Source organism: Micropterus salmoides, unplaced genomic scaffold, assembly GCF_014851395.1.
Source record: "Micropterus salmoides isolate LMB-PRFRI ecotype aquatic unplaced genomic scaffold, ASM1485139v1 Ms_hic_scaffold_14, whole genome shotgun sequence".
Lineage (NCBI taxonomy): Eukaryota > Metazoa > Chordata > Actinopteri > Centrarchiformes > Centrarchidae > Micropterus > Micropterus salmoides.
The window spans coordinates 22,346,122-22,406,036 of record NW_024040485.1 but is presented as its reverse complement, the minus strand read 5'-3'; the positions used below and the strand labels follow the sequence as shown (position 1 = coordinate 22,406,036).

The 59,915-nt window shown below is 41.5% G+C and overlaps 1 protein-coding gene across 1 annotated transcript; it reads left to right on the top strand.

The window, feature by feature from the left end:
• The first annotated feature begins 17,077 nt into the window (after positions 1-17,077).
• On the top strand, positions 17,078-47,602 carry ephb3a (eph receptor B3a). The gene is made up of 15 exons (XM_038718441.1): positions 17,078-17,605; positions 23,772-23,836; positions 26,045-26,717; positions 28,827-28,982; positions 31,486-31,821; positions 32,542-32,666; positions 34,662-34,818; positions 35,020-35,128; positions 35,430-35,482; positions 36,880-37,002; positions 37,728-37,975; positions 41,085-41,300; positions 41,561-41,710; positions 43,338-43,531; positions 45,868-47,602. Exons 1-15 carry the CDS (start codon positions 17,542-17,544, stop codon positions 45,977-45,979), a joined length of 2,781 nt encoding a protein of 926 aa, XP_038574369.1. The 5' UTR covers positions 17,078-17,541; the 3' UTR covers positions 45,980-47,602.
• The last annotated feature ends 12,313 nt before the right edge of the window (positions 47,603-59,915 follow it).

Sequence of the window (59,915 nt, the reverse complement as noted above, 5' to 3'; positions counted from 1 at the left end):
AAACTCTTTTAACAATTTGACATATTTCAGAGGTAAAAGGACACACCTTTGAAAAAATGTCCAAGCAGGTTCAAAAGGTAAATGTGGCAAAACAATGCACAGTTACTTCAGTGGAGATCTTTCAATAGCCAATATGAGTAAGAGGAATGATTACAGCAAGCTATTAACTGCTTCAGACAGACTTTTAAAAATGTGAACCTTGTCCTTGAAGGATTTCATGTTTCTTCTAAAACTAAGATCAGGTATGCAGTGATATGAATCTCTGATGCATTCTCAAAATACCAATGTCCTCTTAGCCTCTGTGCAATGTTTGTAATCATGGCCCTAGTGTTTATTGGAGAGTTTGTGTATCACATAAGGAGTATGCATGTTAACACTGTTCTGGGGGATTGGTTTAGGAGTAGAAGAGGCCTGGAGATATAACAGGGAAAATGATAGGAGGGGGTGGATTTTATGGATGGAGGGCCTTTGTTGAGAAGTGTGGCACACCATACTGGGTACGTGTGTGTGTGTGTGTGTGTGTGTGTGTGTGTGTGTGTAAAAGTGCTATACAAATTATTATTGTTGTAATTATTATTATTATTATTGTTGTTGTTGTTGTTGTTCTGCTTTTCCATTTTGTAACAGCAGGAATATGGTAACATGGTGGTTAACGTTGTTTTCCTTAAGAAAAGTACATATCTGAAGACCAATTAGGACAGAAGGAATGAAATATCTTCTTAATCAGAATCAGAATCAGGATTATTGCTGAGTACATTTTCACATAGGAGGAATTTGCCTTGATATATATTATTGCTTAACAGAACACATGAACATAAAACATAGAAATACAAATATAGAAAAAGTAAAGAGATGTACAACTATACAAAATAATACTATAATATTAATAATAATTAACAAGGAATGTGCAGAAATTCACAATATGAGCAATAAAGACTTACGACCTGTTCTGCCTCAGTCTGTTGTCACAGGCATTCATGTACATCACACAGACTTACAAGTACAGCCTGGAGAAGGTTTTCCTGTTCATATTAAATTATAGGTCATATAGGCCTACCTGCCTTGCTAACAATCCCATCTCTATGTGGTTGAAGAACAGTGTGTCATACTGTAATAATATTACTTTTCCCAGTAACTAGTAGTGCAACTAATTACTTTTCTAAAACAGTAATATTATTACTAGTTACCAAGGCAAGTAACGCTGCGTTACTCGTTACTGAACGCACCATCCTTGATGTAAATCACCACTGTAAGACAGGTCAGCTGCATCGGACCTTCTGTTATTCATGTCAGCTGATAGCCAAAACTAAAGGAGGAATGGAGAGCGAGGGGGAGAGGCGTTCTTTCCACAGCTGTAAGTAGCTCCTGCCATTATTGTGTCACAGTCTAAGATGCAAAGAACATTGTCGTCTCTTGTAAACTCTGAGCAACCAGCAAAAAGCTTTCAACCGCAAACATTTCTACATCTGATTTATTGAAGCATCTGCTGAAGCAGCACAGCAACGTGAAACTTACAGAAAGAAACTCCGTCAGTTACTGTCTGCTTTGTTTGGGGGTGGTAATGAAAGCAGTGTTTCCCATAAATAGCCTATAATTTGGTTAATTATCAACACTGACCACCACACGTTTATTTTCAAATTTTTTTACTAGGCATATTTCAAATCATATTTGATTGAGGAGCTTTATTGAGGAGCATTCGTGCAGCACCTTCTCCCTCGCTCCCTCTTTCTCTCTCTCCTGAACACCGCTGCACAAACCTGTCCAAAGTTACAATAAACCACCCCCTCCCCGCTGTCATTCTGTGGGAAACCCTGGAAAGTAACTAGTAACGTAACGAGTAACGTAACTTGTTACTTTAATCACCCAGTAACAAGTAAAGTAGCCTAATGATATTACTTTTTTAAGGAGTAATATATTACAATTTCTGAGTAACTTGCCCAACACTGTTGAAGAATAACAAAAAAGTGAAAGAAACAAAAACCTGCCTACAACAGCAGCTAAATGTTAAAAAAGTCCCCCAAATAACAATGTAGTATGACCGCTCTTATGCCCAGGCTTCTGCTCTTGTTGAAATATATTTCCCTGAGCATTAAAGCAAACCATCATATGTGAGGTGGCAGGTTCGCAGAGGAGCCCACAGTGGCTGACGGCGGCTCACAGTGTGACATTTCCTTCATGCCAGCGCTTTATGTTCAGGAGGATTTATTTTAATTGTGTACAGCTCTTCTTGGGCTCCGCCTGCACCCATGGAGGCTGCATGAGGCAATCATGGCTCCAAAGAAAAACCCAGTCTGGACTCAGTACATGTTTGTATCTGTTATATTTGAATGGATGCTCCCCCATAAGTGACTTGCAGATTTAATTAGCTAAATGTGGACTCAAAACGATGAACTCTGTTCAAGGTGTACAAAGTGAGCTGCGTAAGTCATGTGCAATGAACAGCTCCCACTGGGTCTCCTGCATATTCATGGATTGCAATTACATTTCCTTAAAAACTACACAGCTCCATCTCTCTTCTCCAAGCAGCACAATTTCAAGCTGTAAACCAACCCCCAGCTAATCCATTATTTTGTGGTATTTTCATGGTTTATAAATTTTAGTATGGGAGTAAGTAATTGTTTGGTCAATGAGATAATTCCTTGTCAAACTGAACCCCTTTTTAAGAAGGAAAGATAAATACGCCAACTTGCATTAAAACAGCTACTTTGGAAACACTTATCAACTCACAGTGTTCATTCTTTTTAAAAAAAGGAGTAAAACATTTTTTGTTTAGGTATTGACAGCTGCTAATGAAGGGTGTCTATTTATACCCAGGGACGCTAGCATTTGTACAGCGGTGACTGCAGTTACTTCTAAACAAATCTGACATTTCAGAGCACTCTCTCGATGTTTCTAATTGCATCTTTAACACACATTTGCAAGTGTGCGTGTCTACTTTTTAATGATTCAATCCATTAAACGGGCCAGTGGAGATGTTCTCTGTCTTCTCCGTCCCCCCTGTGAGTTTGACCAGTCCGAGCAGCACGCCTCCATCACAGGGTCCATTATGGACAGAGTCACAGTTGGAGAGCTGGCCTGTGTCCTGCATCACACTGTGAATAGTGGCTTCTCAAAGCTACAGCTGCTGGATGGACGGTAGAGAATACACAGATAACGTAGTTTAACAGATTTCAGACTTTATTGACTTTTCATAGCTGCTTTTACGGACTATACTCAAGGTGTTCCATTTCAGCTGGTTAGTTAGTAGTTACAGTGTGATAATGAACTGGTAGCATCCCTTGCCTCCTAAATCTCAATTTCTTTCACACTCCCCCAGTTTTAAATGCAGGCAATGCTTTCCATAAACATTCCTGAAAGGTTTTAAATCTTTTTTATTTCTCTACAGCATTGAATATTTATTACTAAAAGTACAACAATCAAAGTTCAAGTTTTGAAAACAAGATATTATTCATTATTATTCATTGTTACAAAAGTTAATCTGCTTCACATCAGCAGTGTGTGGGTGTAGTTTAATCAGATTTGATTGACAGTGGTCTGCAAGAAGCAAACAGCTGTCATAAAATTTGATTTAAATGTTGCTGTGAATGGAAATACATGACATCACCTTTTGCCAAGAAGAGCACACACAAACCAAGAAAAATACAGAAGGTACATTGAACTTCATGTGTTAAATCGGTGGAATGCCCCTTTTAATAATATCTAAACTAAACCAGCGTTTTGTTCTACAAAACAAAATAGCTCTAGTATTAAAGAGGACCTTCATCATAAAGCCCCAGGATCTTGCATGAGCCAGTTTTTTAAATATAATTTAATTCCAAGCTATTTTATTTAATACACCCTTGTGCACACCATTCCCATGACACTGCTGTCACGTGTAAACCTGATAATAGTGAAGAAAAAAGATCCTCAGTCACATATTTTTGAATGTGTTGTGAGTTATTTTTACAGCTTATGTGATCTTTATAGGGGAGACCAGGGATGGTTGAAACAAGTGATAAACCACCTGATTCACTCTGCACATGCTCAGTTTAGTCCTAATTCTCCATGGGAAAAAGTACCACCCTGTGGCAGGCACAGACAATTTTAGAAGGGAAAAAATAATTTTGATGTACAAAAGTATTTTTTTATTTTAGTTATTTTAGTTATAGCATTGGCTGCTTTGGGGCTAAAGTCATCAAACTTAAATCATGTTTATTGTGTGTCTATGTAGATATCTTTCATGCAAGTTGTTAGTGTTAATGTTTTAGCTGTACACTGTAAAGTAAGCTAGTTCATGGCTTCAAGAGTTTGGGGTTAGTTGTAACAACAGTGAAAATGTTCAGTTGTATTTATATGTTTTATTTGAATTTCAGTATGTGTCTGACACACACACAGTAATGTTTAATTGTTTTATTATTATGTTCAAATGTTAAGACCTGAAGTCTTCTCTGTGGGCCCATGAGGCCTGCACTCTAGGAGTGTGATGGTCTTGTGATGTGCAAGACAAACAAGCACAAACAAACACACACACACACACACACATAGACATCCACACAAACACACACAGACAAATCAAATATGTTAAAAATAATAATTTAAGTGTTGAATAAAAAGCTTTCAATATAATGTTTTTCTCATATTCCTTGCTGCATAATGTTACACTTCACTCCAGGATATATTACAACTAACCTAGACTGGGATGAATTGTAACCTTTTACTCCTTGTGTTTGAGACTAAACCATGCATTTTCCATCTATGTTGCAGAGATAACAGTTTCACTGTTTAATAGCAAACATATGTAACTACTTTGTATCACACTTACTGGCTTAAAAGAACCCTGAGACACAGACAGAAATTTAATAAAATGTTACAACCACCCACTGTGTCTCTTGAAGCACCACTTACTTCTGGTTACATGGCAAAAGTCAATGACCCTTGTACTTACGTAAACCTCTCAAAACTTAATTTGAACACACATCACAAAGACTACTTATAATAATCAAGCTGAAAACTGCTGCTGTTTCTGAAAAACAATATGACTGTTAGATTTCAACTCGACAGCGAGTACATATAATAACGTATAAATTCTGTATTTGTGTCATGCTGATAGCCTTCTAGTGCAACTGTGCAGGAGTTATATCAATTCATGACAGTCATATGGTTAGTCCATTTAGCAAATTTAAATTAATTTCTATTCAGAATAGGAAACACCTCATGACAGTGAACAGGAAGATGTAAGGATGACCCATGTAACCTGCAGGGTAAATGCAGCACTACATACTTGGGGTGCAGTTGAGCTATCTGACCTCCTCTACAGCTCAAAACTGTGTAATCCATAATTATGTTTATCCCCTCTTTTGCAGAGGTTGTTAGACTTTCTGTCATTGCTTCTGACTCCATGGAAAGGGCGGCAGTGACACTCTCTCTTACTATTGTGCCTCCAAACTTGGGTATAGGCTTTTTATAGATTCAACCACAGTTTACAAAAGACCACATAGCACGGTTAGCCAGTGATATTCGCTCACTTCAAGCACTGTGAGGACAGGTACTTAAGGACATTCTTTGGAAACAGTCTGTCAGCAGTCTGATATTACAGATGCTCCCAGCTGTGGTAAAACAACTGCATGGACGTTAAGGCAGCATCAGAAGCGACAATGCAGCATAACAAATTATCTTCATGTGGGAAATAACCAAGAAATGAAGACTCTTCATTGAGTATGTATACAGGAAGGAACCAAATCAAGTTGACCTCCGGGTGGATGAGACAGTGTTCACAATGTCAGCATGAAGGCATTTAAATAGTCTGGAAAATCAATGGAAGAAGATGTGACATGTGCTATACACTGCTGCGTCGCATGACTCAGAGTGCCCTGTCACAACAAATGTATTTGTTAACCTAAGACTTTCCAGGAAAAGTCAACAGAGATTTAATTCTCAGAAATTATTACATAAACCTCTTTATAGTTTAGGCCACTGTATTGTTTTATTTTAGTTGCTCTGCCACATAGCAAAGGGGTTCAGTGCACTAACTTTGTCCTCTATGTACTACATGACAGCTTTGTTTACAAGTCCACTCTCATGGGACCCTGGAGGCACTGGAGGCTTGATTTTGAGCCTGTGGATGACTTTATACAAGAAAAGACACAAAATCCCAGATTTTAACCCTGTCACCCATCTGGTGTTTTCATTGTAAGCTGAACATGGATAGCGGCCACAACCCAGTCAGATGTGGTATATAAATGTGCCCTTTTGTTCACAGCTCCACAGTCAGACTGAAACGGTGTCCTAATTCTACTATATACTAAGTTATGCAGTGAAATGCTTTTGCTGTGAGTTTACAAGAAATGGATGTACTTTTTATTTTGTACTGACAAGAAGTGATTAAATAACTGTACCAGCAGACATCATTTAAACAATAACTCTTGTCATGGATATTCTTTTTTATCTTTTCCCGTATTTCAAGGCCATCTTCTGGCGCCCTCCCGTTTTGTTGTTTTCTTGTAATTTTCTTGATTTAGTATGTTTGTCCGACATCATACAAGTTGCCAACTTGTCTGTGAAATACAATCTACACACACAATTCACAGACTACAAAACTATTTCCACCCACCTGTAACCACAACCTGGCAACCCACAACTCTAGATCCCTCCTAAAAAAACTAAACTTGATGTCATAAATAGCTATAATCTGGTTTGGAACTATGAATAATGACTGATAAATTACATATTAGTGTTTGTTAATACAAACTGAGTCCTTGGAATTCCACTGCCAGTTAAACTTCATAAAGAAAGGGCAAACTTGTTTTCCAAAGATTTACTGTTATCTTTTAATTGTTTTATTAGATTTTCCTGGAGCTGTTTCATCACCATTCTATGTGCATTGCATTGTGTGCGCATTGTCAACAGCACACTCAAAAACCAAGTGGAGTTAGTAAACAAACTCTCTTTTTTGAGTACACCCATTTGCCGTTTAATTGTCAGTTTTCTAGTATGAATGAATGGCCTTCATTCTCAAAACCTGCTCAGAATAAGTATGTTGTGTGGAGTTTAGTTGTTGCACTTCACCTTTCTGACACTAGAAGGCGCTCACCTTCCATGAGTGAATGATCCTCGACTGACGGTATAAGGAATAGACCTACTGAAGGATACAGCAGGTAGCGTATCCTTCGTGATGTAATATTCCCTGTGTCCTCGTGCCAGAAAAAAATACTGAATCCTCAACCCAGATTTCAGTCTGTATAACAACCAGGCCCCTCTCTCTCCTCGCTTTCTGTGTCATCACCCGTCGCAGGGATGATGGGGAGTAGAGGGCTCGGAGGGGGACGACAGTCACAAGTGCTCATCATCATCACTACCTTTAAATTTGGCCGTGGAGTCATTTCTGTTACATGCAAGTTGTTGCAGCCTGCAATTCCTCCCAGAGGTCTGGTCCGGCTAATCCGCTCAAACATGAAATAAACCTTTCTCAAGGCGTTTGACTCACACACCCTGACCTCATTATGAAAAGGTTTTAGAAAAAGCCTTCGACCAGATTGACTCCTCTGCTTTTTTCTCTCAAGCTGAGGCCCATGAGGTCATGGGGCTCCAGGGAAAAGTAATGACTGTTTGATGCACAGCTCCTACTGTTGGTGGAGGCAGTAAGACGTCTTTCTATACTGAGGGGCAAACACAAAACTAATACAAGTTTATGGAAGACAGAACAGATTATTCTATGTTGTCTGTGTTCATGAAGACAAACAATCAACATGTTAGGGTTATTGTTCAGTCTCATACAGAAAGAGGGTTTCATCAAGTTGTGGCTGTAGCTAACATGATAGCATTTTTACTCATCCAGCAGATACAGAGCAACATTTTAATCCCATTGGAGTCATGTTGTTGTCCACTTGAAGAATTTAAGTCTAGGATTCACTCTTCTTTTGCTTCTGTTGTGTGCTCAGCCAGGTGCCTCAGGGAAATATCAGGCTCTTTAGCTGCTAAATGCTCGAGTACGTCCTCTAGCTAGCCTCTAACTTTATCTGTCTGCTGTTTGGTGCTGATAGGGTACAATAGGAGCTTGTTTGCTGAAAACCGCGGCCTGCAGTTGGAAACGCTAAGTCTCAACCATACAGTTATTAATGTGCCAGAAAACCAAAACTTAGGCTAAAAGAAAGCTCAGTAGATCTGCAGAGTGGGAATTCTCTGTAAGTTAAGAACTACCTTTTCACAGCTCCAACTCAACTTGCTACAACAGTAAAAGGTTGCTTAATTAATAATAATCTAATAATACAGGATACAATAATACAACACTGACAGTAGCCAAGTTGAAAACAATGTGAAAGGGGTCAGTGGTAGTGATGAACCTACAGAGAATCATCACCTTAATCGGCAGCTCCCCTCAGCTTTACAGAACGTCATAGCGAGTTTCAGTTCATTAATTATCTGTCAGGCTGCAACTTTACTGATTTGGTTCGCTCACTGCTCTCATAGTGTCACTTTTGGCCGCAAGAGACAGCTGTTTACCGTGAAAAGCTCTAAAAACCCACTGTACACTACCTGCTCAGCATCAAACAGACAGACACAGTTAGCAACCAGGTGGTGAACATGGTGGAGCATTTAGCAGCTAGAGAGGCAGATATTTCCCTCAGGAGTTGGTAGAGACAAAAAAAAAATGAGCTAAAAAGAGAGTGAATTATGGACTTACATTTGCTAGGTGGCCAGAAACACGACTCCAAATTAATTATAATAGTGCTCTGTAACTGCTGGTGTAACCAACTGTTTGCTAACAAGTTCACCATGTTAACTTAAAAGGAGATGATAATGTTGCTTTTAAACCTGGTTTTACTTGTTTGTGCCAAATAAATTATAAGTAGCCTAATTAATTAACATATTAATGCGTGTTTAAGTACATTTTGCATCTAATGCATTTTGAATAAAAGACTTTATACTATTACTATTTTCACATTGTTGCTACTTTCACTTATATGGCATTATATGAATGCTTCTTCCATCACTGAGAATAACCACTGTGTGCCCTATACTGACCAACACAAAAATATGGGCATAACTATGAAAACTTAAAATACATTTTTACATATTTTTGTGGGTAACTTGTGCATCAAGTCTCCAAAGTTCTAACTGAAGAGGTCACGTGACATCTTATACTGCTGGAATTTAGCCTCGGGAGAACACATGAGCGGCCTCCGCAACAATCTGCTCAAGCCTGCGTGATCATTTTTGTGCTTGAGTAGAGCCTGAACTGGAGGATGCTGCTGCCTGACTCAAATAATTTTGCAGGTTGTGCAGGGTGAAGAAATACTCTGTTACTCTGTTAGCTGGAATGAGTGCCAAGCCATGCTGGGTCACATTGCAGCGTCAGACAGTTTTTGACTCCAAATTAGAAGCAGAACCAACTGTCCACCTGTGGGGAGTGGAGGGAGAAGCTGTTAGATAGTCCAGCAGCAACCGCTTATCTGGACACATGTGGAGGAAGATCACATATGATAGAGAGTTTAAAAGCCTTTGGGTTTTCTAGTTACTGAACATTAGCATACAATAATAGATGTCGAAAAAGCTCTGGATGTCACGTTTCTCAGCATCTGTATGCATGAGACTTAGAAATGCAGCATGACCAGAAAAGTAATTACATGAAGGAAGTGCTTGCATGAACACATTTGCATTCAGTGAGTAAACACCTCTAATGACCACAAGCTTAGTCACTCTGCTGTGGCTTCAAAGAGTGAAATAATCTCTTTTCTCTTTCTGCAGTGGCACCCCCAGAAAGTTTTCATAGGGGAGGCCAGATGGGCCAGCAATTTGATGGCGGTGCCCCTGTATGAGGGGGGCAGTCATTTGCTAACAACCAGCGTGGAGCTCATAGTTAAAACCACAAATGTGTTTATAAGACAGAAACAGGGGCAGAAACAGCAGTCTTTCACTGTCTGTCCTCTGTTATCTAATTTGTCTCAGTCCTGTTTGATCGTGTCCCTGCTCCATCTCAGCTGATGAAAAACAATTGTCTGTATTCATTTTCTGCCTCCACTATTCCCTCTTCCTCTCCGCTGCCTTCCTGTGGGAGCCTGGTTGGCTGCGCTCTAGGCTGGTGAGGGATGTGAACATAGAAAATTAGCAAACACGCCAGAGCCAGTAATTGTTAAATTGCAGCAAATGGACCCCATGTGAGCCAGGCGAATAAACTCAGAAATCAACACAGCTTACCAAGACCCAGTTTATCTAAATTCCAATAGTATGCTCAGTAATGGAAAAACACTGTAGAAATGCCATTTCAAATAGACCCCAATGTAATCCCTAGCCCACTGGGGTCCATTTAATCAATGCTACAGACATGAGCATAGAGGAGGAACAGTCTGCAAATGGAAGTGGAGTTCTGAGTCAGCTCACAGGAGATTAAAAAGTAGAGGTGGATGAATAATGGAGAAGGAGAATGGTGGGAAAATTGCAGAATGTGGCGAATCATCAATAACGCCTCCTGTGAATAATTCTGAAGGAAAGAAGACTTCTGCTGAAACTGTCTGTGCCCACTAAAATGGAATTGTTCTTAATTAGTTTTTGCTGTGTATTGCCTCACTCTCTGGATGAGCACTCTTTATTTCACAACTTCCTCTCATTTGCGCCTTAGATTTGCTGCAATCCTGAAATCCCCCATTATGCAAGCTCCTATAAAATAACTGACAGCTTTCCACTCATTAGCTGTGAAGTTTGGGAGTCAGAAGTAGTGCTGCTGGTGTTTGGTGGAGCTCTGCACCCCAACCTGGAGCTGTGGCTGACACTGACAGCTTCATGAGAAGAGCCGATTCAGGAGCCGTTCCAGACAAACACGACAAGCTCCCCAAACCAACACCGGTTCATATTTAATCAAACAGCGCTGCACAGAACAACACGCTGACAGCAGTTTGTGAAAAGCCCAGCGGTGCTCATGCCCTTAAGCACTGGCTAACAGCCAGCTCCCTGTCTGAACATAATCATGTATCATTACTTCTCCAATCAATGAAGCAAAACGCCACTCCTGCCCTATTTCATGTCATGTTTGAGCGGTGCTTGTGGCGACTCTGAGCTCTGAATTTTGGCCTTGTTAGCAAACAAGGAGCTCAGACAGACAATGACAGATATTCAAATATATGCAGAATTATGTGAAAACTCTTTGGGCAAAGTCTTTTCCTGATTGTTTTTCCCTCATTATCTGTCGGTGTTGTCCCCCATTAACTTTGTCTCCTAGAGTTTGTTGACAGATCCTTTTCAGGTTTGCTCACATCAGCAGCTCTAAAAACAAAATAGGTCATCTACAAGTTTTTGTTGCTGTGAACAGAGTGAATTCTGTCATTTTTTGGCCATCGTGTTTTTAGCAGCTTTGCCTTGCTTGTGTAAATATTTTCTATGTGACATACAGGCTGGAATAGCTTGACATTTTGGGGAATAGGCTACACTTATTTGTTAACTGCTGAGAGTTAGATGAATAAAATTATACCACTCTCAGTATAGTAAATACAAAGCTACAGCAAGCAGCCAGTTAGCTTAGCTTAGCACAATGACTAGAAACAGGTGAAAACAGCAAGCCTGGCTCTGTCCAAACAAAACAGGAACCTACTAGAACCTCTAAAGCTAAGTAATTAATTGGTTATATATTTCATCTGTACAAAGAGCAAAGTGTAAAACACAATTTGGTTATGCGTTGGACTATTGCTGGCTGTTTCCTGCTAACCTAAGCTAACCCTCTACTGCCTGTAGCTTCATATTCATGTACAAATGAGGCAAAAAAGCTAATAAGACTATTTTCCAACATGTCAAACTATTCCCTCAAGTTGTTGTTGATGCTGCAAGCATAACTAAATGCTTATGTTTACCTGAGGTTCAGAGGTAATTGATCACAAGGTCCATTCAGTAGCTCTTCTGGAGCTTCCAATCATATCACATGAGCTTCATCATTAAATTGTATATTTAAATTTCCATTAAGAAGAAGATTATAAGAAAAAAAGGAAATCGGATGAAGATCATGTGATATCAGAGGAAGCTCCAGGGCACACTAACTGGTGGTGACATTATTTGATATGTTTTATGTTCAAGTTCAGTAAAAAAAATATTATAACGCAGATTTCAAGTGGAATAGATTCATATTATGCAAACTGCATCTCAGTGTGGTATGGCCACTGCTCTCCATCAGACTTTAAAGCACTCCAGCAGGTGGTGAAAACTGCCCAAAGGATCACTGGCACCCAGTTTCCCACCATCGAGAACATTTATCACAAGCGCTGCCTGGGCAGGACAAGAAACATCATCAATGATGCCTCCCACCTTAACCATGGACTTTTCACCCTCCTCCCATCTGGCAGGTGCTACGGGAGCCCGCACTCTCTCGCACCATCAGGCTCAGGAAGATCTTCTCCCCTGCGGTCGTGACCCTGCTGAACTCCACACCTTCAATCTAATTGCACCTTTGCACTCATACTGCACTGCTCACAGTACTTTAACGTATGTTATTTGCACAATTCCTATTTTTGCACAGACTGAGCCCCCACACTGTTTAATAATAACCAACTGTGTATATATTGTTACACTCTGCATACTTCCCAAATGCATAGATGCTGTTCAAACTGTACATACAACCTTATATTTGCACTCTCCATTTGCTAACTCTGTCCACTTCTCCTCTATACATTTTATATATATTTACATAATACTGTATAATATCTGTATATTATAACTCCACTGTAAATATTGCAAGATATAGCATAAGTGTCTATAGCATAATAATAATATGTAAATAATATAATAATAATAATATATAATAATAAATATAGCATAATCACTATATTGCTGAACTTTCACGTTAGATGCTAACTGTATTTCATTAGCTCTGTACCCATACTCACATAGTCCATGTGTTCCCTGCTGTAGAAAATATTGTAAATTATGCAACTAGGAAGAATATGATTCATAAGTATGAATTATGGTTTTTAGTTTTTATGCTTTACATTTTCTATTCAAATGATGTGCTGCAAAAGAATGAAACATACATAGAGCATACGCCTAGAACATCAGCAAAGAACTTTCTGCATTCATGTAAATTTAATACAAAAATGGCTGCATGTGTCTCACATAAATCCACAAGTACAGACACACACAAAATTCTATGTGCACATATATGTTTATTATACACACACACACACACACACACACACACACACACACACACACACACACACAGTGCTGTGGACTGGACAGACTCCATAATTCACAAGCAGTTTACAGGAGACTGTCTGGTTTTGTGGAGATGTTCTGTCATCCCCTCTTGTCAGCTTAACACGGCTGTCCCACAGAGCTAGTTTTCATTCCCTCCACCTCATCCCTGGCTCTTCATGTCTCCTCTCCATGCTCTGTAAAATATGTATTTTCCCCCCTGAGCCTGAGAACAGATTTCTCATCTGCAGCAGGATGGGAGGACTCTCCAGAGCAGCAATTCTTTATTCAACCTGTCGTGGCAACAACTGAAGCACACACACAATCCGGGTCCAGTCAGCAACTTAAATCTTGGGATTTGACTTCCAGAGCTTATCACATTGGAGGGGTGAAAGGTTGCACTGGAGCAACACCTCCAGAAGGCGTGACTGCATGGGGCCCGTTTGCAGAGATACAATCAGGCCCTTTTTTTCTTCACTCCAGAAAAGCAAACATCAGTCAAAATTTGGCTTGTCGGGATATTTTAAGGAAGAATGAACATGTGTACTTTATGATACTGGGGGAAATCAAGGACTGCTGCAGAGCTGAATTTATTAGCAGATTTGTAAATTTTCTCCAAAACACTCTCTCTCTTGGGAGCCTTACACACACACACACACACACACACACACACAAATAAGCAAGCTATGAGGAATTTTTAACAAATAAGAACCGCGCAGCAGCAGCAGCAGCAGCAGCACCAGCACAGCAGCAGAAGCTTATCTTTGCACTGCCACATATCATTATTTACATGACCTGTTCATAATGACAGTACCAGTGCTGCCATGAAGCACACTGCTTGTTCTTTTTTGTATTAGTTTGAATCAAGCTGGTTAAAGAGAGCTGTCCATCACTGGTTTCAGTAGTAGAGGCTGACCCAAGCCTGCTGGGAACTGAACTGTAGTTAATTAGTGCACAAAGCCTGAGGGACAAAAGAAACTTCGGGGTGGAAGTGATGGGGGAGCTGCTAGGAAGTGGGTGGTGTGGGGGTGAAGATTTGGGAGAGGGGGATAAAGCTGGGGATCTTGAGTTTTTTAGTACAGAGGGACTTTTGGGGGGAAAACTTTGTATGTGTGTGTTCCTGTGTTGGGAGCAGGGGCACACAGAGGGATGAATTAGCAGTGTGAAGGGGAGCCTTGTCCCTGAGCTGACACACACAGACTCTCTCTCTCTCCGTTGGAACCCGCCAAGGGACAAAAGACCGGGTGGGTCTGGTGGAAAGGGACCTAAAAGAAGGGACTGCTAAACGGATACTGCAAAAGATCAAAGTATGACATAAACTAATGAGGGCAGGCTGTCTGTCAAGACTTTGCACTGAAGATATTACTTTGATGAGTAGTAAACTGTATCTTCTTTCATAAACCGCCACAAAAGAAACCTATAAGCTATATGTTCCAGCAGCATGGAGCATCATTGTGTCTGTACTACATGTATCAATTATGCTAATATATTTGTATGATATCGAGTAACATGATCCAGTTTATTAGACAGTGTAAAATCTGTGAATTTTCATTTTTTTAAATCACCAAGTGCAGCTCAAATCACAGGTGGTTATTATGCAGTATCAGGCCCAAAGGCCACTCAATAACCCGCGGGAGGCGCTGTGTATCCATTTGCTATCAAAGCTCATATCGACGTTCTCCGCCAATGCGACCACAGTCCATTTAATGCCAGAATTGATCGGTATTTAGCGGCAGCCAGCGGAGCGTCCAGGCCGGTGTTACCTGCTGCCAGGACGGACAAACACTGCGGGTTTGCGGCCGCCTCAGCCTGCTGGCCAAACAACCAGCCTCCTCCTCCTCCTCCTCCTCCTCCTCACCCTCTCATCCTCCGCGCCTCCCGCCGGCTGTGTCAAGCGATCCCGACATTTTCAGAAGAAACCAGGAAGTGTCGCACTTTTGACTTCAGAATAAAAGCGTAAAATGCAGCTTTAAATTGGCACTAGATTGAGCTCGTCGCTCCAGTCGGTGATGTCAGAACAGGTTAATTTGACAGGTGATGAAAAACAGCTGTCATGACAGGATGAGGTCATCTTCTGTCCACAGACAGCATAACAGCTATATTCTATAGTCTACCCATGTGACTCACCTTTGAATTGCTTATTAATAGGCATTGATGTAGCCTTTGAGGCTTAAAAAAGACACAATATGAACAATGTGATAATTCAGTATACCCAGTTTATAAGTTTATGAATGACTACATATATGACTAAACTAATGTAGATGGTATTGTACAATGACATGATGTATAAATGTGGGTTTTTTTTTACAAATTTTTACATGAATGACAAAATAGATTATAGTCAAAAGAACCCACACAGTTAGGCCTATTTAAACAGGGTGCATTTTTATCATTTGAATTTTCAGTTAAATCAGTATTTTATTTTAGAATAAGAATAATATAGATTTACTTTGTTGACTGTAATACTGTAATGAATATGTAACAAAAATCAATCAGAAATGCAGACATTTCCTTCAATATCCTAGATATTGGATCCTTTTCTATATCATTGCATACAGTAATTTACCTGTGAAAAATAAAAAGTTGAAACCAAAAACTAATTCCTAAAATGTCAGTGCTGTAATACAGTTTTTCTCAGTTATTTCCACAGTAACACAGATACTTGGACACAGTGCCCAAAATCTATAATTCATGTAACAACTCCCTGAACCAAGTCTACTACTGTATTACAAGCACATTTCCTGCTTTACACTCATTCTGCAGTTCTAAACCACACTTTTTTCAAAACACCGCATAGAGTTCTCCACGCACATAGGCGAAAACCATAAAATGTGTAAGATTTTCTATATATTTCAGCCTGATTACTGAGAAATGCAATGCAACAGTTTTGGACACAGTGTGTCAGCATTTGAAAAATGTGCTGCAAATGTATCGTGTTTTGTTGTTGGTGGTGTAGCAATGAGAGTGGTCATTGAATGCATTTTGTGTGAAAGCAATGAAAAATCCTTCACAGTTCGGGCCCCATACACTTCTGTTCACTGACTGTGTGAAGAGTTTTAACACTGTGACTTCAATTTTGACCAATGCATGTTAGCTTTAAACTTTAAACTGTCACGCGGGTACTTGAGACACAATGACCACAATCTGTAATTCATGTAAGAACCCCCCTGAACCAATTCTGCTATAATGCAAGCACATTTTCTGCTTTACACTCAAATTGCAGTTCTAAACAAGACTTTTTTTCAAAACACTACACACATAGATGTAAGCATAACATTTGCATAAATATTTTGCCAAGATTTTCTGTATATTTCAGCCTGATTACTGAGAAATTCATGACATTTTGTGTGAAAGCAATGAAAAATTATTCACAGTATGGGCCGCATACACTTCTGTCCGCTGACTGTGTGAAGAGTTTTGACACTGTGACTTCAATTTTAACCAATGCATGTTAGCAATTGAAAAAAAACTGAAAGCAAGGGAATTAATTTATCACAGCAGAAGCAGATGTACAAGAACACAGACCAATAGATATGTTGACTAATAAAAATATATTATAGGCTTAGACACTACACACTAGAATACAAATTTAAGAAGTAGTATACACCAACCATACCAACATAAGATTTTTATTCAATGTTTTCCCTCTTGCATGTAGGCTACCGAATTATAATAAAAATAGATTACAAACAACAACAAAATTAACAGGCTAATAATAATAATCAACAACAAATTTGCTTCACTATTTTCTGACTGTCACATTCACATTATTGACACTATAAGTAGCCTAATGTGGGTTCTCCCATAAATTAAGCAGCCTAATAAATAACGTGTAGCCTACTATTATTTTGGAAATCTTGACCGGAAGCTAGACATTCATTGTGTCTGCGTTGATGCTGCCTGAGCCCCAAGCCCCCTCTTGTGCCTCTGTCCCAGTGTTGCCATTCCGACGCACATCTCTCGCAGAGGCGCAACAGCTCAGCGGAGTTGGCCAAAGTGGACTACGCGCATTCCTCTGCGGGCGGAGCCACTTCATACCCGGGGTTCCATCCTCTGCTCGGGGAGGGCAGCAGCCGAGAGATGCGCCCCTGGACAGAGGTTCGGTGTCGGTAAAGTCAGATAAAGAGAAGGAGACTGAGAGAGGGCGCAGTGTAGCGCTCGCATTCACAACACAAGGAATAACGGGACCTGACTGAACGCAAAATAAAGAAGCACTCGGTCATTTCTGAGGATTTTTGGTAGAATGGGGCGGTGGGAGCCCTCATCACAGCTGAAGGCATGAGAATTGGGAGAGGAACAAAACGCTCTGCTGCGGTGCTCTAGTGTTTGAGTCTCCATCCATCCGAGGGGTCCAGTCTACACACCTTTATTCATGTTGCAACAGCCTGTTTTATGACAATGGATTACTTGCTGTGGGCGTGCAGCCTCATTGTGCCCGTGGTGCTGTCTGTAGAAGGTATGTCGTTTTATATTTTTATGACTACTTTTGTGTCCCGTGAATGCACAATAGGCTGTTTGGATGCATGATGATCTGGCAGTAAAGCGCCTTATTGTCACCAAGCTAAAATTAGGCTATCATTAACACAAGGAAACCCTTATATAGTAAGACAAGTGCACAGTGTATGTTTTGTCCCCCTGACAATTTGAATCATATTGGGGTCAGTCCATCCCGTCAGTTTAAATACCAGATCAGTAATGTATGCTGCTTCTATGGGTGGAATTACATCTGTAAGCAAGACTCCGTTCATGTTTTTGTTAATTAAAGCTGTTAATATAATGCAGTCCCGCTCTGTTAAATAGGCAATTTCGCTGAGTATCAATTTGCTCTCTGATTGTAATCCATGTATCAGCACGCCCCGTTCCCTCTGTGTGTGGTGTGTGTGTGTGTGTGTGTGATGACATCCCAGCGTTGCCATTGCGGCTCAGGGACTGCCCTGTTGCTATTGTCCCTGTTGTTGTCACACCCACAAGCTGAGTGAGGATGCCCACCTGCCCCACCTTTTCTCCCCACAGGCTCTGGAGAGGCTAGCTTCACACCACAGAGACAGTACAGAGGGGCGTCCCTCTGCACTGTCTCTGTAAAATAGAAACACAGTTCCTCACATGATGAACTGCAAGTGTTTTAAACCTGCTGTTGGGTTCAGCCAATCAGTGGTGATGCTTAAACACAGACTAGAGCAGATCAATCCCGGCCCCTGAAGCGCCACGGACACACACATGTGTGAAACACATTAGATGACAAGTGTGAATTAAAGGTCAATGGCTTAACAAGTATGCGGCAGCCCCTGAAGCTCTCTCCATCACTGAGGGAGTGTTGCTCCAGGGAGAAAGCCCACCCTGCCACCCACCCAGCTACTCCTTCCTGAGCTGTAGCTACATTTCTCTGCTCTGCCTCCTTCTTTCCCTCCCCGTCCAAGCTGCCTCCCCTGGACTGTGGCCAGCCTGATCCCTCATCAATTCTCGTGTCAGCAAGTAAATCAATGCAGCGGCAGCAGCCCTCCAAGTCCCAATGGGCTCTCGCACCGTGGTGATCAGCCCTGTTTTCCCCAACTGGACCACTAACTGTTACTCAAAGCTCAGGGGTTAACTAGTGTTTGTCCTCTGAGGATAAACACGAACGGCAGATCATCGGATGGGTTTAAATGAGGGGGGAAAGAGAGGCCTTTTTTCCCCCTCCAGCAAGTTGCATGTCAGTTATTTAGCTGCTCACTCGCTAGATTTCAACACATGGCTTGAATCTGGAATTTGTGGGGTTTTTTCAGTTTGGCAAGTGTTTGCGCATGGATGATGCAAGCTGGACTGCAACTTGGAGCGTGTGCTTATTTACAAAAAGCTCCAGTGATGACTTATCTCCAGTTCGCACCAACAGACTGCAGTAAAGGCCTCAGCAACTATGACATTTTTATGTTGTATTACTCTCATTTACAGTCAGCCTTTTACTGTACTCTTATTTAAAAAGCTCATAAACTAGATGGATGACCACTCAGAAAGCATTTTGTAAAATCATCTACAGCATATAGATGTGTGCGAGTGTAGAAGAATCAATTAGCATCGTGTTTTCAGATGAGCTTCAGTCACATTTTCCTGCTTTCTATACATCAGAATTTCAACAATAGTACTTATTTGTTGACCTGTAAAAGCAGATGCAAGCAGCCCTGAAGAGAGGTTGAATTAGGTCAGCTTGACTTGATCATAAACTGCTCATCAAGCGTCAAACCGAGCATCACACTCACCTATTATCACTGCGATTCCATACAGAGAAACAGGTCCTCCAATACAAATGAAACTTTGCTTAGAATGATTACAATTTTTTGAGCTAGAGCACCCAATTTTTGTAGCCACGCATTTGATCATCCTCCGATCACTGATGATGTTGTTTGGCTCTTAATATTTCATATGTTTGCTTGTTGGCAGCGAGTGTCAGTGTGATACAAGGCGAGGCCTCCCTTTCATGATGCACCCGCTCTCACAAAGTGAATAAAACATTAGCATGTGTGAGCTCCCAAAGTGCAGTGAGAATGCACAGTTGTGTGGCATTTTGGATCAGAAAAAAATGGTAAATGCCACGGGTGGTGATGCTCTAAAGTTCCCACTGCAGCATTGTTTTCTTACCCCAGGGGCAGAATGACTCCAACGCTGCTGTAGTTTTATGGGAGAAGGGGGAGATTTCTGGATTTGAGTTATAGCAGCGAGGCGATCTCAGAGGCATTGTAAATTTGCCAGGGAGGCGGAGAGCTGTGGAACAAATGGGATCTTTTTCAATCTTAAATGTTTTCTAGGATTTACTGAGTTAACGATAACACACTTTGAGAGTTGTTGGCGACCAATAACCTTTTTCATACAGAAATTTTTAGTGTTTTAGAGCAACACATGGAGCTTGGACTCAGACGTTAAGCTTTGGGATCATGCCCTAACGATAGCTAATGATAGTTTTTGTAAAGTTTCCATGATTCTTTAAAATCTCTGTAGAGAAAGTCTTCTGCTTTTCCACAGTGAGGTCAAAGGTCAGGGTCAGATACAAAATAGAACCTGTAGAGCTGCCAGGGATTCAGTATTTTGCTTGAGAATGCTTGAGTAAGGGGAAATCCGGCTCACACGGGGGCATGAACTTGGCTTTTTTTATAGATGTAGGATGGGCAACCTGCTGCCCCTTCATGCACATTGTGTGAGGTGAGGCCTGTGGTTAGCTGAGGCTGAGCAATTCTGTCTCTGTTGCCTCTGGGCACTGAGAGAGAAGAGGGAAGGGGTGACGCACCGGATCAGCCACCCAAGGGACAGGCTGGATCAGCAGCATGTAGTCCAGGGGTATTCACTCAGCTGTGTGCCACACAGGACTGAGTGTAGCCAAGCAGAGACAACAGCCGCTGATTTCACTGATTAGTTCCTCCTCTCTGCCTCCACTCATGCTAATCAGTAAAACAACCTTGTTCACAATCGTATATATCTGGGCTCACAACTGAAGTTATTAGCTGCTGTCACTCATGTCCTTACACACACAAGTACAGAAGAGCGAGAGTGCTTTTATAAATGAGTAGCAGGACTTGCTTTTGTATTTAAAGTCAATAAATGTACATTTGCTGTGTGCATAAATATATCTTAATAAATAATATGCAGAGGTAAATGTGATTGTCTTTGTCAACAAAGATGAGGGCAAGCACTTATTTCTTTTTAAATTTAGGAATACATTTCTTAAAACACTGTTACAGTCTCTGCACATAAAAGAATTCTGGTTAAGGCCACAAGTCACATGATTAACTAATGCATGATTCCTGTTGCTCACCATTAAGAAATTAGCAAGTGACTCTGAGTTCATGTTGATTAGTTAGTGCTTAATGGATCATCACTTAATGATTGTTAATTCAAATGTACATCATACACTAATTTATATTCCACCAAATGAACTGGAATCCAAAAAGAGGGCTTTTCAGAGCCACACATTTCATCAGCTTAAAAACAGAACTGTCCCTGTTCTCAGAGAAATGTAAAGATGTTTACATCAATATGCAAACATCTATATGTTGCCGCATGACCCGATGGTAACTGATGATCCATTAAGCATTAACTAATCACATTAACTCACAGCGGCTTGATCAATTCTTAAATCATAATGAATCCAGCTTTTGGGAATGTTCGCTTTCTTGTCAAAAGTCAGATGAGAAGATTGATGCCACTCGCATTTCTGTCAGCTAAATATTAAGCTAGAGTTAGCAGTCAGCTAACTTAGCTTAGCATGATGGCAAGTTAGTCTTGCTTGGTCCAAAAGTAACAAAAACCACCTGTAGTTTGACGTAACCCTCCCGCCCCATAAATGGCCATTCGTTGATTTTATTAGCTAGCCAGGCAAGCTGTTTCCCACTGCCTCCAGTCAAGTGCTAGCTCCATTATTTACCCTACAGACATGCGAGTGGTAGCAATCATCTCATCTAACTGCAAGAAAGCGAATAAGCGTATTTCCCAAAATGTTAAACCTTTTGTAAGATAAGACAAGATATAACTTTATTAATCTTTCTTTTATTAAAATTTTGGTCGACATAGCAGCACAAAGGAATATAAAAGAATAGATGCAGTATTGTAGAACATTCAACGTAGATGTATAAATATATATATACTTAAAGCACACTATAAGTGATCGATATACAATTAACACTCTGCGTATTAACATACTATTTACACTATACAATCAATAATAATTATTTACAACCATTTACAACCAGATAAATGTCGGACATATAATCAGGAAAATACGTCAGTTGGGTGCTGTGGTTTTGTGGAGCCTAATGGCTGACGGCACAAATGAGCCTCCAAAGCGCTTTGAGGCTCGTGGCTGGATGAGTCTGTGGCTGAAGGTGCTCCTGAGCTGCCTCAGCTCAGCATAGAGAGGATGAGAGTGGTTGTCCATGATGGTTTTCAGCTTCCCTCCCATCCTCTTCTCAGTCACTCTCTGAACACTGTCCAGTTCCATCCCCACCACCGAGCTGGCTTTCCTCCTTTGTACCCTTATTATAAAGTATTACTCATTTCTTTCTCAGCTTCTGACCAGGTGGGCTGTGATCTGTCAAACGTGAAGTTACTTTGAAGGGGAAAATAATTCTTCTCTACATTTCAAATGTAGTTTATCACTGCACATCAAATACCAGTTGTCAACTCTTGTCAGCTAGTTTCTATTAACACACAGCCAACCTAATTTGCATAGAAACAAAGAGCTAGGACGTCTCACTACTTGCTTTTTGTTTTAACTGCAGCGTAAACGTGACCACATGAAGCTCTAAAATGAGAGAAAACTGTGTTCAGTTCTAGCATGATCTTTTTGCAGTCTTTTCGGTTACAATGAAAACACTCTCTTGACTCTCCATGGCACACAGTTGAACACCACAGATAGTAATCTATCCTGTTGGATGTAGCAATCACTATTCATTATCTCTCATCCTCTGAAAAGAAGAAAAGCCATTGTGGTTTCTCTAATGAACACGCCGCACAGACTGTAAACACTGCCCATATCTCTAGCTCAGCAGCTACAGATGGACCAGAGATCTATTCACTCAATCAAACTTCTATTATTGACACACAAAAGCCAAGGACTGTACTGTAACTGCACCGTCTTCTGTCTTCGAAACAGCAAAACATAAACCAACACATATACACGATTATTACTATTATACCACCAACATTATGGTACCAGAACAAAGCAGTGTTCCTCGCAAAGAGTGCTGCTGTTGTTCTACACAGGACATGTTATTTGTTTACCCTCTCACTCCCTCCTTATCAACGACTTGTGAGCAAATGGTGCACAGCAGGCGCCGTGTCATTGAGTCTCCATGAAGAAAGTGTAATTGTTTCAATAGTTATGTGTTAACGACAACAGAACAGTGGGAGTCAGCGCGGCCACAGCTGCATATTAACCCAGAGAGGGGTTGCTTCTTCTGAGGTGCGATGAACTCGCTGGACCACCTTTCAGGTGACAAGTGATTGACAGCCAGACAACAATGCTCATTGATCCTGCTGTTTACCCTCTGCCTCTCCTCTGATTGTCTTCCCAGCTCTCACCTCCTTGCAAAGTCATAAACATGCAAGGTGAAGAAAAAAACTGCTCCGATCACCTGTTAACTCAGATTTGACAAATCTTAGTCGAGAGGCGACACACTTACACCGTCGAGTGTTCTGGCCGAAATAATCCCCTCAAATGTGATACATTAAATTTCCCTGTGCCTATATGACCTCCCTCAACCGGTGCTAGTTAATGGAATATTTCCCACTGAAGGCATCTTGGAGGATGCTTCGTTCTTAGTTTCACAAATGAATATTGAAAGGAGTGCATTTGCGTGTGCCAAACACAGAGAGAGAGAAAGCCTTAATTAGGCTGCATCACAGATATGCTGTTATTGTCAGTGCTTTCAAAAATTGAGTGCATGTGGGTGCAAGTCATGAAAGACAGGGAGAGGAAGTTTTACCTGCATCCTTTGTCAAGCAGAGGGAACGTCTGTGTGTGTGTGTGTGTGTGTGTGTGTGTGTGTGCTCCTTAATGCTGTGCAACAATTTGGTTTTTCCTCCACACACCACTTAATTCAGGTTTGTTAACCCTCCTCCTGCTCTTTGGGTTTTTTTTGTTTGTTTGTTTGTTGCAGAAACCCTTATGGACAGTCGGTGGGCAACCACAGAGCTGGCCTGGACCACGTTCCCAGAGAGTGGGGTGAGTTAGTGTGTGTGCATGTGTGTAGTTTGTTTTGTGTTCCCCTTTTTTCTTAACAACATTTGTTCCATTTGCTTGTTAATAGAGCCCACTCTGCCTTGAAAAGCACACCACCTACTGTTTTATATCTTTGTTTTTGCACTGTATGTTTGCTTTCTTGGATACTAAAAGGCAAATGAGAAACACACTGATTGACATTGTGTGGAAGAAATTAAGGCTTTCAGTATTTAGAAAATGTTGAAAACTTGACCAACAAATATAGCCCTTTAAATAAACAAATGAGCAAACACGCAGATACAGTACACAAACCAAATCCCCACAGTGTGTAAGGACTATTAGGTAGGCTCTACCTTGCAGGTCTCCACAGGATAGAGAGCCTGATAATTGAAAGCATGTGTCTGTGTCTTTTATAATATATACCCAAGAGCACATTACAGGCAGAAATTAAGGTTTTCAGTTGATACCCCCTATAGGAATTGTGAGAAAATAAAACAACATGAATTTGACCCCAGGGCTAACAGCCTGACAGACCTCCCCCACTCCTGGCCAGTGTAATTTGTCTTCGCTACGTGAGCGCAAAGTCAGTCAATGGAAAATGGTGAGTTTCCATGGAAACGATCTTCGGCAGCCCTCCTCCTTCCTTTCCCTACAAGGGAATGTCCTAGTATCCATGAAGTCATATGTCACGACTGGCGAAGCAGCCCCTCTCCTCACACCTGACAACCCCATACGTTCGGGGGCCGGCAATTATCATATTTGTCAGGTAGTGCATCAACGTGTTGCTGGTGATTTATGACGATCTAATGCTGACTCTTGGGCTTATCGTTTGGGAATAAATTGCACAGGAGCTCAGAGACATGAGATGAGTTATGCATTATTTTCATCCAGTTGAAATAATCAATTTCTGGGAAGCTCATTTGTTATGGAAACGAAGCATTCTGTCCAAGGGGGAATTAGGAAAAAATCTAAAAATATTGACTCCTCGCAAGGTTGTTTCCTAATGGACAAAATTTATTGACCACTGCAGCCATTTATCATAGCCTGTAATGTTAGTTACAATTAGTATTATTCAAAGACCAGTATTAACAACATTTACGCTATACATTGACATACTGATTTTTCTGATTTTCTCTACATTTTCTCAAGTCCTATTAGTGCTTAAATGATTACTTTCAAAGTTACATGATAAAAAAAGACATCAGTCCACCTGTTATATTAACCACAAAAGCAAATATCTGCTCTCAGCCTATATGTGTAGGCACGGGGGGAAGAAAAAAAATATTATAACATATTCTGCATAACCTGAAGTGCTCCGGAGTGCTGCCACAGTGCAATCACACTGACAGCGTTGCATTTAGATGGCCATTTTAATAAATAACTCACTGTTTGCATTATAGATATCAGTGGAAAGTTTTCATTTACAATGTACAGTTTTATGCCCCCATCTCTCAAGAAAAATGTATGTTATAGAAAGCAAATCTCCTCTTGAGGCTATTTCAATTGCACTGCAGCAGTTATAGATATGAACATTGCTTCCTATAAGTGTCTGCTGCTTATTTAAAATCCACTGTAGGTAGATTCTGATAAGATCTAACTAACACATTTGCGATGATCTTAGCTGTAAAACATCCCTCTTTTTCCAAACCGCCAACCCATAATCAGCATCAGAACTGTTAGGCAAATAGGCATAATGCGTGAAATGTGTTTTAATGGGGAAATGTATTCTATTAATAGTCCGTAGTGATTGGAATTTTCTGAATGATTCATGCAATTAGAAGCATTTTAGCTGCAAATGATTCCTCACAGGCCACACGTACACAGCACGCTGTGGGAATGTGTGTGTTAGCGTGCATGTGTTGCATTTTTGTCTTCTGTTCAGATGTCAGTTGCTGTTTTGAATGCCCTCTATGCTAGAATGGTTTGCATTAGGATACACTGCATTTAACATTACTCAATATTAATTAACAACATATTGGATAAATGAGGTTCCACTGTTGCTAAGTTGTTGCTGAATGAGAAAAAGAACTGTTGTTGTATTAAGAGAAAGCATTAGAGGTTAATTAAATTTAGTCCCATTTAATTTCAAACCTATTCCACTCTTCTCCACGTCTTCATCAGTCATCCATAGTGCTCACAGTATGTTGTTTCATCCAGATTCCCTGCTGTCATCTCTTCCTTTGTCACAGTGTCTCTTTGTTGTTTCCACAGTGGGAGGAAGTTAGCGGCTACGACGACTCCATGAGCCCAATCAGAACCTACCAGGTGTGTAATGTTCGACAGCCCAACCAGAACAACTGGCTCAGGACGGACTTTATCCCCCGCAAGGGCGTGCTGCGTGTCTACGTTGAGCTCAAGTTCTCTGTGCGTGACTGTGCCAGCATCCCCAACATCCCCGGCTCCTGCAAGGAGACCTTTAATCTGTTTTACTACGAGTCAGAGGGGGACACAGCGACAGACACCAGCCCTCTGTGGAGGGAGAACCCGTATGTGAAGGTGGATACTATCGCTCCAGATGAGAGTTTTTCTCTGCTTGAGGCGGGCAGGATCAACACAAAAGTGCGCAGCTTTGGACCCCTCTCCAGAGCAGGCTTCTACCTGGCGTTCCAGGACCTGGGCGCCTGTATGTCTCTCATCTCAGTCAGGGTGTTCTTCAAGAAGTGCTCCACCACTATTGCAAATTTTGCCGTTTTCCCTGAGACTGCTACAGGGGCAGAAGCCACCTCCTTAGTGATCGCACCAGGGGCCTGTGTGACCAACGCTATGGAGGTGTCCGTCCCTCTGAAGCTGTACTGCAATGGGGACGGCGAGTGGATGGTTCCTGTGGGCTCGTGCACCTGCGTCGCTGGCTTTGAACCTTCTGCAGACGGCACTCAGTGCCAGGGTATGTGTATTTAACAGAGATTTGGACTTTTGTTTAACCAAACCTCCTTTATAAGCTCAGTGCAAGTCACCTCAGTCTGTGCCCTCTTTGCTGCATTTATTGTGTGGCTCCTGAAAGGGGGTGAAGGAGGGTGGAGGAGAGTATGAATTAATGAGGTGTTGCAGAGAGGAGCAGCATACAAATATTGTGAGAGCAGGACGGGAGGGAGAGAAAGATAGTGGGAAGGCACGAAATAGAAAGCCAGAGAGGAAAATGCAGATAATAGAAGAGAAAGGCATTGAAAGTCCTGAGGCGAGAGATATTAACAGAAAAGGGGGAGATAGTGTGAGTTAAAAGGTGTGAATTGCCCAAGATGGGCAAGAACAGCAGCCAAAAGGAGAAGAATGAAAAGGGAGGGAGGCTGCAGGAAGTCAAGGACAGACAAGCGAAGCTTCCTCTCACCTGGGCGTGAGAAATTGTGTCTAACATGCACTGGGGAGCTCATTCGTTGCCATTTGGCGGCTCAAGGTTAAAAGCTTGCCGCCAATGCCTGATAAAAAGCTCTCCAGGGCTTCGGCAAGCGGTTGCGATGAGGAAGTGTAATTTCCTCCTCGGCCTCCCGTTACTTAATCTACAGCCGGCCACACTCATTAACACCATTCAGACCAACGTGAGCCAACACTGCCACGCTAACATTAATCACTCAGACATTTCATTTCTTACCTCAGTCTCGCCGCTCGCTGGCAGCCAAACGCAGCGTGAGATGGAGAGAAGGCAAAGGAGAGGTGGAAAGAAGAGGAGAGGGGGGACAGCAAAGGGGGAAAAGGGAAAAATTAGTGTATCAAAAAGAGGAGATACACGGTGCCCTCCGAAGAGGTTTATGGATTGAAGCAAGACAGTGGAGTGATTCAGCACCCTCTTGAAAAGAAGCAGGGAAAACAACAAACAAAAGAAAATGATGATGCACTGTGTAATAGAAGAAAAATAAATCAGATCAGAGAGTGTAGAGCCTAAAGGTCTCTGTGAATTATGAGAGAGAGAAAGAAAAAAAGTACATTTTCATCTTATCTTCTTTTGCTGCTTTTTATTGCACACTTTTAGAGCCACAACGCAGGGGCCATTAGCTGCGCTGATTTTCCTGAAAGTGCCATTGTTGGGAATTAGGGAGGAACTTGAGTTCAAACTGAAAGACCACTTAGCCTAACTAGTTAATCTCTCTCTCTCTCTCTCTCTCTCTCTCTCTCTCTCTCACTGGCTGGGTTTTATGAGCCCTCACACTGACAGGACAGATGTTTGCCAGAGACCCCACTTTTACACCACCAGTTAGGAATGTGGCAAACAGTAAAACGTGGGGCTCTGGAGGCTGATATATCCAGACCTTTTGCTGCTAATCCCCTTTATCTGAATCCTTCTTTAGTCTGGGCTTATGCTGGTTTATCCTTAAGACTCGGTATCAGCCAACCTTCAGAGTGACACTTTGGAATTCAAATTAATCGCTTGGACACATGGTCTAAGATTACCATACTTTGTATATTTTTCTAATAACTCTCCACTGCTAATTTACGTCTACTTCTGATGTCCCTTCATTTGAATTGATTTATTGGCTTGTTATGGAGCTGTTCTGCATGCATGTGTAGGCCTTGTTTGTATTCAGTGAGGTGGTTTGGAGAGCTAAGGACCAAACAGACACTGATTGATGGGTTTAGGATTGGGTGTATCCCTTTTCTCAGAAGCATTCTCCATCCCTGTTTGTCTGACAACAGCAATCTCCTGTCAGTAGTCTATATTCATCTTTATCCTCCTTTTTTCTCCTCTTCAACATGAAACGTAGCTGTCATCCCGACTCTCTTTTTGGGGAGATTAATGTCACCTAGTAGAGAGTAGAGAGAGTGAAAATGAAAGAGAAGATTCAAATATATAGATAAGACCTAATGCTTAAGTGTTCACCATTTCTCACATACATATCAGCATTTTCTTCATATATTGAACGTTTCAGGTTCTTCACAGGTACAATCTTTGTTCTGTGACAGATGTGACAGCCGCTTGCCTGGTAGATGAAGTGACAGCACAGCGCGTATTTGTTTTTTCTTGTTCTGTACTTTTATTTTCTCTCCTGCGCCTCTAATGCAGCTTGCATCCGGGGGACCTTCAAATCCAAATTTGGGGAGGGATCCTGTTCTCCCTGCCCGCCCAACAGTCGCACCAGTGCACGAGGAGCCAATATCTGTCCCTGCCAGAATGGTTTCTACCGGGCTGACAGCGACCCCCCTGACTCTGACTGCACCAGTAAGTTATCCTCCACTGCACAGACAAAAAAATGCTGAGTCTCTTTAGAAAAGTCAGAAGAGTAGAGGTAACATATGGTAAAATATCAGTGCCAGGTTGCAACTGAAATAAACATATCCTTGGTATTGGTTTGTTTTGATTTGTGTATCACTAATTTGGCAGAAATTGTAATTAACGAAAAGAAGAAATTTAAAGCGGCTATCATTTATTTTTTTATAGTAACAAATCAAATGTCAATGTGAAAGGGCTTGCTCACAGTGATGAACTACAAAGAATTATCACCAGAATCTGCGGCTCACCTTTTAGGGCTTATGGCTTATAGTGAGCTATAGTGAGTTTCAACTCATTGTTTATCTGCCCGGCCCCAACTTCACTCTGACTGCTCTCACAGTGTCACTTTCAGCCGTAGTGGGCAGCTGTTTTCAGATTTAATAAAAAACTCTGGAAACGCACTGTACACAACCTTCTCAGCAGCTCAGTAACTAGCTGGTGAAAACAGTGAAGCATTTAGCAGCAAGATATTTCCCTCAGGAGCTGGTAGACGCCAACAACAGAGCTCAAAGAGAGTGAATATTGACTTACATTCACCAGGTGGCCAGAAAGACGACTCCAAATGAGTGACAGTGTTGCTCCATGACTGCTGGATGTGTAAATAAGCAGCTGTTTGCAAACAAGTTCACCTCATGAAATTAAAATGTGATGATATCCCAGTGTTGTAACCACTACTAGTTCCCGCTGCCCCCAAGTGGCCAAAAAATAAATAAATATTGCAGGTTTAAATTTTGTTTATTTTTCCGCTGGTGACAGCAGCTCCAGGGGCCACGAATGTTTGGTCACAACTCGTGATGTTGCTACTGTCATTGGATTAGAGCAAACTCTAATGGGTGTGGGCCGGCGCTAAAAATAGCACTCATGATTTGAGCTCCCACTTTCCAAGTGGAAGCTAGTTAGCCTAGCTTTCTAGCTCCCACTTAAACTTGTGTGTTAAGTGGACAGTAAGCTGTGTGGGCTGTACAAGGTCAGAAGCTTCAACAATGGTTTTATCCTTGTTTTAAAAAATGTAAAGGAAAATCTGCGGAGAACTGAAAAAATTCGGTTTGACTTTTAAAATTACAAATCAGTAATCAAGTCAGTATTTTTCTCCTACCTAGTCTGGTCTGGTGCTGACCGCAGCATCCATGCTTGTTCTCCATGGACAGACCTCTGAGAGAAGTCCCAGCAGTCGTGCTGATGGAGAGTGACATGTGCTGCCTTGACCGTGTAAAGTCACCCCCCAGGGGCCTTTCGCTGTGTTAAATGACACACACTGCCCGCAACTGTCTTCCCCAGATCCTTGTCACAGGAACACTGTGGACATTGACCAGCGCACACAGACAGGCGGGCAGGGACACAAGCACCACCTCCGACTAAACACGCAAACGCACGCAAACACACAGGCCTGACAGTTCTGTCCCTGCGGTCTGTTAGAGCTTGTGCCAGGCAGCCTGTGCTTTGTGTTGGAAGTGGTGTGTTGCACAAGAGAGGCTCAGCCAGTCAATGGCCGGCAGCTTGGGCTCAGCGTGTGTTTTAGACGGGTGTCCAATTAGAAGAGCCTCCACTCTGAACTGTGTCCGCCTAATTAGAAAGGACGGGGCGAGTGAAACGCAGCTCAGGGCAAGCTGAACTCAGAGGACAGGCAGTTTTGGCCGATGAGAGCTGATGGCCTGAGAGCCTTCCCTTCTCCTCGCTCTCTCTCTGCTTTGAGACAGGTTAGACTTTCTGCTGTGGGAAGCTTAGAAGGAGAGCCCTGCTCTTCTTTCTCTGCAAAAGGATGAAAAGCAAGTTCGCTGAACCAATCTTGGTTCCTTCCCTTTGCGGTTATCATACTTTATCCAGGTTTCAAACAGTCTTAACTCAAAATGGAGCACTGCTTATTGAAACGTGGCGGCCTTGGGTTATACTGATACAAGAACATGAATTTCTATCAAGAGTGGATTAGCCAGGTTCCACATGCACCAAGAGGGGTTTTGCATAGGAATGGACGTTGATTACAGTGTAGAGCTGTATAGGATTGTGTTTTCCATGAAGGAATATTACTTAGTCATGAATAGTGGTTTTCTGCTTGTGCGTGACAAGTTGTATTTATCCTCCTGTTTCTGAATAGGCCTATGTTGATTTATTTATTCGCTGCAGGAACGATTTCCCCCCTGTTGTTATGTTTTTATATGTTTCCATGCCCTTTGCTCCATCCTAAGGATTTGTTTGTGGTATGTAAAGCAGTCTAACACATTTATTTCTGCAAAAGGGTTTTATCAAAAGAATAGGATCGCACTCTTTGCCTATTTCTTTACATGAAATACTCTCTTTTGTTGCCTTCTTACAGCGATAGATTAAAACATTTCTTCTTTCACCACTGAGGGAGGATAATGTAAGCACTGTATAGGGAACATGACTAAAGCCTCAGTTGTGTGTATTCCTGCCTGCCCACCTTCTTAAACACCTACGTGTGTGTGTGTTTGTGCAGCGATCCCCTCAGCGCCTCGCAACGTTATATCCAGCGTGAACGAGACCTCGCTGTCCTTGGAGTGGGACGAGCCCGAGGACACGGGCGGGAGGAGCGACCTCGTCTATAACGTGGTGTGTAAGAAATGCCTGCGAGACCGGAGCCCCTGCACACGCTGTGACGACAACGTGGACATTGCTCCTCGCAGGCTGGGGCTGAGGCAGAGGAAGGTAGTGGTGAGGAATCTGCAGGCTCACACCCGCTACAGCTTCGAGGTGCAGGCTGTCAACGGGGTTTCTGGGAAGAACCCTGCCTCACCCAGCTACTCCACAGTCAACATCACCACCAACCAAGCCGGTTAGTAGATCCGTCAATGACAATGGATGTGTCCACAAACCAAGTTAATTCATAGCCCAGCTCCGATCAATACTACTTAACATCACGTTGAAACAGACCGTTCAGTGGATCCCACGTTCAGTCACTGTCAGTGAGTATCTTAATGAGCATGTGGTATCTGGAGGAGTATTAACACCAACAAGTAAACATTGGTGAACAAGCTCAGTGTTCAACAATGGTGAATGATTGCAGCTTTAAACACTCAGCTAGAGCGCTGCTTTTCTGAGGGAGATAAAATGTTAAGTGTACTTTATATCTCCACTGTCAGCATTCAGCACGCTGTCAACCAGGCGTCTGACGTTACATCACTTACAATGTCACCTTTCAACATCCCCACTTAATATTTGCAGCGTCATCATCAACCAAACTGCTTAGCACCTTTCACAGACTGTAATTACTCTCCCAGTTAACCTGCACTTAATCCACCTTACTGCAGTTTATGGACCCAAGACAATGACTGTCAATTGAGTCACTTTCAGGCCTCACAAATCAATAAACTGCAGAACAGTGAAGGTGAAACAGGTGCTGTTTTTTCTTAAACCGTTCAGGTTGAAGTATTTTGAATAATAATTATCTTACTGTGAGAAAATCTTGGAAGCTCAGATCTTAAAGTGATGATCGCCTTTACCTTAGACCTTAAAGTGTCATGTAAACCGTGTCCCCTCTGATGTCCAACCGCAGCACCTTCAGCAGTCCCCACCGTCCATCTGATGCGCTCCACCTCAGACACTCTCAGCCTGTCGTGGCTGCCCCCTGAGAAACCCAATGGGGTCATCCTCGACTATGAGATTAAATACCATGAGAGGGTAAGCACTAACTTTTTAGCCATTGGCTTAATGTAGGTCACATTGCAGGCCTTATTACCTCTGAAAATGTACTTTTCCAGCCTGGTACATGTATTTTTATGGATGCTGAAAAACATTGAAATGTAATGTGTGTGTGTGTGTGTGTGTGTGTGTGTGTGTGTGTGTGTGTGTGTGTGTGTCAGCGGGGATTGTTAGAGTCTAGAAATGTCTATTGTTGGAGATTATGGGCCAGTTAGACTCAGCACCTGGTGATTAAATGCTGTGTCATTGGTATTGATCAATTTCCCCGTAAAGCCCTGCAGCTATAATATGGCCATTTTAGAACCTAGACCCTTATCTGGTGTTCAGACTGAAAACAACACTGCTTTAAAAGAATGCAAGGGTCTGCAGTGGTTCTAGTAAAGCCAGTTTTAGTAAAATGTCCTTTTTTCTGAAGGAACAGACACAGAAACGCTGTAGAGCATTTCTAATACTATTTGGACGATGGTGTAAGGCTCTTACAGCAACATCTTGTTAACTTCAACATCATCTCCCCATCTTTTAAACCTCCATCTTGACAATTGTGAGATAAATGGTAGAAATTTCCCTGCTTAAGAACACAAAGTAATTTACCAGTAAGGTGCATTTAGGTATATTTTATTAGCCAGGTCAGTGCTTTGCTTCTACTTTTCCCTGGACAGTTCAAGTTTAGATGTTCAATACACGCACAAACAAATCTTTAACACAAAATCCCTAAGTTGAACTGACTGCTGACCAAATAGCACCTTGTTGGATTAGAGCTACAGTCTTTGCTGACTGAAAGAACCACTCAGTTTAACTGTGATATATGTTATGTTACATCTTTGTTCAAAGCTTGTTAAATTAACAAATTAGTCAGTCACTATAAATCTTTGAACTGAATTTGAATTAGAAAAGTAATTAATAATTGTCATTTCTAGAGGGGGCTGCATTTTTTCTTGCAGTGCTAATGTAAGCCTGAACACAGTCTTAAACTTAGACTTTATAACTTGCTAAACAGTGAGCACTTCTGCTAAAATTAACAATTACAGGATCAGGGTAAATCCTAAAATGTAGTGCAACAGTAGCACCAGAGATGTGCTCAGACATTTGCCATATTTAGAAGAATTGTTCAGATGTTTACCAGTTCAGTCACATTAGATCAATGGTTTCTTCCAGAAATGAAAATTAGAAATGATACAATTTAATGGAATCCAAACAGATTTCCAATATGTATATTTTTTAGGCCAATATGATACAAATTTTAGGGAACAAATGTGTCCTTCATTTATTTTATCAAAAGGACAATGGATCATAGATGTTTGTTTCTGGCTGCCAGCATTAACTACCTAGCCTTCATTTTTTCAATATCCCAGGAACACTAAGCAGTTGAAAAGTTGTCTACTTCTGCTTTACCTCTGAAAACTTCAAATCTAGTCATTGAGAAATAAAGCAAGTCCGTCTTTGTGTCAAACTTCCTACATCTACCGTGAGAAATATGATTAGCAAATCAAAAACTTGTGATTCGCCAACTTAAGTTGGCTAACATTAGCCACCATAAGCCACTCATGAGAAGAAGACGTAATGTTGGATATAATGTCTATATAAATAAGTAAAAGGTGTGTTTTAGTGTTCATGAATTTTTTAGTTTTAGTTTTTAAACTGTAACCACTGTAGCCATAAGTGATAAAATGAAATGTAACAGTAGCAAGAAGAAACAGTCATAAAGTCAGCAAACTTACTCTTTCACTTCACTAGCTAAATTTAGCCATAAGTTATGGATCATACTAGACTAAGACAAACCTTTGCAGCAAACCCTTTAAAATGTCAATTGTATTGAATTTATTCAACTTTTAATTCATTAGATGACCATTGTGTTAGTTTGTCTTTAAAAGGTTACATAGTATTGCTTTTTAATGCTGAGGACCAAAAGATTGAATCCTCACCAACAGGAAACAATTGTTACTGCTGCTTTAATGGTCCTTTGTTGCACTTCAGGGCCAGGCGATGTCCCACACCGTCACGTCCCAGCACAGCTCAGCCAAGGTGGAAGGGCTGAGAGCCGCCACGCCCTACGTGGTGCAGGTCAGAGCTCGCACTGTTGCTGGATACGGACGCTACAGCAACCCCATGGACTTCAGCACCAGCCTTCACAGTAAGGAAAACCTCTCTCCTGCTTCTGTTTTTGATGATTTGCTGCTACAGTTTTCTTAATGAGGGTTCAAGCTTAGAAGTTGTTATTGCCTTAATTAGCAGTCATCACACTTGCAGTACAGGTCACCCTTTAATCTCTTAAGTACTGTAGTTTGTCTGCTGTTATTTATTTGTTTGCGTCTGTGTGTGTTGTGTGGTCCAGGTGACCCTCAGAAGTCGGTGCAGGACCAGCTGCCTCTCATCATCGGCTCGGCCTCTGCAGGTCTGGTGGTCATTGTTGCCTTGGTGGTTATCGCTGTTGTCTGCCTTAAGTAAGTGTTTGATTTTTATTACTGACAGCCTGAACTGCATGTTTCATTTTGTTAGTTAGACATGGAACAAAGAGGCTCATTAAATTTTAAAATGCTTTCAAATGGTGGATAGGCTACTTACTCTTAAGCTTCAGAAAAGGAGCACTGGAAGAAAATAAAGCTGCTCTTTTCTCGTTTCTTGCTTGGCAGTCTGTGGTTTCATCTGATACTCGAGTTAGATATTAGTTTCATTCGCTGTACCTGGAAAGGGTCAAGAATGATTATGTGAATGTGACTTTGTTTATGTGCTGCTTGTTTACAGGAAGCAGCGCAGCGGCTCAGAGCTGGAGTACACTGAGAAACTGCAGCAATACAGTAAGTTTATGTGTTCAGCTTGTGGTCATTTGGTCATGCCAGTACAGTTAACCATCTGATTCAATCAATTATCCAATCACCTGAGTGAGGCACAGAACCATTTCCCTACTTGCCCAGAGGACCATGTTGTCTGCCTGAGTTACTCCATGGTCCATTTTTTCAGTTTATCAATGAGCAATGTACATTTACATTACATACAATTTACATTACATACAAAGCTACATTTCATTTAGCTGACGCTTTTATGCAAAGTGACTTACAATTGCTATATATGTCTGGATGAACTAGGGGATAAATGTCTTGCTCACAGGCAATGGGTCACAGTTGGGGATTGAACCTGGGTCTCTTACACCAAAGGCATAGTCTTATCCATTGCGCCATCACCACCCCATCAAAAATAGACAATGTACTGTAGACCTGAGCAATCAATCACAATTTATTGTTCATCAACTTTATGTGGAATCAGATGCGGCTGATGTGATAAATTGTATATAATATAATAATGTGTTTAGGTATTCCAAATTCTGTTACAATCAAAAAAATGTTTTGGGAAATATGCTTTTTTGCTTTCTTGCTGTGAGAAGATCGATACCACACTCATATCTGTCCATTAAATGTGAAGCTAAATCCACGAGACGGTTAGCTTAGCTTAGCTTAGCATCTGCATCAAGTTATGTCTTCTTTGTTTAATTCAGAGGTTTTCTGGAGGGCACCAAACTGTTTCAGGAGAGGCCCAGTGAATGGTAGTGAAAAAATATTAATATTTATATTATTGACCTGGTTAAAGAGAGTTCAGAGATAAAGTAGTTTTTGCAAAGTTATTAAATTCCAAAACTTAATTTACATAAATTATAAATACATAATTGTTTAGTTATGTCAAACAGCAATACTAGGCTGTCTTGGCTCAATTATTGAATGTATATGGAACCAAATAACATAATCGTGATCCCATAGCCATCCAGGAATTGAGCAAAACTAACTACCCTTTGTCAAAGGGGAGGCAGAAAGTCTCAGAATTTGAAAACACCTGGTTTAAATCATTGTGATCATGAAATAGTGCAGCTTGTAACCGCCCATAAAAACAATAAAAACACGCATTGCTATTTATACTTTCGTTCAGAATAAACAAATGAGATAAAACAAGTAAATTAGTGAGCTTTTTGCTAGCTGTTTCCTTAAGCTTCCAGGCTATGCTATGATTATGCTAAGCAAAGCTAACAACTTCCTGGCTGTAGCTTCATAAAGACATAAGAGAGGTATCGATCTTCGTATGTAAATATCAGCAGGAAAGTGATTAAACTAATTTTTTATTTTCATACATCAATGAAATTGATTTCAGCTATATTACCCAGGGGGTATGACTAAATGCAGACTTTTCTGTGACTTCTCCCTCTCAGTTTCTCCAGGGGTCAAAGTGTACATCGACCCTTTCACCTACGAGGACCCCAACGATGCTGTCCACGAGTTTGCCAAAGAGATAGACATCTCCTGCGTGAAAATAGAAGAGGTCATCGGTGCAGGTAAACTACGCCGTTGTTTTTGTCCAAGAGGACAGATAATAATTCAGGTTTATTAATCATTTATTGTAACAGGAGTGTGCCATCAAGCCCCGAGGTCTGTAGGAGAGTCCTCTCTGAGAGAAAAGGGTTAGGATTCAGAGTGTGCATGAGAGCTGCGGATGAAAGTGAAAATCTTCTCTGTAGCTCTTCTCCCTCTAGTCTGTTTTTTTTTCTTCTCTCCAGCGGCATGATGTATCCTAACTTCACCTCAAATGACAGTCTGCTCCGGCTCGTTCAACGTTCCTCCCTCCCTGTCTTTTCTCTCTTTCTTTCTTCCTCTCGCTTTCTCTCTCCCTTGTAAACACTTTTACTCAGAAACCAAATGCAAAACCCCCAAGTTCCTCGCCCGTCCTCTTTCTCCTTTCACCGCTCCAAGGTTGCACACTCGATCGATACCAGTCACTCCCTCTCTCCCCAACATCTTTGACCCTTGACCTCCCGTCCTTTCCTCTACTCTTTTCAGATCCTCTCCCACAGTTGAAGCCGACTTCCCAAGTCTTTCAAATCAGCTCCTTCACTCCCGAATCCGACCAGTAACGTTCCCTCTCCCTGCACATTCCCCCACTTCCTCTTTTCCTCCACCTCTCCTCTTCTTTCCTCTGCCCACTCAACCACTCTCCCCCATCACCCTCACCTCCTCTTCCCCTTACCCCCTCCTCCCCCCACCTTGTCACCTCTCAATCCAGGTGAATTCGGTGAGGTGTGCCGCGGACGTCTCAAGCAACCCAGTCGCAGGGAGATGGTTGTGGCGATTAAGACGCTGAAAGCTGGCTACACCGAGCGCCAGAGGCGGGACTTCCTAGCCGAGGCCTCGATCATGGGCCAGTTCGACCACCCCAACGTGATCCGGCTTGAGGGCGTCCTGACGCGGAGCTGCCCCGTCCTCATCATCACCGAATTCATGGAGAACGGAGCGCTCGATTCCTTCCTCAGGGTAAGCTTGGCGGGAGGTGTGTGCTGCAACACCTCTGACAGGCAAGATTGCTTTCTGTTTATATCAAAACGGAGAGGAACACACACACACAGACATTCATTCACGACACCTCTGGGTTATCGAAATGTTTTACTCTCTGTTAAACACCCCGAGGCGCCCGCTTGCTGACTGATAGAGATTAAATGTGCAATATAACGCCTGGAGACAGGCATAGTGTCTCTGCTTGACGTGACTGACTGATGCTGACAGGCTTTCCAATGCTCAAACTCCTGGTGGAAAACTGTCACACAGCAGACCTTTGGATACGTTTGCTTCAGTGTATTAGAGACTCTTTGTACGGTTACAGAATACATTACCGTTCAGAGTTTTCCGTTCAGACCACCACCACCTACACAAAATGCTGAACAAAGGCAGGATGAGAAATGAGGTGTCACACAGTACATTTCCAGCTGCGTGGGGGCTATTACATGTCATTTACATTCAGTAAAATGTGTTTTCTCGCACGGCTGCACTTTGAAGAAGTCTCCTTACTGTAACTGTTAGGCTGGATGAGGCTACTTAATGCCTCTGGTGAATCAGTGCCATGCTGCTGGTCTTAAAAGCAGTTTATCTCCAAGCAATGTACAGCAAATGGTTGCATAGATGATAAGAAATGTTGGGTAGCGCTATCAATGATGCTGATGAGCATTGACATTGACCAGCTTGTTTTGATATCTTGTTGCTTTAGTGGAGTTAATGCCATATAACTGCATGAGTTCGGGCCCAGTAATTGGGGACCTTTGTTGCATATCCACCTATAATACCGTAGCAAATTATAAAATAATTTGTTAATATTACGTTATTATTGTTAGGAATATAAATTAGGAATGTTTTTCTGAAATATTCTTAAATATATAAAACTTATAAATAATATTTATGACTGCTCAAATGTTAAATGTGCAGCCTTACAAGAACAAAATTGAGAGTTAAGTAAGTGAATATTAGATTAAAGAAGTAAATGATCTGGACAAGCTATTCAATGCTGAATATTGGTACTTAACTGCTATTAATGGTCTTTGCTACAAACACATTTTGATCTGTACCAAAAAGTACTTCCAATTGATACAAAGTCCAGTCATTTAGTGAAAGTCAACAATGATTTGATTATTGTCAATTAGATTAGATTGTTTTTGCTACTACTAGCTTCAGAAAATGTGTGAATTTGCTGCTTTTCTCAGTTATTTTTTTTAATCATTGCAAACTGAATGTCTTTGGGTTTTGTATTGTTGCCCAGACAAAGAAAGCAATCTGAAATAGCTGCAACAAATTTTCATTATCGATGAATCTGCCAATTATGTTCTCAAATAATAATTAATCATTTTTGTTGATGCGGACAAGTCAGAAGGGAAAAACAGCCCAAGGTGACATCTTCAAATTGCTTGTTTTGTCCAACTGACATATTTACTATCATATAAGTCAGGAAATGCTCATATCTGAGAAGCTGAAAGCAGCAAATATTTGGCAGTTCCTCTTGAAAAGTGCCTTAATCAATTATCAGATAATTGCCGATTAATTTGTCTGCTGGAAACATCTCCGTAGGCTCTTGGACATGTTATGGACACTTTTCACTATTTTCCTGACATTTTATAGACCAGACAATTAATCTGTTATTAAAAAAAGAAATGGACAGAATAATCGATAATGAAAACAATCATTAGTTGCGGCCCTACATCTGAGAGTCCATCCTGAGCCTCTTCCCTCCTTCTCGCCCACTCCTCTCGGTCAGCTGTCCGACAAATAACACAAAAAACTCGCCAGCCCGTGCTGTCCTCACCCCCGCTCTCCCGCCAGTGTCACACTGTCTGTGAGTCAGAGGAACTCTGAGTTCTGCTCTAATAAGGAGAATGTAGAGTTAACTCACACGCAACATGCACAAACTGTTCATGTGTGTCACACACATGAGACTTCGTACTGCAGCTCCCTGAAGACACAGAGACACGTTATGTAGAAACATCGCAGATATGAAGGAAGAACACACACACACACACGTATACATACACGCCACCGTGGCTTTGAAGGCCTGCTATGAATCATGGGTGTTTACACATCCATCCATCCCGGCTTGTTTTGCTGTCAGACTGCATCGGAGTGTGCAGACTACAAAGCAGAATGTTTATGGTTTTGTCATGTCACGTCTTGTGTTATTTGCTTACCCATTGTGAATCAAAGAAGGGATTGATTATGTCGAAGATTGTTTTTTTCCCTCCTTATATTCAATATTCAGGTCATGAAAGAAAACCTCACAGCGTCGTTTCAGCTTCTTTCTTTTTTTCTCATTTTATACCAGTTAATTGTGTATTGATATTCCATTGATTGGTTTTGAATTCACACACATCAGGTTTCATGAGCCTTCATGGGTTGGAGTGCTGATTTATTATGGTTTTGAGTTTATCCCACTGTGTCACGCTTCATAAACGTGGAGAATTGTAAATTAAACCCTGAAAGCCCTAATCTCAGATTTGTTTCATGCTTCTCAAATGTTAACATAAAAGGGCCAAATTCTGTATATCAGGAACTTTCAAATGAGGAAAATAAGCTTTGAGCAACAAGCCATTGAGTTAACGGGCCCATTTTCGCTTTAATGTTCAGGAGCAAAAAATAAAAATAAAATGCAAACAAAGCTTTGTGTTAACAGCCGTGCAGTGCCTGTACATGCAACTAGTTTGTGTCAGTTGGAGAAGAATACCAGCAGTTGTCTGTTTTGATTTTAACCTTGCAGCTCCCTTTTTGTGCTTTTGTGTGTGGAGTCAATATTGAGCCTTAATGGGTTTAGTACTACAGTAAAGAGTATAATTAATCAGCTAATTGGACAGCATGCATGAAAAGGTCAGCTGCCACTGACTGTCAGGAGCAGCCGTGAAGCATTATGACAGATGTCATGTTTATGTGGCCTCAGTGACTGATTGGCTGTCTCTGGTGCTTTCTCCTCCTCCTTATCTCCTATACTCTTCCCTATTGCCTCTCCACATTTCAACGCATCCTTTTTTTTCTCATTCTCATTTTTCATTCCTTCACCTTCCACCTTGTTCATTAACCGCCTCCCCCTCTATCCCTGGCTGTGTTTTTGTAGCTGAATGACGGCCGCTTCACGATGACACAGCTGGTCGGGATGCTGCGTGGTATCGCTGCGGGGATGAAGTACCTGTCCGACATGAACTATGTTCACCGAGACCTCGCCGCCCGGAATATCCTGGTCAACAGCAACTTGGTCTGCAAGGTCTCTGACTTTGGCCTGTCACGCTTTCTGGACGACACTTCCGCTGACCCGACTTACACAAGCTCCCTGGTCAGTATCGTGTGTGTGCGTGTGTGTGCGCTAATTCCACTGTGTTTGTAGACACTGCATGTTTAATTGAGCTCGCTAATTTTATCCCCTTCAGTTGTTTCACATGTGCATATGGATGCATGTGTGACTGTTCATGTGTGCCAATATTTGCGTCTGTGAAATTTGCATTAGCTTCTGCCTGTGTGTTGTTATAGGACTGAAGTGTCTCCCAGGGTGTTGATCCCATCCCCCTCTTTGTGTGTGTGTGTTTGTGTGAGCAGGGAGGGAAGATTCCAATCCGGTGGACGGCGCCAGAGGCCATTGCCTTCAGGAAGTTCACTTCTGCCAGTGATGTGTGGAGTTACGGCATTGTCATGTGGGAGGTGGTGTCCTATGGAGAGCGGCCATACTGGGACATGAGCAACCAGGATGTGAGTTGGCTCGATGGTCTCCTGTTACGAACACATATCCATAGAACAAATGCACATGCAGGGAGTTTCATGTCTAAGTTTGGGTCCGGCTGAGAGTTTCTCTGAGCTGTTGTGGCTTTGATTTCCGGCGTGACATGTTGGACCTGGGCCTGTTCTGCTGCCTTTATCTCCTCATTGCAGATGCCGGTGCAGCTGTGTGCCCATGTTCTAGTTTTTACCACCTTATTTACAGCCCTAGCCTGCCCACCCTCCACAAATCCATACTGCAAAGCCTCCCTGCTCACACACACACAAAGGCATACTCAGGGAAAGGCTTCGTTTTTTTCCCCGTTACCTGGAGGCTATCTGCACTGCACAGACACCGTAACTACAGCAGTGAGCTCGCAGGAAAGAAAAAGAAATCTCTTGGTTCCTCCTTCCTGAACAAAGTACTGAAGCAATGTGTACACCTCCACTTTATTCTCTGAGGAATATCTGCTCTGCATTGTGCTTCAGAAAGAGAGTTGTAACGCTGATAGCAATAAAGCAAAAAAAGGAGCCGTAATGAAATATGCCAGTAATGTATGTATAACTTTCATAACAAAACCCACATGCAGTAATGAAAGCATCAAAGTGGAGGCCCTCTATTGTTCCCGATAGCCTTTGTGCCACAGTCATCGCTCAATAAGCAACAGAGTCAACAAATGCGAGGTATAAACAGAGGTGCTCGCCTGCTAGAAGCACGACATAAAAATCAAAGGACAAGCAGCAGGAGAAGAGGAGTAAAGCAGAAATGTTTTATTGTTCCCAAATGGCAACAATTTTTTATTGTTGTGGGGAGTTAAAACCCATACAGAGCTTATGGAGGAAAACGCAGTTGCTAGGCAAAATCAAATCAATGAGCGAACGTTTTCATCCTCCACTTATTGTCTCTCCTGTCAATCACCCCAGTTTTTGAAGTGACAACTTTTGAGAAGACTTGAGAATATTGTTTTTATAGTTTTGTAAAGATAGTGACAGCCTGAGCCGAGAAACTGTCTAATGTAGGACATAATACAGTAACTGGGGATTATTCTTCAACCACGCTAACAAAGGCCAAACAGAATGAGGATAAAACAAACGAGTCAGAGCCAAATGTTTACACTTTTTGTAGAAGAACCACATGAAATTTACTTAAATCCTTATGTGCGAGATCTTCTAGGTCGATGTTCTGCACAGTAAATGTGATGCTAGCAGCATGGCTCTGTGGATGGCAATGTCGACCACTTTAGTTCAGAGTGAAATATATTGACAACTTCTGGATGGACTGCAATTTATTGAAGGTTTTTAAAATAACTTTGGTGATTCCTTAACTTTTTCGCTTGCGATACCATCAGGTCAAAATGTTAATTTGTCCAATTCTGTGGTCTATAAACAAAAAACTGCATAACTAATAACATTCCCATCAGCCTTAGCTGTACTATGTGTTTAGTGCTAATTGGAAATGTTAGCATGCCAACAGGCTAAACTAAGATGATGAACACGGTAAACATCAGCATGTTAGCATTGCCATTGTGAGCATTTCTTAGTATTTTGATGTTAACATTTAGCTCAAGGCCCCGATGTGCCCAAGTGCAGCCTCAAGGAGATTGATTTCCTGTCCCCCCAGGTGATGACGGCGGTAGAGCAGGACTACCGGCTGCCCCCGCCCATGGACTGCCCCATGGTGCTGCACCAGCTCATGCTTGAGTGCTGGATGAAGGAGAGAAACCTGAGGCCCAAGTTCTCCCGCATCGTCAGCACCCTGGACAAGCTGCTCCGCAACGCCGCCAGCCTCAAGGTGGTGACCAGCACCTACTCAGGGTGAGTCCATATGCAGAAATAGAGAAGTGTTAAATCAAAGACCAGTATTAAAAGTAATTTTCTTACACACTTTTCTTAATTAAAGATTCATGTTATAGATTAGATTACATTAGATTAGAAAACCTTATTAATCCCCAATGGGGAAACTTAATTGCCACCAGTTCACATAACACACATACAATCAGAAAGGACAACCAGTATGTACACACAGGACATTGTAGTCGTATGGCTGAGGATTGTTCGCTAACTAACACTTCTTACATTGAAGTGAATGGAGGGAAGTTTCAACATGGATGGAAAGTGTCTGCTTTTGGAAATGTGTGATGTGTGCTTTGAGATTTAGAACTTGCTGAATGTACTTTCTAAATAGCTGCAACATGCAGCTCTGTTTAAAAGGACCATTGTGAAGAAGCTCAGCAACAACAACAACCAGTTTACAGTAAATGTAGAAGCTCATAGTAGAAATGTTATGATATTCGATAACACATTTGCAGGTCTCTCATTATGAAGTCTGTAATGTTGGCTGTGTTGGTGCAGTTTTGACGTGCTGTTGGCTGACATGGCAGTTTCTGTGGCAGACCTTTGTTGAAAATATATCCATTATTTTTTCTTGGGTTTTCATATAAGAACAGAATGCTTTTGAGGTTTTTCTACAATAAAGGGCTGATGCAATTCTCTCTCTTTCACCTTGTGTGAAATTGTCCCCTTCATTGTATATGACGGCTGGGAAGCGCAGGACGAAGACTCCTCCTGGTGCAGACAAGCAGCGTCGAGCCTCTGGGTACTTGGAATAAGATGTCAGTAAAAAAAAATGGCTTGTCGAAAGAGTGGCACAACATGGTTCATGTTGTTGGAATTGTTTTATGCTTTTGGGTTGATTTGGGAGGATATTTCTTTCAGCTGAAGGGTTTTACTGCCAGACAGACGTCTGCCTCTTTTTCTTTGACACTTCTCTTGGAAGTGTATTTGTTGACTTATTCAGAGGTAGCTGTCCTCACATTGACGAGTTGTTTGTCAACTTTCTTTTGAGTGCAGTGACTCCAAATGTTCCAGCCATTTTTACTGACGTGCTTGTTCTGAATTTTGTTAGTCTGGCAACCAGTCAACAGTGTGATTACAGCTGCTTTAGATGCTGGATCCTCAGCTCTGTAGTGATGTATAATGAATCAAGCGCACATCCTCAACTGTGTGGCTCTGACTATGCAATGGTTTCCTGTTTCCGTCACACTAAAGGCAGAATTCATACATGCAGTATCCAGTTCTTGTGCTGGCTCCTTGGCTCACAGTTTCACTCTAACACTGAGCCCCAAGGGCGATTTCTATGCCAAGATTTGGGCTCAGTGAAGCTAATTGTGTGTGGAAATGTAATGGCTGACCTCGGTTTAATTCCCCCTATACTTGGCTGGATGCTGGAATGTAGGTGATAGGACAGACAGCAAGCCAGAGCTGCTGACGCGGAAAAGCAGGAGGTGATGAAGTGTGAGTAATAAGGGAGATTGAGGAGAAGCTAAAAGAGAGGAATGTGTTTAATTAGGTTGCTAATGAGCTTTTTAATGCATCAGGGGAGGGTGCACCCAATGCTGTGATGGGCGAATAGGAAAGGGAAGTGTGTGTTATGATGCCTGTGTGTGTGTGTGTTTGTGCATGTTATGCTATGTGTCTCTGTGTGCAGATGACATGCCAATGATTAATTTATGGCCTCATCTGTATGCAACAGCAAGAGAGATAGACGGAGAAGGAGCTGGAGAAAGAGGAGGAGAAAGAAAGGGATCATGTTGTCAGAGCATGATTTAGAGAGTGTCCCTCGTCTTTGCGTGTGCGGCAGCGAACCCTCGCTCCTGCTCACCTGCCATTGGCTGCTCAACAATGTTGGTGCAGATAACGGAGGGAGAGAGAGGATATGAGATGCAGCACTATCTGTAGAGTATCTTCAGCCACCAGGGCCTTAAAAACAAGGACACTGGCCGAGGAACAAAGGACACTCGGAGACTGCAGCGCTTTTCTTCCCCAAGATAGCTGAGGAATATGTTGAACTTTTATTAAAACTGGAAATGTGATGAAAAGATCTGGCTTGGCATTTGAGTTGGATTATCACAGAGGAAGCTCGAGATCAGCAGATTTGAGCATGTTCTCATCATGGTGCTATATTTTTTATTGTTTATCACCATGAGGTCGTAGGAGTATGTACTATGCAGAATTTAGTTACACTGACACTAAGATGGATTAGACCTTTATCCACCTTCAATGAGAGCACTTAGTGGAGTAATAACGAACTGTGTCTTCTGTTTAAAGTGGCTGTGAACCTGCTGCTGACCTGTGTGGCTTTGTTTTGGCAGGGACCTGCTGCGGCTCGGAGGGACGCTGCCGGGACATAACAGGAAGAGTCCGGACAGCAGTCAGGAAATCGTTCGGCAACAGATGAGCCAAACTCTCCCCATAAGAGTGTGAGCCGCTGCAAACCGGAGGATACAGATTAAATAAAAACTACCTAGAAACTCTGACCTGAAGAGCCTGATGTAAAATAAAAAGAAGCTCCGGCTGCAGAGAAAGAAAGAGGACCGTTTTGGAGACTTGGATCTCAATTTGGAGAAGAATTTCAAGAGAACTTTCCATTACAGTGTGCGTGTGCGTGTGTGTGCGTTCATTACTTGACACTTGTGGATTTGTGACTGTTGACATAAAGCCAAACTTGCTATTGCCCCCTCTCAGGTTGTGTTTGCATGTCTGCATGTGTTTTCTGCTGGTTGGGAATCAGTCTTTCCCTCTCTTCACCCTCAGACCGGAGAGCTCACACAGATGATAGGACTCAGTGTCTAGATGATTCAACAGTGCCAAGATAAAGCAAACAACTGCTTCAAACTAACTCTTACGAATGCTCCACATCTGTAGACCTTCCACCCAATCAATGTTATTTTTTTCTCCTTTTTACCCAACCAACTCTCGTCTTATTTCTTATTTAGCTTTTTTTGGAAACAACAAAAAAACAACAACATACTTTTCATCAGCTTCCTCTTAAATACTGTCTTCCACATGTACTGGGAGACATACGTGTTACAAATCTGTACAAATCATCCAAGTCTTCACACGCGTCTCTCTGTCAGAGGGGAGATGTAACTGACACTGTGCGGGACACGTCATGTGCATGCCAAAGTGGAAACTTCTTCATGAGAAAAGTACAAATAAGTTCCACATTAACTGTTGCTTTGGTGGCATTTGGCTGTGTGGACTTTAACGTCCATGTATTTTTAACCTTATTTGGTTCATATACGCATTGTTTTGAATGCTAAGTTATTATCTATTACAGCAAAGAGGTGTTTCTTGTGTTTTTTTTACAAGCACCGGGGCTTAACTTTTTTATTACAATGCTTGTTTTTTCACACATTATCAAACCAGACAGACATGAATGAGTGAATGAAGAAGGAAAAGTTCTGCTCAGACAGAATAATTACCTTTAAAAACACAGAGGAGACTGTCTCCAGATCACTGTTAGGCTTTTTTTTTATTTTTTATGAAAAGCGCCCGTGGTAGTACTGTGCTGTATATTTTACTTTGGCAAATGTGTTGCAGATCAGTGGGAATTAAAAAGGTCAGTATCCAGATGATAGCTTTGTGACCTTAATATACTGACCTACAAACATTGACGTAGAACAAATCACGCATTGGTTCATTTCTCCTGACATGTGTTTTCTTCAGCACTCCAGCTGTCAGCGCAGTTCCTATCTAAAAACAACTGCCTGTATATAATACTATACTTTCTATTAGACCAGTCAGCTCAGCATTTACAACTATCTGACCTGACTTTGGCCTCTCTATGACCCTCGTTTATATGCTTGTTTGTTTATTGTTGAGGAGCAAACAAAAGGAAAAATTGCATTTTAATGGTCATTACATATCTGAAACTATATGTCACATTGAAAGAAGAAAATGTGCGTCTGTTAGGGCAGACTTTTTCCTGTGCAATTAAAGGTGTATTAGATTGTAAAAAAAAAAAGCCAGAAAACTAGAACAAAAATAAGCATTTCTCTTTCAGTATTTTTACGATAATCATATGCAAATAAATTATTAAACGGATCTCTGGTATTCTCTTTGATTTCTCGTTGGGTTCACCAGGCTGAAGTTCCAGGTCTCCTCTTATCTGTCCGAGGGATGAAAAGAGGGAATAGCAAGTGTGTTTTACCTCCTCAGTCGGAATATCACAGCAGCTTTGGATGGACTCATTAAGATTTAAGGTTAATCAAAGGCCGGTGCGCGTGGCTCGCCAATTAGCGAGACCACAGGACTATTCTGGGGATTTCAGTCTCTGTTGCTGCTGGAGAGGCTTCTAGGAGGCAAAGTTAATCTGGCTTCGCACCAAATGCCAGTGTTGTTTGGCTTTAATCTGTCAGCCAGGACACAAACTGGGTCTCTCTCCACACCAGTGCAGATGAGTGAAACTGTCACCTTCAGAGGTTCATACTTACATACATACAAGCATTTTTGACTCGCTGCTCAGACAGCAGCTGTATGAGAGAGACTGGTGGTGTCGTGTTCGCTGCATGTTCTCTAATCATCTCTGCCGCTCTCACAGGATGTACACACACCAGGTCAACACAAAGGCCAAATGGAAATATGCAATATATGCAGACACTGAGCCTGAGAGTGTAATTCCACCGGGCGTCCCGCAAAGCGTGGCATTTATCATGTGTGTCAAAGCTTCGCAGGTAGACAAAAGATAAATGCTTTTTGGTGGTATAGCTGCTCTTTCCGTTGAAAGGAAGCTGTGTTGAGATGCTTGACCTTGGAGAATTTTACGCATACAAAGGCCTGCTGAGGAGGAAGTCATCCAGTGAAAAGCTGTATTTCTTTAGGACCTATTTTGAAGAGGGCCCAGCTTTGAATCAAGCTCTAAATCACAAGAGGAGCCTATTTTAAATTTGTTTGCATTGCATCTGAGATCTGCCACAATGTCAAAAGTGAGCTTTTGCATCCTGTATACCGTTAAACATTTGGAGTGATTCCAGCTTCGCAGGCCACTCTGGCTCGCTGCTCACGGGAGAAAACATTCACAGCCCCTCCGTCTCAGCAGAGCCGGATCTAATATTTTCCCCGGCTGAATCTTAAAGATGATGCAAAATGGCAGCAAACCTAAAGGAAAATATCTCATTATCGTATTACAGACCATTAAGTGATGAGAAATCAGCTGCGACAGTTTCTCACAGAGATTTTAATGAGCGTGCTTGGTGGAGTGAAAGCTGTGGACGTGATGGCAGGATGACAGACAGTTTTTTTATTTCGTGGTTGCTGGTTGCTCGTCAGTGACCAGACAGTTCAACGTCAAATCCCTACATCACCACAGTGATCTCCACGATTACTGCGAGATAAACAGCTGCTCTGCCTTTATCCTGGATATACATAATCACCAGCCAAGACACGACACGCACAGAAAAGGAAGACACTGCAAACACATATGCACATTCAGATACATAACTGTACACACTTGTACACCTCACACTCAGATCTACTGGATTGGCAGTGATTTGTCAGATTTAGCTGCATCTACTTGTGTACCCCGTCTGAATGCACCAGTCAGTTCTCTTCCAAGCTCAAAGCTCTCATTTGCCATCCTGTCCAAAGCAAGTTTAATGCCTCCAATTACAGGGGGTCTGCAAGCAGGCAGATTTGGAGCGAGGAGGCTTGGCAGGAGAGTTTGCTACGCATCAGGGCCTTTTAACAGAGTAGTGATTTGCTGCTGGTGGTGCTGAAGCTGCCTGTGCCGGCTCATCAATGGAAAAGTACTCTCTTTATGGCGAAGCGCATGCAGCACTAAGCCGAAACTGTGAGGAGAGACACAAAAATATCATGGCTTTTAACAACGTGGTACCGGCTCTTTTTCACACTCACAGTGGAGGAATTTCTGCATCTCTGCACCGCGAGCACAAATGGAAATCAAAGTCTTTTCAGCAGTAATTTTTATGTAAAATGGCCTGTATTTTAATTGACTGTTCTGAGATACTGTGCGGCAGAGTGGCATGGTGGAAAGGCACAAAATGAAGAAAACAGTGCATACAGACAAGATAGCTGCAGTAATGCTGAAACATTACATGTTATATGGTGCAGTAAATATATATGAAAGTCCAAGGAAAACCTTTTTATCTTTAAAACCAGCTTTGATTTGACCACCATGCTTTTTCCCATTTAGTTTTTGTTGTTTCTTTTCAGTTATCTATATCACTCTATAAAGTTGTTTGTTTAAATCCCAAAGTGGCAGATTGTATTAATCCATATGATCATATGCAGAGTTAGAGAGATAATAACATTCTCCATAAAAGTCAATCTTTACAGGATCACTTTCTGCACTCCACATGGCATAAAGCCTTAATTACTGCTGTTGTACTGTATTCTGACTTACAGAATTGTACATAAATGTGTCACTCAATTACACCAACTGAAGACATAAAGTGCATTTTTTCTATTCACAGACACTAATTAACCATTAAGAACCTGAAGAAAATGGTGTCATTTCCTATGATTTTACAGCAAATCTATAATTCACAAGTTATGAGACATTATTTTTTAATCCAAATTAATGGATTACATTTACCATTTGTTGTAACCAGATTATTGTAATCTTGTTAAAGATAATCCGTTACTCCCTAACCCTGGTCTTCAAGTATTATATCTGAACATTTCAGCGAAGCAGCTGGCGCTAAATGCGACTGTAATCTTTGCTGCAGCATCACGTCTACTGAAAAAAATAAATGGGGAGCTGCAAAACATCTCATTACAGAAATACTCAATTTTCCCCTCAAATGATTTGTTCACATTTAATTAAAAACAGAAACAGCCTTACACACACATACACGTACACACAAATAATGCCTCGCAATTTCGCCTTTACCTCCCAGCACTTTCCTCTTGAAAGCCTTCAGTGTTGCAGCGACTGATGATTAGCATGACAGTGCACTTTGTGCTCAGAGAGGCCTCCCCACCTCTGCCTGTCTGTTGCTCGATCTCTGCAGTGTGTGATCCATTAAATGGCCTCTAAAGCCTTGACCATTGATTTAACAGGTGTCAGTACCCTGCTGGGTTTGAAGGACGGGATACCGATCATCAGAAAAGTGGCTGTTGGCTGCTAGCTTAGCACAAAGACTGGACACAACCAGATTTAAAGTGTTTTACAGTTTCATACAAAACCACAAGTGTAAAAATGCAGCCAGTCATATAGTTGCCTGTATAGTGATTTGCGGTATAAAGTATCACATTTCTGATACCAACGTTTCCTGCTCTAGGATCGGTACTCATATAATAGGATCGATATCTAAAGTGTGTGTTTTATCATATCTTACTGTCACCAGGATGGTCTAATTACAGGCTACTCGGATGGTAGGAACTACTTTTCCTTCCGCCTGTCAAAGTCACGCTTGCGCTCCAGCTCTGTGACGGAGCTTTTTTGAAGTGAGCCGCTGGAGCCCTTTACATTTCCCGCGATTTAATACTGACTCTGGCTGACTGTAAAAACAGTCACGTCTGGCTGTATTTTAGCTGTGAAGGTAATAATGCTGCTCTGTGTGATGTGTGTGCAAAGTCAGTGAAATGCTTTTGGCAACACTGCAAACTTTGCTAAACATCTGAGATTAGATAATAGGATGATGTTATGAAGCATATTTTTATTATAATTAAAGAATATGACAGTAGTTTGATGTCTTGTCAATATGCAGCTATTATTTTGAATTGGTAGGGCTACAGCCAACTCCTTATTTCTCTCATAAATACAGAAACGGGAGGAGGGAGGTCACATTAAACTAGAAATAAAATATGTAAAAAGTATTGGTATTGATATTGGTATCGGCAATACCAGCCTGGGTATTACTTGGTATTGGATCGTATAGGAATTAAGTGGTATTGCACATCACTACTGTATAGCAGCTTATTACAACCCATATTTATGTTTATTGTTAGGCGTCATTGTCGACCTCGAGGAGCTAGAGTAATTATGACGGGAACAAAGGATGAAGCGAGGTAGTATAAAGAGCGACAAAGTCAAACACAGGACTTTCACCCAGGAGACTGCTATTTGTTATTTTAACTTACGTCACGTGACTACTTACTTACTTATTTAACCCAAACCACAATGTTTTCCTCAGCATTACCACAAGGTGATGTGCCAAACTATCAGACTACTACCAACTGTACTACTAGCTTCTAGGTTCTGTTCCTGAAGGAAGAAAAACTCATTAAAATTATTTTTTTAACGACACTAATAACTACAGCTCCAGCCAACAGTCGTCCCAAAAACATCGAGTGGTTCCCTCTATACCTAGATGAGGGCAGTCATTTAAAAAAAGAGATCTGATATCTGTGTTCTACAATATTTTTGTTTTTTAGCATTCTTTAACAACATAATTTTCCATGAGCCCTAGACCATCGCAGGTTTAATACAGCTCGCCTCGACAACAGAGACCACTCCTGAGTTCAGACATGTCTGCAATAACAGCAGGACAGAGAGGAGCAAATGTTTTAAAGGCTTTTAGATGGCAGAGATTACAGCTACAAATCAACAAGTCAAATATGGACATAAACAAAACTAAGTTACGATGACGTATGTCCCCCACTCTACAGCGCTGGTTTTCATGGGAGCTGTGGTTTTTTTCAGTGTTCACAAAGAAATCATTGTTTGAATTTGTTAAAATGACAAAGGTTTCTATGTCTAATAGTAAGTGCTGGATGCTGATTTGTCTTGGCTCCATTGAGTTACAGAAGCTAGTGGAACAGAGGCTAGGCTGAGGTTATAGCTTGAGCTCTCTGTAGTCCGCCACATAAAGCCTTGATTGGTCATTTCTAACCATATCTCAGTACAGATCTATTATTTTAGTAAAAGTAGCAATACCACAGTGTACAAGTCCTGCATTCAACTCTTTATGTAATGTTATGTAAAAAAAAAAACTACAAATCTATTAGCATCAAAATATTTATACTACCAAAATTACTCATTAGCCTGTGCAGAATGGCGCATTGGATATCACTGGATTTTGATTATTAATACATTTATAAGACTTAAATGTTATGTTACAGCTGGTAAATTCTATTTACATTATATGTAAGTAGCTTAATCTATAATATATTAAAATTTATTTGCACTAGTAACTAGTAAATAAAGGTATCAAATCATAGCTAACCTGCTCCAGCTACATATTTACCTGCCTATGAGGTTGGTATCAACTTCTCTGCAAACTCACGGCAAAGAAGCAAAGAAGCTTTTTTAACAAAATCTCCAACTGTTCTTCTAATTAGCAGCGCTAATCGTGACTCTCACTGGGGGACGATGTTGTGTATGTGTTCGACTAGGAGGCCTGAGTGCGCTGTCATGTTGCCAGGAGGTGAAACACAGTAACACTGTCCATTGTGCACAGTAAAAATATAACAACAGCCTGATGCAGCATCTAAAAGACCAGATCTGACTGCCAGGGTGTGTTTCAAAGCACCAAAGCATTGAGCTCTTGGTGAAAAGAGGGGCCAACAGAGATCATTAGCATGCATGTGAATGGATTTCGAAAGAATGAACAGATTATGCATTTGTATGTTTGCTGATGAGATAGAGGGGCTTAGGTCCCCCAACCCAGTTTGAATCACAAATCCCCACCAGGGGAGGGGAAAGGCCACAGATAGAGAAGAGCAGGAAGAGACAGACTTAAGGCTTTTGAGTAAACGTGGCGGTGGGAGGGAGGGGGTCTCAGAGCAGATGTCCCAAATTGGCCAAGAAAAGAAAGGAAGACCAAAGGGATCGGTGGATCCTGAGCTCAATTCCTATCTTTCTAAATCTGCAAAGTATCTGTGTGGAGCATCAGGGCGGATCGTGCCGCCAGGCTGCCAGTCAAAGTTTTGAGAGGTTGTTTTCAGAGCCCCTTTTGTTGTGGCCTTTGGAGCGTGTTCGCAACAAGGCCGTGAGTGAGAAGGCTGGCTGGCTGGCTTCAGGGACTCTCCTCTACATGTGGAGGGCTTAACAGTTCGCTGGAAAGATGAGGAGAGACAAGGAACAAAAACACTTCCTCGCCGTCCGAGCTGAGAGCAGCGACGAGCCAGTGTGTCGCACTGTCTCATCCTGTTACCGGGGTCAACGCCGCTGATGTTGACAGTTATATGTGTCACTGCAGGTTTGTAATTAAATGGGGAAGATGCTGTTTGACTGAAAGGCAGCGTGTTCTCTTTCTGTCTGTATCACACACAGAGACAAACACACACACAAGCACACAGGCAGATTCTTATAGCCTGAAACTACCTGTATATTTGAAATAAATGGCCTGCCAAGCATTTGATGGGTTGGCTAGAAATCCCAAATGCTTATACTGCCTTGGCTGCTTTCAAGTAATCATCCCCATGGTAACACCTGACACCAGCTATTCATCATGCAGCCCATATAAACTCTGGCATATTCACAACAACTAGTCACATAGTCAACTGACAAATAGCCACACAAAACATGTCTATGCATGATGATACGTTCAAAGTCAAACCCTCTTATTAAAGCTTAGCGGCATGCCTGCTGTCTGTGTGTATGTGTGTGTATGTGTATGTGTGTGTGTGTGTGTGTGTGTGTGTGTGTGTGTGTTTGCTTGCACATGCTCGTGTTGTGTTGCATCATGCACCTCCCTCAACATTAATTGTCAGTCGTTAGCGTTAATGTGACAGGTGAAAGTGAATTTGTTAAGATGGCAATGACTCTAATGTGTTGCTATAGTTTATATCAGCCAGTTGAGTGTCAGAGGATGAATATTCAGGAATCAGAGCCTCATTTAGCATTAACACGAGCAGAAATGGAAATTCTTTGGCATCAAATTAAACTAGATGAGGATGCACACGTAGCACAAATAGTCCTACTGTATGTAGCTGTTATTTTTTTTCTTCTCACTCTCGCTGTGTTTCAACCATCTGTCAGTGATCTTGATGTTTGTCACAGAGGGCTACAGGGTGCAAGATGAAGGAAAAGGAGCGAGAGTGAGGAAATATTTGTGGGACGTAGTCATACACATCTTCTCATCACTCCGTCACACTGATTCTAGAGGCAGATATAGAGACCTGGGGTTTTATCTAGATGCTGGACTGCAAACAGTTTTAGTTGGTGGTGAAGGAAGTGTTCAGTAAAAATAGCAATACAACAATATAATATATATATATAAATGCCCAGTTACAAGTTTCAGTGGTCATATGTATATATTAATTCTCAACTATGCTTTCAGATAAATGTAAAGGAGTTAACAGACAACATTTGCCTCCAAAATGTAGTGTAGTAAAAGTATAAAGTAGCATAAAATGGAAATATGCCTACTCAAGTAAAATACAAGTAACTCAAAATTGTCCATTACTTAAGAAAACATGTAGTATACAGTGTAGTATATTCTGTTCTAGCCATGCTAATGTCACCACTTCGGCCCAAACTGAACATCCTAACAACTCTCTTATGGACTGCCACCACATTTTTCACAGACATTTATGGTTCTCTGAGGATGAATCCCACGAACTTTAGTGATGCGCTAGATGAAAAGTCAGGGGAAAATCATTTTAACATTTTTGGTTTTGAGTGAAATATCTCAACAAACCTCACAGGATGAATTGTAATTTGTGATTCCTTAACTTTTAATCTTGTCAATGTTTGGCTGCGACTCAGGGTTAGTTAAGTATTATTTTATTGTGTTTGGGGTTTTCTATCCCCTTCTCCATATATGAGGACGTGGCATTCCTCCTGGCACCAGGCTCTCCTCCACACCTGCTGGCAATCATCTCCTTACCTGACCACTGAAAAGTTCCTGGTGGCCTGACAGCCGGCGCCTGATTGTTGTATGCTAGCCGCGAACTCCTGCACCGTGTGTGGCCACCCTATGTTCAGCCACGCTGCCTCACTCTCCAGCCATGCTCCATGAGCCACCACACTCCATCCGCCTTCACCGCAACTCACCATGCAATCCAACCCTTCGCCTGCCAACTCCCAATCCCCTTCAACTCCACTGCCTTTTGCAATATATCAGTTTGTAAATAAACTCTCTTTTTTGCACTACACAACGAGACTGTGGCCACTCCGGGGCCCGCCTACTACAAAACGCTAAAATCCAGTACCCATCAGCCACTCTGTACTTTCTGTTCTGTTTTATAATTAGCTACCGTTAACATGCTAACATATAAAACTAAGATGTTGAACACGCTGCGCCCTAAATAATGTCCTCATTCACTCATGCCTACAAAATAAACACTCAATAGAATAGATACAACACTTATAAATAATTATTGACTCTTTATTTTGCATCTACAAAATGCATTGTATTGTGGGATTGTTAGCAAAAAACAATTTTTTTTAAAGGACACTATATTGTGGATACATTTATACTCAAATAAAATGGTGAAGGGTAAACGTGCACCATAGAGCAGATAGAGCAATGATTCCGACACAGCCACGGTAAACATTAAACATTACAGTGTATCCTTGATCATTTTTAGCATATTAGCATGCTGGAATTAGCACTTAGCACAAAGCAACAATGCGCCCAAGTTCAGGCGCACAGAGCTGCTTGCACGGCTGTAGACTCTTAGTCTCCTTTGAATCTAGATATTCCAGTTTTTCCCCAGAGCCTACAAAGTATTTTAAAGTCATAATTTGGCACAAAGAGCCCTGCTTTTAAAGTGTTCGTCAAGCTGAAATATTGCAGTTCATTGTTTTTGCTTTCGCTTCAAAGAGCGGAGTAGAAGAAAGCCCTGCTCCCGTCTGCTCGAGGTTCCCTATCTGTGAGCTGCAGATAATGAGGTGGAATCTGTTAGCGGGAAGAGAGCAGCCCGGCTGGACCAGAGCATCAGTCCGTGGAGAATCGGCGTCTCATCCAGTCAAACAGTAGCATAAGGTTTTTGTAAGGTACGTCCTGAATTCCTCCAGGTTTAATGTCTCCATCAAAAGGAGATCAAAAGGAAGGGATTAGAGCAACATAACAGAGGTAAGTGTGGAGAGGAGTCTTTGCTAAACTCCAGAGCGCTTTTGATACCACTCATCCCTGCCAAACTGTAGCCATGGCAACAGTGGAGAGGGAAGTGTTCGGCATTGATAAGAGTGCGACAGGGGATGAAGGGGTTGACAGATCATTTTGGAGAAGTCTGACCCTTCTGCAGAAGGACCGTCGTCTTGTCTGGGAAATTAATACCATACGCAGATGGTGTGTAGAGATTGACAGTCTCGGACCTAACTCTCTCTCTGTGGTAGCAATTTAACACATATCATACTACAAAGTGTTAACTTCAGACACCAATGAGGGTATTTTCACACTGTAAATGTCTGTGACTGTGGGTCTCTTCTTCAAGTCCTGTAGGATTTATCTGCTGTGCCAAGCTTACTCTGCTTCACATTGTTAGGAAAATATGCACAAAACTCCACTACCATGCCTTTAGCTGGGCTTTAGCACGGTGCCACAGTAAAAGATGTCATGCAAAAATAGGCGTTCAACATCAAGGGCTCCAGTTTAAAAAGGACAGGATCACGTGAGGCGACAAATTAAATATCGACACTCTTGCTCTTCCCTAATTTGTTAAAAATTGCAGTTCTTGCAAGAAGAATTTATGTAAACAAGACTGTGGGAAAAAAAGACTTACTAGCCATGGAAAACCACTGGGAATGCTTAATTTGCTCTCTTCCTCTCTGAACACATGATGAGAGAGAAAATGAGGAAGAGGAAGAGCAATGTACAGTAGAAGGGCCTCCAGCCTGCCTCAGGGGCAGCAAGACGGATACAGCATATGATTTCACAAACAACGTTAGTTTTTGCACCACTGATTCAGGCAGAGTGTACTTAATTAGTAAAAATGGACTCTAATTGAGCCCCAGCTGTACGTATGGGGGGGGGGAAAGATGTGAATCTCTAAGCACACAGCAACCCAAGAGCTCCAAGTCTCTCTGATCCTCTTCTCCCCCTGAGCTCCGTCTGTTCACTTACTGAGCGTAGCGGCTTGTTAGCACACTGGGAGATTTGTAAGGATAATGAAAACTCGGGACATGATGGAAGTTTCAGCATGAAGGAGAGGGACTTCAGTTCTTGGCTGAACAACATGTTGTCCTGCAAGTGTTGTAGTAGCACTAAAGAAATCTCCAATTTCCTTGACCAGTAATATATGATTTACACCCAAATGTAAATCTAAAGGCATTGCACTATGCATGTCATAATACAGAAAGATTGTTTTGCAGCCTCATTTGCACATTTTGCTCGAACAGTAAATATGATTTCAGGATCCCAGCCAGACTGACTCAGTGGCTGCAGCTAAATGAATGAACACAACAAACTTGAAAGCTGACTTTACTAAAACATGTAAATGGGCTTTTTGCTATGCTAATGAAAATGTAAATTTCCACAAAAATAAACTATACAGCCAGGAGGCAAAGTAGAAACAGTTAAACACAGTGAATTTGTCTTTTTACGTGCCCAGGGAAGATCAGTGTTTTTACGGCGAACACAGCTCTGCGGAGACGTTTTAAATCAGCCAGTCTGCTTTCTTTTATCCGCTGTGCAGGTTTCACTCAGTGTATGTAATTTCCTCTTTTTGTGTTATAGATGGGGAAACTGACAGATGTTTTCATGTTGTTGTTACACACAGATGCACTCGCATGTCACACAGAATGATCATGATAACTATAATCATTACTTTTCATCATTCACAGTTTTGTTTTGTTGCCGGATCATGTAATTTACTGACAAACAAAATCATTATGATGGCATGCACTAGGTCTTAGGTCAAGAAAAAGGTGTATATATGGATTTCTAAACTCTCTAAAGAATCAGTTAACTTTTGTCCTTCATCCCCGCATTTTCATTTTGCACACTTCATATAGCCGCTGACATCTTAAGTAAGGTCAAATGGCTAATCCAGTCAGTCCTCTGAAACTGCGTAATGTTTTAGAAAATATTATATTGCATGACATGTTCACAGTTAATATCTACAATCTATTTTACTTTTGTTGTTATTGATGTTATTCAACTGCAATGTGCCAGAAAACATGTTAAACCAGTCTTGATTAGCACAATGAAACTAACTTAACGGTTTAAGATGAATTATTTTCAGTGTATGATTTATGTTTTTCTTGGTAGCAAAGCTTGTTGCTGATTCTTTCTACTTACTGTACTAAATGTATCAGTCATGGTCAGTCTGAAGGACATCTACACTGTCTCTTGATGTTGACTGCTTGTCTTGGCAACAACACAGAAATTTAACTGACCAAGTTAGACTCTGTGGAGTTAAATAGCTTTTCTGTTTCCATAAGGTTCTAAGAAAAAATAAGTTTTCTTGTGAGGTTTTTTGTCTTCTTTGTGTCCTGCTCATCAAAGGGATGGCAGGAACTCTGTAATCTGATTTTAGAAGGACTGTAGAAGAAGAGCCTTTCCTGCTGTTTTTGGCTAAAACAATCACGAAGAGAAAAAGCAGCTGAGACAACGAGGGTGTGTGTCTGTGCAGATGTGTATTAAGGTAAAGAGGAAGAATGTAGAAACTGTTTTTCACGGAGGATGTAACAAAAGATGCCTTGAGTTGCATTATGGGAAATGTAGTGCAGTATTTTTGGAGCTGGATCTATACAAGGGACTAAAAGTCTGGAAATCTCTGCTTCTGCTGCATCAGTTTTGACCATTCTTTCAAAAAAAAACTGTCTCTTACTAAATCACTGGATGCAACTTTAAGACTGGCACATTTTCAAGAGTGCAGGTTCTGTATGAGGAGAGCCACCCGACACTTCCACCGTCAGCAAGGTGGAGCCTGAGTCATTGTCACTTGTATCTGAAGTTTTAATTGGGTGTCATCATATTACATTAATATGGCAGACGCTTTTATCCGAAGCAACTTAATTTTTTCCCGCTCTATAAATACACATTGGGAGCAACTTGAGATTCAGCGTCTTGCTCAAGGTCACTTCTACATGTGGACAAGGGGAGTGGAACAATCAACCTCCCTCCCTTAAACATTTGCACCTCTGTCTAATAAGACACTCTTTATAAAAGTTGTAACTAATGACGTTAATAACTCAAAGTGCTTTATTGTTTGTTGCTTAATGGCTTATGAGTGATCTATAAAGCGTTAGAAATCTACTTTGGTCTCTTTTCTCTTGTGTGCTGCCTGTCAGAGAGCAGAACTTTCATTAAATGCCCTTTAATAATCTTTTATAATGTGATGCATTATATACCTAGAATAGAATGTACACCAGTACATCTAGTATTTCCTTCCCTGAGTACAAAAGCATTAAAACAAGATTAATGAAGTTGTTTATATGCCTTTTTGAAATGTGGCTGTTAAGCTTCTATTTGCAGTCTGTCTTATAGCTGCAGTTGCCAGTTAGAGGTCCAAGATAATTCGACCTCCTGTCTGTAATGAAACACACACCTTTTTCTTGAGT

Excerpts from the sequence above, each read along its gene's own strand:
- ephb3a (XM_038718441.1), top strand. The coding sequence starts at position 17,542 with ATGACAATGGATTACTTGCTGTGGGCGTGCAGCCTCATTGTGCCCGTG. Across the intron at positions 23,837-26,044 it reads CCACGTTCCCAGAGAGTGGG|TGGGAGGAAGTTAGCGGCTA; the intron begins GTGAGTTAGTGT and ends TTGTTTCCACAG. Across the intron at positions 35,129-35,429 it reads ATCGCTGTTGTCTGCCTTAA|GAAGCAGCGCAGCGGCTCAG; the intron begins GTAAGTGTTTGA and ends GCTTGTTTACAG.